We start from the raw sequence: 67,562 nt of genomic DNA, 5'->3' as shown, positions 1-67,562 counted from the left end.
TCTCGATTCCACCTTGGACCTCGTCTAATACTTTTCAGAATATAGATTCCGAATAAAGATTAAATAATAATGGCGATAAGACGCAACCTTGTTGCATTATTCATCGGATTCGTATATCTTCGGATGTTCTGTGCTTTATTTGAATTGTTGCTGTTTGGTGCCAATATAGTTCTGAGATAATTCGCAAGTCTTGTTCGTCAATTCCAGTTGTTCCCAGAATTTCGATCATCTTTTGATGGTTAACGCAGTCAAATGCTTTTCGATTATCAATAAAACATGCATATACATCTACATTCATGTTTCTGCATCGTTGTATTAATACATTTAAGGCAAAAAGAGCTTCTCGTGTTCCCAATCCATTTCGAAATCCGAATTGAGTGTCACTCATCTGAAACTCACTTCTTCTTCTTAGCCTTCTGTCGTCCATGTTTGGACATAGGCCTCTCCCAACTCCTTCCATCGGTCTCTATTCTGAGCAACATATTTCCAATTTGTTCCGGCTATTCTTTTAATGTCATCAACCCATCTCATCTGTGGTCTTCCTCTTGTTCGTTTACTTTCGTAAGGTCTCCAATGTTGTATTGAAGTATTCCAACGTTGGTCTTTTTTTCTAGCAGTGTGGCCCGCGAAGCTCCATTTAAGTTTAGCAATTTTTGTTGCTATGTCCTCGACTTTTGTTTTGGATCTTACCCAGTCGTTCCTCTTTTTATCTGACAGTCGTATACCTAACATTGCTCTTTCCATTGTTCTTTCTGTTGTGTCTAGTTTATTCATGTTTGCCTTGGTTAGGGTCCAGGTTTGACATCCATATGTCATGATAGGAAGGATGCATTTGTTGAACACTTTGCTCTTCAAGTATTGGGGTATTTTGCGGTTCTTAAGTATCCAACTAAGTTTTCTAAATCCCGCCCATGCTAGTCTTGCTCTTCTAGTAATTTCCGCACTTTGGTTATCTTTGTCAAGTCTCAGGATTTGGCCTAGGTAGATATATTCCTCGATTTGTTCTATCTCACTGCCATTTATAGTTGTACGTCTGGGGTCATCTGTGTTTGTCATTTTTTTTTCATATTCACTTTTAGGCCGACGTATTGGGAGCTGGCTGCTAGTTCCCCCATCATAATTTGCAGTTCCTCTAATGTGCACGCTATAATCACTATGTCGTCAGCGAATCTGAGGTGGTTTAACTTGTTGCCATTAACGTTAATGCCATAGGTTGACCAATTTGTAGTTTTGAAGACGTCTTCTAGGGCTAGGTTGAAAAGTTTGGCGATATTACCTCTCCTTGTCTCACTCCTCTCTTAATGGGGATGGGATTTGTATTTTCGTCTAGCTATACTATCATAGTTGTATTTTCATATATATTATGTATTAGTTGCCTGAAACTCACACTTCTTGTAAATTCATGTATGAATGATGTATGTCTGAGAAAAGCTTCAAGGACATGAAACATCATGCTTAATATTCGATAGTCATTGCAGTGTGAGGCAATGGATTTTTTTGGTAATCTTTCTGTTTCTGTGCTTCTGAGCTTTTACTGCATAAATAACTTCTTCTTTTAATATCTTTTAATATCGCATTTTTATATTGTTATAAAAGTTTTCAATTTTTTCCTCTGGTTTGCCACTTGTTGCATAGATCTGAATAACATTTAGGTTTCTATCGGTTGTTCTTAATTTCAACATTGCTACTCTATCATTTTAGAGGGATGAAGTCTATGACTGACTGCGCAATTAAGTTCAATATCTGATGTTTAAATCACCGTCTAACTATTTTGTATTTCTGTGAGTTAGTTTAAGTTTTTATGATATTTTGAACTTTAATACTGAAATAATTGAACAAATTATTATATAGTTGATAAGAATCATTGCAAATTTGTATACCTTTTTCGTAGCCGTAGTAACTAATCAGCCAAAAAATTATTAGAAGACATTACAGAGCAAACTTTTCCTTAAAACGTAAATTCTACACGTTCTTACTATAACCTTTTAAATGCGACCTAGGTGATGATAGTTTATTCTTCAGTATATCCGGAACAATTATTTTTCAACAATGGTACTTCACAGAACTATTATATAACCTTTGTCTATTACAGCGAAACTAAAATATTCTAGTACCTAGAGATCATTTCCTGGTACAGATCGGCGACGAATATGGGTAGGCGTAAAATCCTACGGAACCTTGCATGGTATAGAATTATTTATATTACTTATCTCAATGAAAACAATGGTGGCCTTAGAAAAGCAGACGAGGTTATCTCAACGTTGAAATTAACTGAATGATTACGATGATCTACCCTTGAAGTAGAGACGCTATACCTCACAAAAGGGACGCATTTTATCCCTACTTCTACTTGGAAATAGATAGGTTGATATAAATAATTTTTGTTGGCTGTTACAGTTATTCTGCTCCAAATTTGCATGTATTGACATACATCATTATTTGGAGCAAAATAAAAAATTATTATTTACATTTATTACAGTTTATTTATTATTTTAAAAACAAGGGACCGTGCAACATGAAAAGTTATTTAATTTTTGGATTATGGTTGTTAAACGAGGTGTTAGGAGATGCAGTATATAAGAATTGTAAGTAAATATAAGTATCTTATTTGCTTTTAGATACGGTTTAATAAAAACCGCCAAAGCGTTCAATTATACGGGGAAAAGAAAAAGAGTATTTAACCTACTGGTAAAAAAATATTATTTTTGTTTTAAGAATGCATATTTAGTTTCCAATTTACTCTCCCTATCGTATTTTGGTTCATTTTTAAATTTTATTTTAGTTTTAAATCACTTTGTCTAAGATACACACAAAATACCTTAAATTATCTTATTATCTTATCTTATAACCCAAAATATCTCTCAGGGTTCAAATCTCAAAAAAATATATGGACATGTCAAGCAATTTGATGAACCCAGTCTGAGAGACTTTTGTTCGAACGCTAATCAAAATTGATTGTAATCAAATATTTAATTACAATCAAATACGTCACAGCAGCTGTCAAAATTATTAAAAATTGCTTATTATAATTATTATTGATTTGTAAATAAAAACATGAAATTAACATCAGAAAGAGTTTAATTATGGTTTATTAGTACCTTGTCCCAAGTACTAGAGAGAAAGTACTTGGGCAAGATTTAATAAAAAAACTGTGCTCAACATCTGCTTTTTATTTGTAAAGTTTTATTTATTTGGTCCCAGTTGTGTATCTTTCTGTAGAAAGATATACAACTGCTGTATTTTATACTCCACTATACAAACAAACAATATCTTTAAACTCGTCTGTCTGCACTTTTCCCTTTGTTTTTTGTTTCTATAAGAACTATTACATCTAATTTTAATCTCGTTAATTTCTTTCAAGACTCCATTTAGCTAATTCCAAATACCTTGGATATTCCACATTCCAAAATTAATTATTTTCATTTATTAGTTAACTTCGTGTTCCGTTAGGGCTATCCGGCGGTTTTTTTTCTAGGATTTTGTGCAATAAAATTTTTTTCGTGTGATGGGGAGCGATCCATCGCTAGAAACCTCTATTCTTCGAAGGACCATTTCTTCCACTCTCGTCTGCCCTGATTCACATGATTGCTCATGTTTCCACTAAAGCATCACTGGGAGCACCACTAGGAAGTGAGAGTTGGAAATTGAGTGGGAGAGGCTAAGTGATGCTTACAGCTGACAGCATCATTTCACCACCCCTTGTTCACACCTATCCTGTGCTTTTGCTAAGTATATACAACGTGTACTCATTTTCTTTATTACTACTTATATTTCATCAATTCTACTATTTTTTTTTATTTAAACAAATATAACCGCATCAACCACTAAGGGTTATTAGCGGGGGGACATACACAAACAGTAAGATACATATTGTTACATAAAAAAATATTTTTTACAATCTGTATATAGTTTAGTCATTTTAAGATAACTTAATAAAGACTGTAAATTTGACGTTAGTATACTTTTTAAATTATCACTAAGGGCACACGCGATTCTTTCGTTCTGGTACACTGAACACTCAACAATTATATGTTTCACTGACAACTGAGTGTTGCACTTGGTACACATCGGAGCAGCCTCCTGGTTGAAGATATGCTTGTGTGTAAGGAAAGTATGTCCTATTCGGAGTCGGTTGATGATGACTTTGTCTTTTCTATTATTTGGTAGGATGAGTTTGGTTCCTACTTGACTTAGACATTCTTTGAGTTTGTTAGCAGTGTGATCCCAAGTAGTTTGCCACGCTCTGTACACGTGGGCTTTGATATTTACTTTGTGATCGGTCCAAGGCATTTGATTTATGATAGCAATACTTTGGTCGGTGGTTGCATTGCTTGCCAGAGAGTCCACTTCCAACCGTTGGGGTTCCACTGTAATATGAATGTGCTGGCCATTAACTCTTCATGTGTTAGCTATTTATTGTTGAGAACTTGATTCTTAGTCAGTTTCGTCAGTAGAAGAAGAACTGTTGAGAAGCAGTTTCTTCTTCAATCTGGTGATATTGTTTTTTAAAGTTTCATTTTGTATTTGAGAATATATAAAGTTTAAAATTTCTTTTATTTCTTGGCTTTCATTTGAATAATTTTTAAAAATGCGTTCAGGATATTTTGAGTGAAGGGAATTTGCCAAAAAATCACATATATCATGAAAAGTAAGTGTAAAGGAAGGGTTTCTATTTTCAATTTTTTCTTTAATTTGATTTAGAATAATTGGAATATCTTCTTGGGTTTTAGGCTTTTTCTTAGGTTTTTGAGTATCGGGAGGAGGTAGGTCATTTTCAAGAATTTCAGGAGAGGATATTTGTCTTTTAGTTGCAGGAGTAATTTCAGTGGTTTTTCTATCGCTTTCAATTACTAAGGAATTATCTTGGAATATTTTTGGTTGATTCAAAATTTGTAATTCATTGTTTGTTTGTGAGGAAGTGGTTTGGTCCTTTGTAGCTGATGCGTGATTTTGTAAGGTATTGGGTTCTGGTTCCATTAATGTTTCGGTATCTTCTTGGTATTGGTTTCGTGGTTGATCTTGTAGCTGATTATATTTTTCATTGGTAGGGTTATGTATATTCACGTGGTGGTCAGTTTCCATTTGATTAATTGAGTTGCTTGATGATGATAAAGAAGGACAGTCAGAATCGTGATGTCCGACAATCTTGCATCTGGAGCAGTTTAAACTATCTATGGAAATGTATAGTCGATATGATGTATTGTCGAATGAGATTAGAAATGAGTCAGGAATTGATGCATTTTCTAAAGGACTTATGAACATTTGCCTCCTAAAGCTGAGTACGTGGCTGTATTCTGAGTCTTGCATGCCTACTCGTAGAAACGTCGTGTTGGAGGCGGATTTTATACCCATTGTTTTTAAGTGCTCTTCAATTATGCTATTAGGTATAGTAGGACATACATTAGATATGATGAGTCTCTGGGCAGGGGTTATAAGTCTTCTTACTTCAATCTGGTTACCATCAATATTTATATATTTGTGGGAGCTAAGAAATTGATCAACTACATATTTAGAGGAGAGGTGAGAGCAGATGCGGTTGTTTGCTATTTGGGATGCCCAAACAACATTTTTGGGCTGTACTATTGATCCAAAAGCTTTTACATATTCGAAAACTTTTATTCCTTGTATGGTTGAAAGTATAATACTTTGGTCTTTTGAAGGATATTTGAAACTGTTTAATGCATTGGAGTAAGATATATGTGACGTAGTGGGTATATTTCGTGAGGTAGTAGCTGATTCCGGTTCATCCATCTTCCCGCTGAGAATTTACGTACATTGGCACAGATGATCTGAAGCCGGACCTGGCCACTTAATAAAATTGAACAGCAGCCTAGCCTAATTACTTGTTAGAAGCAAGAACCAGCAAAAAGTTGTTGTCGATAATCGATAAGTTGAATTGAAATCGATAAAATATTTTGCCTTTTAAACTTCTGATTTTAAGGTTATTAATAATGCAGTTTTGTACTCACAGAATTCTACGATTTTCAGTGCACTGTCACGTTAAACTTTAAGTTGCAAACAGTATAAAAATTAAATTATATTTTTAATTTTAACTACTAGTAATTAACAATTTGTCACAACCGATAGAAAGCTGTATGATCTGCCAGATATCGGGGCCGGACCCTAATATTTTTGTTTTAGCATTTTAAATGGTTTAAACAACACAAAATATGTATGTCTATACTCTTACTATTAATTTTAGAACTTCCGCATCGATATCTACAAAATCTCTTAATACTTTAGCCTTTTAGCCTAGTGGAAGTGACATTTGACAATTTCCGCGCTTGTTGTAGTTGACCAACCAAAAAATACGCATTTGCCACGTTTGCCTCCCTACGCTGTCTTGTTTCGATTTTATCGGGTTTTCTTGAAATAAACTTAGATGTAATGAGTGAGGTGAGTCACAGCCTACCTATAGCAGGGGTATCGCAACCAGCTCTCCTTGCCAGAAACGACATCTCAATTGTCTCATTTCCAGCACCATTTCTTTGACATATTATATGTCTAGAGAGGTGATGCCAATGGGTAACTCATTTGCAGTAGTTGGTGTTGTTTTCATGGCACCTGTTATATTTAGGTACGACTGAACGTTTACGCTAAATATGGTTTAGTTTGTTAATCGCTGTTGCCTGTAGCACTTTTGGTACCCAAGAAATATCTCCATGAGTTAGGATTGGCCTAATGACAGTAGTGTAGATCCAGGTAATCACCCTGAGCGAAAGGTTCTAGGTGCGTCCGAGCATTCATCGCCACTGCTCATAGACAATATATGCTCTTTTAGCTATAACATTTAAGTGGGAGTTCCATGTAAACTTCCTATCTAGGGTAATACCAAGGTATTTCACCTGTTCTCTTTAGACCAATTTAGACTGCAGTTTAGAATACTTTGGGTATTAAGCACGTGATCCTTATTTTTTTGGTGAAAAGGAAAGTCTCAATCTGCTTAGGATTTATAGATAATGTTAATTACTTACACCATGTTTCTATTAGTCTGAGAGCAACTTGTAATCTCTCACATAGTGTATTCTCAAACTTACCGCTTTGCAGGAGGCTGTCGTGTAGAACCCGTTGATGCTGAGTTGGTCCACCAGGGTGTCTAGAACTATGTTGCTGGAAATATATCTTAGAGCCAAGGACGTTCTGAATATTCCCACTAGGTGCGACAGAAGGATATCCAGTTCTCACTGTAGTAGGGCTGGATATATGCCATCAGCAACTGGTGACTTGGAAGGGGTGATGCAGGATATGACCCACCTTACTTTTTCCTCATTAGTCATTATTTTGGCAGATGCCAGTCATTCAGTGAGGGTATGGTTATTTCTTCCGACCAGTTCGGTGCTGTTAAGGTGCTAGAACCGGGAAGTATGTTTTCATCAGGATCTCAGCATTTTTGTAAAGGCTGGAAGTTTTGTTTCCATCTTCCCTCGTTACTATGACGATATGCCGATGTGTGTCTTTTGAGAGCGATTTTTGTAGCTTGAAAGCCTGCGTTAAATCTTAGATTTCCTCACAGTAGGCTCTCCAAACAGCTCTTTCGTTTGGTCTGCAGACTTTCTTAAACTCTCTGAGGTTTTATTGATAAAAATCCCAATTCTCTTTGAGTCTAGTAAGTTTTGCTCTATTAAAAGCTGTTCTTGTTGTCTTTCTAAGGTGTTCCAGTCAGTTTACTACCAAAAGTTGGTTTTGCGACTTTCCTGGACTATTCTTATCGGACAAATTTTTTTATAAGTATAGCTGATTAAGTTTTGTAATATTAGTTTTATTAGCATACACGCCACAAAAGAGGAGAAGGAAGATGAAGAAAAAGACCAAGTCTACAGTGAATTGGAAAACACGTATGAAAGTTGTCCCGGAAATAACACTAAGATACTAATCAAAGATTTAAATACTAAAATGGAAAGATAATAAATTTTTTGAGTTTAATAACTTTCCAAATAATAAGAATAGTTTTTGTGTTTTAATTATAAAAATTATTATAATTATAACAATAAACAAAATATACCAATAATGTCATTAATGATGAGTAATATAAGGTAAACAGTAAAAAAAACTTTTTAACGCTTATCTATTGTTGAAACAAATTCGATAGGAAATACAGAAATTCATTAGTACAGATTTTGCAAACACTGAAACACAATACGGGTGTGTCGGTAAACTTGAACTTGGTAGGTATGTGAGGCATATGAACTTGAAAACTGAACAGGTGAAGTGTAGTATATAAAAACAGCTACTAATTATTTAAATCTTTGTAACTTTTTCAGTCGCTGATATCGCTTGTGGAAAACGAAAAGCTCCAACAAGAACAAGTAGAATAGTAGGTGGTGAAAATGCAGAAAAAGCTGAATTTCCTTGGTTGGTTTCGTTGACGAGAAGAGGAGGGCATTTCTGTGGTGGAACCATTATCTCAGAAAAGTTTGTGTTAACAGCAGGACATTGTCTTTGCACGTAAGATAATAAGATTTAATAACAACTTATACCAGATGTATATAAATGGTTAAATATAATTTTTTTTGTTTAAAATTAATGTGCTTGGCTACTAAGGCTACTTACACAAGGACGATTATAAAACAAAAAATTTTACAATAAATATTAATGTTACAAAATACAAAATGTTATCGTACAATGAAATTATTATATTTTATAATACAACTGAATTTATTTGGTCAGCGTTACTTAGGATATCTTGTATATTAAGTTTGAGGCGATAAAGTTGTCTTTTGGCAGATTATTGATGGCATTCGGTAAGTAGTGATATGATTGACTGTCAGTTGTGATTGGCAGCTTTGACTAGTAGGTCGGTTGCTGGATGACTTTGGTAACCATGTGTTAATTTGCTACGATAATATCTCGTCTGGCCAACTTGTAGTGCCAAAAATTGGAGGACTGTCTATTCAATGTTGTATTTGATATAAAGTTGAGCAGTTGGTGTCCCAGTATTATTGCCATTAGGTTCTTGTTCTTCTTTTAATGCGAGATTTTAAGTCATTACCAATTTGGATATTAACAGCGGGATCAGAAGACGTTGACGCAAGTTCAGCGTAATGGTCTGCAAGTTTATTGCCTATTATACCAATATGGGATGGTAACCAGATTAGAGTAACTTATATTTTGGGAAAAGATAAGTTAGTAATGGTCGTAGATCTTTTGGACGATAGGATGATCAGTGAATACATTTTGAAAAGATTGAATTGAGGCTAGAGAGTCTGTGCATATAGCAACTTGCTTATTTGTTGATGAATGATGAAATGTATTTGATAGCTTGAAGTATACTGAATAATTAGCTAGTATGAACGCTGCAAAAGGAGGAGATAAGGGATGACGTGATAAGAGTATGTGACGTTGTAACAAAACAGCCTACTCCTGCATCATTTTTTAAAGCATCAGTGTATAGTACTATGTCGTATTTCTTTGTAAAGATAATTTCTTTAAAAGTTGTTATGACTATAGATCAATGAGAATATGTGGATAGGAGAGGTGGAATTGTTTGTGGTAGAGATATGTCATCAAGTAACTGTGCCTAAATTAGTGGGGTAGTTTTAATATTGGTAATTTAGAGAGGTTTTGCAGTATATTCGTGGATGATACAAATAGAGGGATTAAAAGAAATAGATACTGCGTAAGGCAGTAGTAGTTGCTCCCCTCTAATCTAAAACAGGGTTCATTTGCTTCGCAATATATAGGGTTAGATATAAAGGCGCCTATACAAATACGGAGAGCTGTGTTGTGTATCGAACTTAAAAGATAAAGATGTGTTTTAGAAGCAGAGATGTATAAGTAAGAACCATAGTCCAGTTTGAAATAAATAAGAGATCTAGATATCTTAAGAAGGGAATTTTCATCTGCACCCCAATGATAGTACAAAAAAGTTTTGATAATATTTAGTCTTTTGTACGCTTTACCCTTTATTTCTAATATATATATTCCTTCCAGGTAAGTCAAGAATCATACTTTAAACCGAGTACTTTACATTCTCTGATAACGGGAAGATAAGTTTTGTCAATCATTATTCTAGATGAGGAGGGAGGTGGTCTTCTTCTTCTTAAAGTGCCCTCTCCTCAATGGAGGTTGGCTACTACAATTTTAAACTCTTCTCTATCTTCAGCTGTTCTTATTAGCTGTTCAAAATTTAGCCCTGTCCATTGTCGGATGTTTCTGAGCCACGATAGTCTTTTCCTTTCTAGGCCTCTCTTTCCCTCGATTTTTCCTTTCACTATAAGTTGGGCATATTGGTACTTATTATTTCTCAGTATGTGGCCTAGGTATAATGTTTTTCTAACTTTTACTGTGTTAAAAAGTTCTCTTTCCTTGCCTATTCTATGCAGCACTTCTTCGTTTGAGGTATGCGATGTCCATGAAATAGAGGTGGCCTACTAAATTTTATTATTTTTGATTTTGTATATGATAACGATAAGTCTATGGAGCTTGTTTTATTAACGAGAGTATCTACTGCAGATTGAATGAGCTTAGAAGTCGTAGAGACAGGTCGTCAGTGGCAGTATATTATTCTTCTTCTTATAGTTCCTTCTCCTATTGGAGGTTGGCTATCATCACAGCTATCCGTACCTTATTGGCGGCTGCTCTAAAAAGATCTACTGAGCTGCAACTATACCACTTTCTTAGAATTCTTTGTCTTCCTATAGATCTTTTACCCTTGATTTTACCTTGCATTATGAGCCTTAATATCTCACATTTTGCACCTCTGGTAATGTGGCCTAAATATTTCAGCTTTCTTGTTTTGATGTGCTTTATGATCTCGCAATCCTTTTGTAGCCTTCTTAACACTTCTGCATTTGTAACTCGTTGGGTTCATGGTATTTTCAAAATCCTTCTATAGCACCACATCTCAAATGATTCCAACTTCTTTATACGAGTATTATCCACTTTTAGTGTCTAGCTTTCCATTCCATACAACAAAGTCGAGAACACGTAGCATCTTAAGGTTCTTATCCTCAGTTCCAGAGGAAGGTATCGATTAACAAACATTGTTTTTATTTTTATAAATGCTTGTCTTACAATTTCAATGCGTGTCCTTATTTCTCTACCTTGGTCATTGTTTTCATTTACCCAGGTTCCCAGATATTTGTAGTTATTCACTCTTTCTACTTGTTTGTCTTCGATATCTAGCCTTCCTACTGTATGTTGCTTAGAAATAATCATGCACTTGGTTTTCTTAACTTTCATTTGTAGTCCATATTTTATATTGACTTGATGTAATCTATTTACTAAGCGTTGCAGTGCTTCTAGACTGTTTGAAAAACAGCGGTGTCGTCTGCTAATCTCAAGTTGTTGTTCAAGATTTTTCCGTTTATTGATATACCTTGTTGTTCCTCTGATATTCCTTCCTTAAAAATAGCTTCGCTGTACAGATTGAGTAATAATAGGGACAGCACGCAACCCTGTCTAACACGTCTTTTGATTTCTATAGTTTCTGTATCGACATTTTCGATTCTAACCTTTGCTTTTTGATTCCAGTACAGATTGACAATAACCCGTATATATCACTACCCACATTCTTTTCTTTTAACAGTTTTATGAGTTTCTGATGTCGTACTCTATAAAAAGCCTTTTGATAATCTATAAAGCAGACATAGAGATCCTGGTTCATATTTGGCGTCTTTGCGCGAGAACGTTAAAAGCGAACAGAGCCTGTCTCGTTCCTAGTCCTCCTCTGAATCCAAACTGGATGTCATCTATATCTTCTTCTATTTTTGTGTATTGTCTTCCATGTATTATTTTGATAAATATCTTAAGTGTGTATTAAGGAAATTTTTCTGTACTGGGAGCATTCTGTCGCATGTATTGATTTTGGTAGTGTTACAAACGTGGACAGCAACCAATCTTCGGGTATTACTCCTGTTGTATATATTTAGTTGAAGAGATCTAAAAGTATATGCAGTGTTTCTTCGTCTTCGCATTTAATTAGCTCAGTGGGTATCTGATCTGGGCCTAGTAATTTTGCGGTCTTTGCATTTCTAATTGCCTGTTCTAATTCTCACATTATTATTTTCGGTCCTTTTTGTTCCTGTGGATCTTCCTGTATCATCATCGAATAATTTCATTATGTATTCTTGCCACAATCTTAGTTTATCTTTGATGTCTGCAATGAGTTTACCATTATCATCTTGTAGCGTGCTCGCTTTTTGGTATTTGTTAGTTCTTTTATTTTTTTATGCATATTAAAGCTGTCATATTTTCTGTCATACTCTTCTATGTGTATGCATTAATCTGTTAACCACTTTTCCTTGGCCTTTTTTATCTCTACTTTAATTCTACTTTGTAGTTCTTGATATTTTGGCTCATTTCTCCCCTAAATCTCTTCCATTTCTCCTCTCTTCCATTAAATTATTACCCCATCGGTTTGAGTGTGGACTGATGAAAAAATACCACTGACAAACACTGTAAACGATAGTGATGATAAGAAATTTTGTATAAAATTGAATATATTGCCTTTAATATTATATAGGGTTAGCTTGTTTAGTATAGAGTGCCTGCTAATAGTATCAAATCCGCCTTAAATGTCAAATACAGCAATCACGACTTCATTTGACTTTTGTTGAAAGCATGGGAAATATGACTTTGGAGGATTACTAGATTGTCTTAAGTTGAGCAATTTCTTCTACATCCTGACTGTTCCTTAGGAATTATGTTAAATTTGGCAAAGAACCATATAAGTATTTTGTTAATCATTTTTTTTAACATGAAAATGAATTCTACGTAAAAGAATTGCGAATTGAGATATGTAATGTAATAATATGTAATTATTTCGGAAGAACACATGGGATGAGTGCGTATCAATGGTTCAAGTAAAGAAGTATTTATTTTGCTTCTAAATTTTGTATCAGTGTTTTGCCAGGGTTTCGACAATTTCTTTATTATCACCAATAACAATATTATTTGAGGTAAAAAAAGAGATTTTGGTGTTCGTATTGATTTCTTGGATTTTTCGAATTTTTTTTTTCAGATTTAGATTTTTAGAATAACATTGGTATTTTTATTAATAAGATACATAGTTTCTCCAAGAAGATTTTTACTTTGTTTTATAATGAACCGTGACTTCGCTCTAGCTTTTTTTAATTTTGTGAGAATTTTTAAGTCATTATTTTTTCGATAATTTTTAAGTGCCACCTTATCTTGTTCTATAGAAGTTTGGCATGAGTTTTTCCACCAAGGAACTGTTCTTGTTTATGTGACATAATACTTTTGGCAATATGCAAATTGGCAGCTGAAAGTATGGTGTCTCTGAATAATGTTATACCATTGTCAATATTGTAAGTGTAAGTAAGTCGGATATTTGTTTGGGACGTGTAACTGGCTCAATCAGAATTTTTTAATTGCTGGTAGTTTCTGGACAGAGCTTGTTCAGTATTGGAAATATATGATACGACGATAGGATAATGATGGCTGTCATAAAGGTCATCAGCGGCTTCCTAAGTTAGTAAAGGTGCTGATTTGGAATTACTTAAGCTAAGATATATTGAAGAGAATGTCCTAGAGGAAAAATTTAAGTGTGTAAAATTTAAGTGTGTACTAGAACCTGTATTTAATATGCACAAACTCGTACAGCTTTATCAATAGTTTTGCCTTTCTTTGACGTGTAATTGAATCCCCACATGGAATTCATCATTCAATCTTCGCTTATCCACTGCTGGACATAGATCTCCCTCATAATTTTCCATCTATTTCGATCTTGTGCCTCTTGCATCCAATTCCTATGACAACGTTTTAGATCGTCAGTCCAACGTGTTGGTGGACGACCTCTACTTCGGTAGGCATCATCTCTTGGTCTCCTCATCAGTTCCATTTTAGTGTTGCTACTCTCTCTACTGCATCAGCCACTCCTGTTCTTTGTCGTAGCTGGCGATTTGGGATCTTGCCATATGGAATTATGGTTATTGAAATCACCTACAAGAATGTATGGTGAGGGGAGCTGATAAATAAGGTCTAGAAGTTCTATTTCCTTCAGTGAGTGGCTGGGTAGAATATATACACTACATATAGTCAGTTTATTTGGGCACTATGCGCTTATGGCGATAGTCCCCAGTTCGGTGATAAGAGAGAGAGATGAGACGAAAATAGTTCATTGGAAATAAAAATTAAAGTTTTACCACTGGCTCTGTTGCAGTTAGTTCGAATATAATGATAGTCTTCAATTTTTGTTTAGTTTAGGAAGTCTAAATATTTTTGACTTAGTTTCTTGTAAACATATCATTTCAGGTTGTTCTTCGGCGACTTAGTGCTGGATTCTTTCTAAGCGACGAAAGAATCCATCGCAATTTCATTGTATGATTTTGAAAGCGATTTTTAATTAGAAGAGTGAGATACGGGCGACTGTAAGGATTGATGAGAACATTGAGAAATAGGAGCGTTGGTTTCATCATTAGTTTGGTAATTGGACCAGGCACTCATATTGTTATGGTCATCAAGATTAATTTTTTTGCAGTCTAGTAATGCGGTTTTTAAAACACCTCTCCTTTGTTTCTGAATGGGGAAGCGATAAGTCGTTTAATAACCCTCGGATATTGTAGAGGTGAAGTTAAGAGCTTTTTAAATGGATCTGTGATGCCATATGTAATTTCTAGGATAGATATAAACGAGTTTCGGTCAGAGTTAGTTCCGATGGATTATTTTTGTAAATACCTTGAACTACGTTTAGTGAGCTAAGTGAACTTTAGTGAACTTTAAGAGGACATTTTTTTAAAGTTCAAAGTAATGAATAGAAAGAAAGGCTTTTCTTTCCTAAAAAATATTAAAGGGTGAAAATACTTTTAAAGGAAATAGTTCTACAACTACTGGTTTAGAGAGAAACATTACATGTTTATTATTACTTCACATCAACAGTTATTACAAATAATATTAACAAAATGCATCAACAAACCTTACAGTGGAGCTATTTGTAACGATTTACAATAAGCTCCAGACGTTGGGGACACTTCTAGGAATTTAAATTGTTATTACAAATGAAAATTATCTAAATTTTTCAACGGAGCTTACATTCATTCCTACACCATACATGTATTTCCTTTAAGAAAGTTTTTGGGATAGGAATTGAATTAAAAACACTGCAAACAACACACAACTGTGTCCCACACAAACTGGAATTGGTCTAGGGTGACCATGAAACACAAAATAGACAATTCTTGGAAAGTTGGACACTGATTCAGGCTTCGGGGTATCCTAGGTGACAACAAAGTGCAATCTTCAAAACTCGGCCACTTAATTTATTCTTTAAATTATGTGGACTTCTCAAATGGTTGGAATCGTCATCTTACAAATCTCCCACATAGGGCACAACACAACCAATCGGTGATTAACTCAACAAAAACTGCCAAATAGCATTTTAAACCCAAATTCACCTCTCAACTTAAAAAAATTGCCGGTTTTTGAAGACTACGCGCCGAAAGCTATCTCTTCCCAAATCCAAATCTCTCTCCTCATTGCTACTACATTTCACTATTTTCGATAACCAAAACGAATCAAGAAAAACAATAACGAATTTTTCAAAAAAATCCAGACTCAATAAATCCAAACGCTTTGGCGTTTAGAGTGAATCATAATCTCATTGCATCACTTTCCCACCAACCTAAGTGGATATTTATTTGATGCGCAATACTAAGCGGAATAAGGATCAGAGAAATACCCATCTCTGTTATATAAACAAAACTAAAATGTTTATATTATCAATCTTAGCGACGAAAAAAGATTGAGAATATTTTTCGGTGTTTTAACATATACGAAAGAAATCGAAATGCTACAGTATTTTAAACGGTTGTAATACCTGTTTCTTCAAAATTTTCCATCACGTTTTCAGGTTGCTTCAGGTTTCCATACTGAAATGGATGAATTTCTTTTTAAAAATCCTTCTAGCCAATCTTTACCAGCTACCGCGCTTGTTGTGTTAAATCTGTGATGAATATTTAAGTAGCCGTAGTAGTAGCAAGTTTAGTGTCAAAGTTATAGTCAACTAGATTGAATAGATTCGAAAAGAATCACGAATAAGTCATAAATCACAGCAATTATTTATAGAAAATGCTTAAAAAATAATGAAGTAATATAAAATAACATCTCATTACAATACTAACATACAGGGTGTTCTATGTAAGAAACGCGACCGATCCTGTATATCAAAATTAAATATTTTGCTGTTAATAATTTTGGACAATAGTAGACTACTTGTACTAAAAATCGTTTGAACAAATAAATTAATGGGATGTCAAATCTCTACAATGTATTGTTAATGCTGTCACGAATTTATTAAAAAAACGTAATTATCTTTTAAACTCCTAGACAAAATTGCAAAACCTTATATTGCAAAAACGAGAACATCGAGATGAGTCCAAAAATGTATAAATATAGAGTATGTTCCGTTAAAAAAAATTCTTTTTCTTAACGGAAAAAAGTTTTTTCCATCGTGCTAATACGGGTGGCCCTGCATATTTGAAAATATTTTCAAAGTACGGTCCTATCTACCCTCCAACTTTTATTACTAATTTTTCTTCGCATCTCTTACGACAAGCGAGTAACTGGACTTCCTCCCAATAATGCTGCAAATACAAAACGTCAAATATTATTTTTTATTAAAATATGATTTATTTCAATTAAATATACTTTTTATAATCCTAGTATATAAATAATGATTATATAATTTCAAAACATCTTCTGTAACAGAACTAATCACATATTTTTTAGAGGAATAGATCAAGATATTCTACCAGCTTTTTCCATAAAAGTAACGATATCTCAGTATGATTTAACTACCAAAAACAGTGATGCATATCAAGTAAATGTTAAAGAGATAACTATTCATCCTGGATATATTTGTGGGAAGCCGAAAGATGATATAGCATTACTTGAGTTAGAAAATATTTTAACATGGTCCAATACTGCTCTTCCAGCATGTTTGCCAAGTTCTAAGTCCACAGAGGACTACACTAGCTTATTGGCTATAGTTGCTGGTTGGGGCTGGACCAACGAACTTACTGAAAAAGGTAAGTATAAAGTTGTTTTTGGTTTTAACTCTTAGTTGTAAAAAAAAAATACGATTTATCCTGTTTAACAAACGTACTAAAATAAGCATGTTATAGTATAAGATTTCTACGAGGGCTGATCTATTTGATCCACCTTTGACCCGCTTATATTTTACTTTTATTAAACATACAATGCGTGGGTGTCCGATAGAGCATAGGATCAGTTGAACAGAATTGTCAGGTGGTGCAACAAATGGAGAGTCACACTTAATTTCTCCAAAACTCAATTAATTTTATTCAATTCCCCTCAGAGCCGCGATGCTGGGAGGAACCAAATAGCCTTCCTAAGAGAAAATCTTGGTTACAGAAACTCGGTGTCCTACTTGGGAGTTCATTTTAGCAGGACTATTATCTGTTACATTGACATCAAAGACACCCTAGACAGGGTAAGAAAAAGAGCTAGACTTCTGGACGCACTGTCTGAAAAACTTAAAAATACCTCTAATATGACACGGCTAGATAAGATGCACACCTACAAGACTTATCAGGCCTGACATCGAAAACAAGGCGTGTGTTTACGTGTTACTAAATCTTTGCCGAAGATTTAGTTGGAAGATCTACAGTACATAATACAACATATGTATACAATGCATGTGAAAAGTGCGGACTGCAAATGAATCTCAAGAAAACGAAATCAATGATATTCTCAAAAAAACCACAAAATGTAGATAACCTGATCATCAATAATACAATGATCGAAAGAGTAACAATATATAAATATTTAGGAGCGTGGCTAATCGAAGATGGAGATCAAACAAAAGAAATCAGATCTAGAATAGAAATGGCAAGAAACACGTTCATAAAATTGAAGAACTTACTTTGCAACCGTAATTTTAATCTAGAGATCCGCACAAGAATGCTACGTTGTTACGTTTTTTCTACTTTACTATACGGCATGGAAGCGTGGACAATAAAACAGTCTGAAATTAAAAAATTAAACTCCTTTGAGATGTGGTGCTACAGGAGAATCCACAGAATATCGTGGACTAAAAAAATACTAATATAGAGGTGTTACAAAGAATGAAGAAATAATGTGGAGTCATAAAAACTGTTAAAATTAGAAATATTCAATATCTCGGTCATATAATGAGGGGCGAGAAGTACGTATTACTGAGATTAATTATGCAAGGGAAGATACAAGGGAAGAGAAACCCACGACGACGCAAAATATCCTGGCTAAGAAATTTGAGAGAGTGGTTCGATTGCAGCTCATTATAATTATTCACAAGCGCGGCCAATAAAATTAAAATAGCGATGATGATTGGTAACCTCCGATAGGAGAAGGAACCTGAAGAAGAAGAAATCTTCGCCAAACCAACGCCATTTTGGCAACAAAAAGGAAAATCCCCAGAAAGTGCATGAGGAAATGTGCAGATTATCCGTCAACACTAATTCACCAAATTGCGAATATAGCATCAATAAAAGACAGAGTCCAATCTCTTAGCAATAGATACGTCCTCCGCACAATAGCTGGCACCAGAGCTAAGCCAATTTTCGAAGTCTTTTTTCTTTGCCAGGTGTCGTCGTCGTAAGTTTTCATCCATACACAATTATTAAATCTCGCAAGGGAATGTATAGGGAAACGACGGGTAATTACGAACACTTAAGGAAAATAATTGTTTATTTGAAATATAAAAATGTTGAAAACTCGGAAACCACTACACAGTGGCTAACAGTAATACAGCTATTAATTTTTGTTATTGGATAATCAAAAATAAAAATTTTAATAATAAAAAAACTCAATTAAAAATGTTCACGAAATGTTCGCTGTTACCCGAAATGTCGGGTAATAATAAACATGAGAAGGGTAATGGCGAACAGTATTACCTATTAACAAAAATCACATTTATAGTTGTCCGGTGTGTCCGAGCCGCTGCATAATTTATGCACCAATCCACCACATATAATGCAACGGAACCAAAGTTCGCTTTTCCCGAACTCACCATAAATTAAACAAGATTCTCCTTCATTACAATCGTCGGTATTAATATCGTCATTGTCATCAGATTCATCATCTTTATATGATGTCGAATCTTCCTCTCCGCTTGAAGATTGGAGTACTTTTCTCTTTGCAGTTTTATTTTTCTTTTTTAAAAATTTTTGTTTTTCAATTTCTTTTTCCATTTTTTGTTTCCTTCTAAGCTCCTTTTGTTCGAGTTCTAATTTCAAAGGCGTTGAGGTTAATATTTCGGATCTGTGTTTTTTTCTTCCACCCTTCTTCGGAACATATATCTTTTGTTTTTCTTTAGGTAAAGGCAAGATATCGCTGAATGAAACATTTTCGGTATTTTCACATATCTGGTTTTCTTTGGAAGGGCCTGGTTGGGGTTCCAGTAAATCTTCTTGAATAGTTTGTGAAAGACCTTCTTGGCTATTATTTTGTTGAGTTTGATTATCGTTTGAACTGTAAAAGTCTTCTTCATTAAATGTATTTCGGTTGAATGGAAAAATTCCGGTCTTCTCCAAACCGTTTGCAGCTTTGTCTATGCTTGCAACTCTAGTATACGCCTTTGAGAATGCTTATATGGCACATTTCAATTTGCTCATAGGGTTGAGATTTTAAAAACGAATCACATTCAACGTCATATGTTTGCTTCAATGATGAGAAAAAGCTAACGTCTAGTGGTTGCAGACGATGCGAGGTATGTGGAGGTATTGACAGCATAATGATACCATTTTCTTTGCAAAAATTATAAATTGCAATAGAGCAATGACTGGAGTGATTGTCCAGCACCAGTAAAATGAGATCATCTCTTGTAGGTTTATTGGTTTTCGCAAAATGTTGAATCCAAAACAGGAACACTTCTTCGTTCATCCAACCGCTTTTTCAACAGGAGTACAAAGAACCTGGCTTCCCATCCTTTTCTAAAGCAGGATTTCTTCTCAGTCTTGGATAAATGAATAGTGGAGGTGTAAACGATCCTCTGGCACTCATACAACAGCATACCGTCACGTTCTTGCCTCTTTCTCCACTTGTAACGGCTCCATTTTGTTTTTGGCCTCTAGGTCCAATGATCCGATTAGGCCTATTTACGTTTGTAATGCCAGTCTCATCGACATTAAATATTCGCGTAGATGGAAACTTGTATTCATCGTACAGCTTACCCAAATTGTCATAAAACCTTGAGACTTGATCCTTATTGAAACCTTGAATGCGATTAAGACTTGTTGCTTCAGGTTTACGGAAACTTAACTCAGGATGCCTTGACATGAATCCATATAACCAGTCTTTACCTGCTTCTCGTTTTTCTCTGTTGAAACTATGTTTTAAGTTAAATTTCTCTGCATAGGCGAAGGCCTCTTTTCGCAACTGAATTGGGGTTAATCCATAAAATATTTTAGATAACGTTAGTAAATGACGACTCATTTCTTCTTCCTGTTCATTTGAAAAGAGAGTGTTTGCACCCAGCCTGCTTTGTAAAAGCCTCTAGAGACTCTGTTTTGTAATGTAGTAACAGCTATATTAAATTGGCGTGCAGCTTCCCTTAGGCCATAACGTCTTTCTTCAATTGCCTTTAGAGCAGCTTTCATTTGATCATCAGACCATGAAAATTTGTTGGTACTTCGTTTCCGTTTAAAAGGCATCTGAAAAAGATACAAATTGTTAAATGAGCAAAAGAAAAGCAAAAATGTAAAGAATCTAAGCCAAATTATTAAAAGAGTAAACGCGAACACTTGGCGGGTAATCGCGAACATCTGTTCGTGATTACCCGATTTGGAAATGAATATGAAGAAACGAAACAATATAAATGCATTTAACTTCTCCGTAATAGGACAATTTTATAGGTTAAATAATAGTAAGTTAACTAACTCTAACAATTTAAATGAAACCATCAAGTGTTTAGGTACATACTTTATTTTCTGAATTGCTAAAATTGTAGTGCAAGCACCAAAAACAAATAAATCGCTGTAAATAAAATTGGTACAATCTAAATTATCCAAACGGTTGTAATAAAGAAGAAATGAAATTATGTTCAGTGAGGGGTACCAGCACTGGGATTTGGTGAGGCCAAAATCGGAACTACTGTGAACTGTAGTTGGATTCTTAAAAGGCAATTTAGATGTTTCCGTACTTAGCGGATAGATGGATAGAAATTTTTGAAACATTGAAAAGTAATTTGAAACTTTTGAAACGGTTACACTAGTCCTAAGAACACGACGTTATCACCCGACTTTTACACAGAATATTATCGTACTTTTAGATGTTTTCTATACATAAATATTATATATAAATATTATATTATACATAAATATTTTTTTTATTTAAAAACATTGTCGTATCAACCTCTGAGGTTATTAGCGACATATATACATATACATGAGATAATTTACTTATAAATATTAAATTTTGTTAAGAATATTAATGTCTTTAAGGAATTTTATCATATGTTTAATTTTACATTTTTCTCCTAGGATTTCACTTGTTGATCCGATAATGTGGTTAGTCTGTCTCTGCAACTGGTATCTTGGATACTCTACAAGGACATGCTTAACACTGAGTGGAACATGTCACATTAGCAGGGGTCAGGCGAGGCCGCAACTGCGCGTCGCTTACGGGGAACACTCTAGCCTATAAACTATTTTCCATATTCCTTCTCCATGGTTTTAACAATCTTTTTACTGCTGGGTACCCTTCCTGGCGCAAACCCTCCTCCTTTATCCGGGCTTGGAACCCGCACTAATAGTCAAAGAGCTACTTAATTCACCCAGCAACTACCAGAGGCGAAGTTCTAGTTCTATCTATAGAATATCTTAATCTAATAAAATGCTACGACGGCACGTCAAGCGGAATCGCAGTTTGTCCGGGACGATAATTCCTAGCGCCACCTGGAAAAGAATTTTAAACTACCAACTGACATTTAAACTTACTGAGTCTTAATCGATCATATTTTGTTCTTGAAACGATACGGTTGATTTATTGCTAATTGATTCTACAAATTGACGATTCGAATATCCTTACTCGGAAATTTTACTACTTCATCAAAATTTCAACAAAATCATTTAACGCTTTATGTCACTTTATATATACTTGGTTTACATACAAAAAGTTTATTAGGTTATCAAGAAATTTAGGAATTCGACCGTATAATAAGTTCGTTCCACCGCAGCAATTTAGAATTTCGCATGCGAGTAGGCCAAAACAATGAAGTGAGATACAGTACTGTTCCAATTAATGGAATCATAGGCTGTTTAATTGAAAAAACAGTTTATTTAGAAAAAAATTATATTTTGACAAAAGTATAAAGGTAAACTTACATCATTTAGTAGGATATATGTCTCCCTTTGGCTGCAATAACTGCTTTTACCCGTTTTGGCATAGATTCTTCGAGCTTCTGACATTTCTCAGATATCCTTTCATCTCAAAACCAAACCTGAATGACTTCTGTGTTGTCTTTGTTGACTTCTGTCTGAATGCTTCTATTATTTTTATTTTTACATTAATTAAAACATTAATCTTCTTATTTTAAAAAAAATCTATCAGTTGCTTTGACTTGTGACAGGGAGCAGAGTCCTCTTGAAGAATCGCTCCTCCTTGGGGCTGACATTTTTGGAGTTCTGTGTCCAAACGCTGTTCCAACATGGATTTGTGTTTTTGGCTGTTCATCATGCCTTCGCTTGGTACCAAAGATTTAATCCCCATGTATGAAAAACATCCCCAAAACATTTTTTTGACTGGATGTTTTACGGTTTGATCAATATGAGATGGTGTAAGGTTTTCATTATCAGACTTCCTGACGAATTTCGACCGCTGTCCCTGAACTATAAAGTGAGTTTTATCTATAAATAGTTCTTTTCTTCAGTCGTTTACAGCCCAATTAGAGTATTTTTTGGCCCACAATAGCCTTTCTTTCTTCATTCGTTCAGTTAGAAGCTGTTTTTCTGTGGACGCATTGCCCATTTACCATTCACCAAAAGTCTTTTCTGAACAGTTAAGTCATGAATCACTGCACCTAATGCTTCTAAATCTTGTTGAAGCTCTTGGCTTGTTTTTCTTGGGTCCAATTTGCTTTTTTGAAGTAAAAAATCTTTCATCTGCTGGTGTTGTTTTCTCTTTCTTCTGCATTTTCCTAACCTTTTCACATCCGTTGATCCCGTTTCTCGTTTACCCTTATAAATCTTGCTTACTACCCCTTGACTCACTCCAGATGTTCTTGCGATTTCTCTTTGTGGCATAGAAGTGTGTTAACTTAACGTGATAACCTTTTCCCGCTTTCTAGTTGTAATATCCATGATGGAATTAAACGAAATAAACTCATTAACTACAGAAAACAACACAAAATAATACAAAACAACACAAACTTACTTAGTGGGAAATGTGCTAAAACACTCTCAAATAAAAGGCAGAGAAAAGTAAGGTTATGTTTTCAAATATGTTATATAGTTATAAATGTGTGGACAGTGTTGCCAACTGTGAATATTTAAAAATGTCACAATGATTCCATTAATTCGTACAATACTGTACGATAAAATAGAAGGAAGTCAGAAAAATTGAGTGGAGTAACTGTAGATGGCAATTGATTGGATCCCGTCGCATGGGCAAAATCACTAGTTCTTAATAATAATTTTGCTTTTATAATTTTTATGAAAGATATTTTTATAGGAGGACGTGCAAATATTATGCAAAAAGCTAAAATAGCTGTTATTAGCCTAGAAAAATGCAGGGAATGGTACAAATCCCAAGGTAAAACTACTAAAATAAAGGACAACCACATTTGCGCAGGTTACGAACATGGTGGAATCGACTCATGTTGGGTAAGTTTATCTACTTATGCGTATCTCTGGTTTAATTAAACTGTTTTGATTGTTACGTGAAAGACTTTATAAGATTCACAGTATCAATTACTTTGGACATTATTATTATTTTGTTTTATAATTTATTTTTATGTGTTGTTTATTATTTAAAGTAGGATTTTATAGCTAGTCTATAAAGCTAGCTATATCTCTCCCGTTTAAAAATTCTTTCGATTGCTCGCTGGCTATATGGTTTCTCTCTGCTGTTGTCTATTTTTTATATTGCCATGCCAAAAATAACGTGGTTTTTTAAAATTTTCGCTATCGAACTGTTTTGTTTGTGATTGGCAAGGTTAGCAACCTACTAATCGTAAAACGAATACTTAAAAAAACAATGTACAGTCTCAAAACCGGATTGATAATATGAAGACGACCACGCCAAGAAATAAGGACAAGCGAAAAACATCCAAAACCCAGATGAGAATTACTATTTGGAATATCAGATCGCTCAATTCAAAGGACCAAGAAATAACCCAAGTGCTGAAATAGAAAGAAATAGACATTTGTGCTCTACATGAAACAAAAAAAGAAAGGAACAGGAAAATAAAAAGTAGATAAATACATACTAATCTACAGTGGAGTAGCAAAAAAAAACAAGGCCAAAGAAGGTGTAGTCTTACTAATACAGCAAAATCACATCAGAGAGTGTCAATACATATCAGAAAGAATAGTAACGGCAAAGATAAGAATGGAGAAGGAAGACCTGAACATCATCGGAGTATACGGTCCAGCGAATAACAAACCGCAAACAACAAGGGAAACGTTTTCTGACCAATTACAAAAAGTAGTAGATCATGTCAGAGGGAAGATGGGTGATTTTGGGAATATTGGGGGATTTTAACGCTCGAATGGGTAGTGAAGTAATACCCGGAATTAAGCAAAAACATAACGAGGATGTTAAAAACGAAAATGAAGAACTGATGATAGATAAACTTCTGCATGAATATCATACTTAGAATAAACAACACATTTTTTGACCACAAAGACCAACACAAATATACATTTAATATTACCCGTGGACAAAGATCTATGATAGATTAGAGGATAGGCGCCAAGAGAGCGGCGCCAACACAAGCAAAAATCAAAGTCGACAGACTAAATGCAGAATCCAGACGATCGCAGGGAATGAAATATTAGAAAACGATAACATCGAGGAAAGCAGGGAAAAACTCAAAACTAACATAATACATAAATAATAAATAAACTTAATATAATTAAGGCTGGAACAGAATCACTTGGAGAGAGGAAAATAACGAACACAAACATATCAAAAAAGCAAACACAATGGTTTAGAGAGGAAGGGATGACAGAATGTGAAGAAAAGAAGAAAGTCTTTCTCTAATACAGAACACAGAACGAACTAATAAAAATGAAATACATACAACAACAAATTTACTAAGATGTAAATTGGAGCTGAAAGGTAAGATAATAGAACAAATGATGGGGTTTAAATATCTGGGCATGATATTATCTAGCACGAAAAAACCGAAACTGAAGTGGAAGATCAAGTGAATAGACACCTGACACAGAGTGGACAAAAAGGATGTTATAAAGAGCAGAGATGAAAACACTTAGAAAAAACTGCTGTCAATAAAACCACGATAGCGATGATTAGCCAGAAATAAGATGGAACAAAACTGCGAGTAAAAATCGGTTGCCTGTAAAGTCGGTTTTACGGGCGAAGATTTTACGTGACAACGTCTTTTTCTCGGTAGAATATTTATTGATATGAATATTATTAAATTGCACAATAGGAACAAGGAATTGCCGCTATAAACTCAGTTTCTCAACTTTTGTGTCAATCTAACAATTAATCAATCAATCATAGTTTACGATAATGAAATATTAGTGTACAATTATTTACCTTTATTGTTGTAGTTGTTGTAAATGATGAATCTACTCACGAATTGAAGACAAATCTCACGATCTCACGATTAAGGTCTTACATCTTACGACTTTTAAATTTTTTTTAAATTTCAAGTGTTTCTAATAAAATGCATGGAAGGAAATCAGCTTTTTTAGATTGTCACCTTGAAATATCCATAAATTGACTGTATTTTTGTATCAAAGTGGGCTACTCCAATTAACTCAATTAATATACACAAAATAATATAAACAAAGCTTAAATGGTTCTTTATGCTTTGAAAGTGGTTTATAAACAACTGAATTGTAATGTATATTTTACCGCCTTTAATAAATATGAAGTATAGACTAAATTTTGTGTAAAGAACAAACATTCAACAGACCTAATAGTAAAAACATATTGATTTAAGTGTGAATTTGAGATAATGTGCTGACAAAATGTTAAATCCTAAGAAAACAAAATTATGTTTTTATGTATATTCATTATACTTAATACTCTTGGGTAAAATACCTCATATCATATATGTCTTTAGACACAGTTAATAATTTTCATTGAAGTTTAAACTATAAAGAATGTTTACAATCATTGCTCAATATTAAATGGATAAATCCATAGCAATATTATAAAAGAATATAGGTCCCTAGGTAATTTCCTAAAATTATATCTGATACTGGTGGTTCCCCCTAAAATAGGACACTGTAAGCACTCCACATTTTCACTACAGACACAGCTGACGATACTTTCAACGATTTTCAACTTTAGCGATTCAACGCGCCTAATTCTCTAGTGCCGCGCGCAGCGGACCGATCATGTTTGAGTGGGAGAGAGACGCAAGGCATTCGCCGGTCCGGCGGGCCTCTCTCTCGTTCGGTGACTCACTGTAACACACGTGAGCGGGCGTTACACTTTTTCTTAAATGACTCCGAGCCACAACCTAATTTAAGACGTTGTCACGTCAAAATTGATGGTAACACACTATGGGACAGAGCTAGAATTACAGATACACGACGTAGATGCAAGGTGGAGAACATTAAGAACTGGGTAATAAATAGAATAGTAGAATAGAACGATCATATAAGTCGAATGACAACAAATAGAGTAATAAAGACGGCAAGAGACGGTTCCCTAATAGGAAGACGATCAGTAGGAAAACCACGAAAATAATGGAACGACAACTTACTGGAGCACATTGGAAAACAAACAGAATCATGTCTACATAAAAAGAAGAAGAAGAACTGTTTTGTTGTATGGCAACTTAAGGTGAGTTCTAGATAAAAAGAAAAGAACTTCCTTTTTTAGAATAAGCATATTTAAGGCTAATATTATAGTATTCTATGATTTTGTAGTTTGTGTCAACCGAAACAAAAGTCCACACAACATCTGATGTGAACTTAATCATCATCTTTGGCTTAACAATTAAGTTAAGTTAAGTTTCTGGCAACCTTGAGCTCAAAAGTTTGAGAATTCTCTGCTTGTATCCTAACACTGGCTTTTAAATTAGACATTGTCATTCTCGTTAATCCATAATCTCGTATACCAAACACACGCATTGATTGGTTGAGTACTATTCTCCTGGCACTTTCGTATGTGGCCTTAACGTAGACGAATGGCTGATTGGTTTCAATGTTAAATTCTAATGTCTTCTCAAGGATATGTCTTATTGAATTAATCTGGTTAATTGTTAAATTATGTCAATCTGGAGTGAATCCGGCTTGGTATTTTCCTATTATGAAAACTGTATAAACTTGTAATTTTTCATATAGAAAATCTGCTAATATTTTGTAAGTAGTTGTTAAGAGTATTATATCTCTGTAGTTGTCACACGGAGGCTAGTCGCATTTTTTATGTAACGGACATATCACGCCTTGAGACAGATCATTCATAGATCATAATCTCATTTTCACAGACAAGAAGTAAAAGCTTATACAGTGTCTGTGGACCGACCTCGCCACCATTCTTGTAGAGCTCAATGAAAATTTGGTCAATTTCTGGTGATATATTATTTTTAAGCTTTTTATGGCTTAAACAACCTCCTTAATGGTAAGTGGTCTTTCATTTCAAATTAATAAAATCCAATTATTTCGATCTGCTAGTGGATGTTATTTGCTTCTTCGATATGATGGCTATCTTCAATCCTGTAGAACTTTGGAGTTTCGGTTTGGTTTGTTAGTACTTCTATGCTTTCTAACTGGTTTTTCTCAAAATTCCTCTTTTTCTTCTATATAACTTTTTCCTTCTCTTCGTAGGATCCGTTATTTCTTCTTTGCTCTTTTTCTGCATCCTGCTTGATTTGTTATCCTCTAGAGGTATGCTCTATTTTTGTTATCTGTTGCTTTTTGACACCACTTGTCAAACCATTCGTTTTCCTTTAACTGGGTTAGTTTTCTCCAATGTTTCCGTTGCCTTCTCAGTTATTATTTCTGTATTCTCTGATCTGCATTTTTTTGTTGATTTTTTTATAGGGGATTATGTGCCGCACATAAAACCAAAGTATAAAGTAATTCACAACATATTATACAAAAAATGTGAAGAAGAAGTTGGATACGACCAATTTGGATTTAGAGCCAGAATGGGGACAAAAGAGACTTTGTTTTCTCTACAAGTACTATTGCAGATATACTATGCCCAAGGAAAGATGTTTTGCTATACTTTGTCGATTTCCAAAAGACATTTGATCGCTTAGGTCATAATAAAATGTTGTGTTCTTTAAAGAACATTAACTACGACGCTAAAGTCCTTAGAATAATAAGAAACTTATATTGGAGGCAAAGTGGCAAAATTAGGATCGACGATAAAAGATCCAGAAATATTACTATAAGTAAGGGAGTTAGGCAAAGTAATGTATTGTTCCCTATGCTGTTTAACGTTTACTCGGAAGATTTTTTTGGTGACACTCGTCCGGCCAGGCAAACAACAGTTGTTTTGAGTAGTATGAACCTCTATAACAAGAACCTATATGTTTCCTGTAGTCAATATTTTGGACTTTTTTTTATTGGCTTTAGGGTAAATACCCACACAGCTAGACACAAATTTTTAAAAACAGATACAATACAAGGATTGCACAGGGATTACACTCTTCTCGCCTAGGGGCCGATCAGGGCATTTTTATAAAATATACTAAATTTAAAAATATTAATCACAGTAACATTAATAAATTTATAAACAAATTTGAGAATAAGAAACTTAAATTCCTATAAAAACCTTTAAAATGGCGTTTTTTAAATGTTCCCATGCTTATTTGTTGCTTAGAAAATTGTAAAATAAGTCAAAAATTTTGTTTTTTATAAATATTATTAACTTTTGATAAAAATTAACTTATAACCATTATATTCCATACAATGTTGGGTCTTGTGGTGCTTAAAATATGGTCAAAATTTCAAAGTGATCAGTCAAATAGTTTAAAAGATATTTAATTTGTTTATCCCAAATTTAATTTTTTTGCAACAATATAAGTCAGAAAATTATGTAGTTATAATAATTATACAAGTAGCTTCTGAAAGAAAAAGATTTATTCTATAATTATTAATATTTTCAAAAAATTAGGAAAAATAATTTTAATTATTGCAAAATAATTATGCAAAAAATATTGATTTTTGCTTATAAACAATTTGAATAATTTTTTAACCACTCCCTGCAAAAAAAATATTTTTTCATATTTAGAAATCCTGCATTTCTCAAATAACTCAAATTATTAAAAAAAGTGGTGAAGTGAAAAAAGCATTTTTTTATATTTGTTTAAAAATTGTCATACATAAATGGGTTGCCATGGCAAATTTTCGGTAAACTAGGAATAGGATATTGGCATCATGATAATATCGATTAAAACAAGTTTCAGCATATGGATATGAAATCGACCTTTTTCGACGAAAGCCACCCGCCTAGCATGTTTCACAAGAAATAAAATCAACTTTATTTGAGATTATTTATTTCCAAAGCATTACATAAACCAATAATACTTTTAAAAATAACTGAATAGGATAATTTGATTTTTTGATAAAATCTATTATAAATAAAATATTTACTAAGTTTATTAAAGAAGTATATATTAATCATAAACATTTATTTTTTAGAATAAAAATTACCTCAAATATTTCTAAAAAATTGTTTAAACAAATTAGACGGTTTATTTAACAATTTAGTTATTTAATTAATACATATTTGTAATGTACGCAATAAGTACATACAAATTAAAAAACGAAAAGTCGAAATCCAAAAACAAGAAACAGAGATATAGTTAACAGCTCCTTCTACCTCCACCACTTTCACTAGTTTCAAAGTCGATCGATTTTGAGGAGCACATTTTTGAAGCTTTGTCAACTATTCCATTAAAATGCAATCTTTTTCGAATTTTTCTCATTAAAAAATTAAATGAATGTTCTTTCAGATGAACCTAATAAGATCTAAACCACCAACTTTGAATTAAAAAGTTTCCTAGGTCCACTTTTTTCTCTTTTAAATTTGCAAGAAAAATTCAGGCTTTCTGAATATAAAAAAACTCAGTTTCTTGGAAGTAATGGTTAAACGTTATTCTAAATGTTTATAAGAAAAAAATCTACATGTTTGTTCCAAATTATTTTGTAATATTTAAAATTGGTTTTCCTTATTTTGTTTTTAATAGTTTTAATAGAATAAATCTTCTTTTTTCAGAAGCTATGCGTATAATTAATATATATAATTATATATAATTTTCTGACTTACATTGTTGCAAAAAAAATTAAATTAGGGATAAACAAATTAAATAAATTTTAAACTATTTGACCGATTGACTTTAATATTTTGATCGTATTTTAAGCACCACAAGACTCAACATTATGTGTAATATAAAGGTTATATATTTATTTAAAAAAAAAGTTATTAACATTTATAAAAAACTGAAAGTTTTTACTTATTTTGCAACTTTATAAGTAACAAATAAGGATAGAAACATTTAGAAAACGCCATTTTAAAGATTTTTATATGACTTATAAGTTTCTTATTCTCAAATTTGTTTCAAATGCTTTACTTTTTGACGATAGCTAAAAAAAGCGAAAATTTGTCGTTTTTTGACCTTAATTTGTTAATAATTAATAAGGTCTAAAAAATCGACTGCAGGAAACCTATAGATTTTTGTTACGGAGGTCCATACTACTTAAAATAACTGTCGTTTGCCTGGCCGGTTCAGTGTCACAAACATTGTACTTTTTCGCTTATTTCCCTGCCTATTATTGTATCGTCTTCTAAATAAGGGTGGCAAGCAGTTCTTTAAATGCTTTCCTATCTTTTGCAATGTGAAATATCTGTTCAACACTGAGGTTAGTACAATCTCTGATATTCCTCAGCTAAGATTTCCTCTTTCTTCCTTTACTCTTCCTTGCATGATGACGTGTAGAAGAATTTATCGTTTCGAAGTATATGGCCCAGATACGATGTTTTTCTTATTTGATTTCAGAAGCTTTCTTTCATGTCTAATTCGTCTTAACACTTCTTCATTTGAGACTTTTGCAGTCCCAAGGAATTTTAAGACTATATAGCCTCATTTCGAATATCTCCAACTTTTTTACGGATTGGGCTTTCAGAGTCCGCTCTTCTACCCCATATAGCAGTTGTTACCATACATAACATGGACCATACCTTCTACAGGAATGAAGAACGGGGAACAAATTTCTAATTTAAGAGATATAGGTGACTCTGTTCGACTAACTGATAAAAACACAAACTTACAAAAAATCCTAAACGGACGTAATGATTCTGATCATAAGTTGTAACGTAAATATTTTGCCTATCACATAGGGTATAATTATGGGGGTTGAAAGTTGAGACAGAAGTTATTGGGGCAGAGATAGGTCAAGCAAAATAAACAAAACTGTGCGAACGGCACTCAGGGTTTGTTTAAAGAGCTGGGTCGTGGATAAGTTGAATGGCAATGGGGTTGGATTGGAGCAACTACAAAAATGAAACAAAGGGGTACTGAAATAAATCTCCTGGGACAAATGGATAAATAAAACAAACAGGAAGGACCTCTAGCAATTTAAAATGATCGCCGCTTCGAGGTGCCAAATTATTACGATTACAACAACTAGTTGTAACTATTGAAATAATAATTAGAAATACAAAAATGGTTAGGAGGCTTTTCTAAAATAAAAAGACAAAATGGTCCAGAGAAATAAATTAAACATTTATTGTTGTGTCACCACAAACAATTACAAAAATACAGATGGCACAAAAAATATACTATATTAATAGTTACTTTTACAAACTCGGGAGATGCTACTGGGCTTACAAATGTTACTGGGCTATAAACTATAAAGCTATAAAGAAAAATGACCCTAAGATTTACAATATTAATTATTAAAACTTTTAAATTGTATGAAAGCAATTATTACTTTAAAAAATGTCTGTCTTTACTTTGAAATTAAACACAAAAAGTTACCTTGAATTTCACTAAATTTCACTCTGAATAATGTCTGGGGTCGGGAACTAGATCTATTAAATTTTCTGGGGGTAGAACTGGATGGGAAATCTCTGAACACGAACAAATTCGTCTCCAAACTGCCAAAAAGAATGGGATGACAACCAGGGAGAAACAAACCGAGGATGGAAACAATGAATCTTTCAAACCTCACTTGAACTGCAACTGAACCATTAAACTGATTAAACTGCTACACATTTTCCATGAAAAGGAACAAAACAGAAAACTTTCAAATTCGACGTAGAATTTTGACATAACGCTGAAGCACAACGCTCTTGACCACGCCTCAGCGAGAGTGAGCAATTATCTTGCTGGCAAAACTTCTCAGCGATCTCAATGAATGTTTATTTGAAACGTAGAATATTTAGCGGTTTCGATCAAAGAAAAATATCAAAGAATTTGCGTCCGTGATACAAACAAACTTTAAAATGGTTTACATTAACTTCGGCGACGTACAAAAAACGAAATACTATTTGGGTTTTAACTCGTACGATAGGAACAGAGACACATGGAAAACATTCTTCGCTGTTTTAATACATATATGAGAGGCTTTCAGTTTAAAACATATACGAGGGGATTTCAAAATATATATCAAGGAAAATGCAAATGCTACAAAGTTTAAATCACAACCCAGTAGTGACCAAAATTAGGCTAAAAATGAAAATAATAAAACGAAGAACAACAAATGCAAAAATCGATACAATAAATTAAGGAACCCATAAATAAAGCAACGCCTGGCAGATGAAATCATTAACGGATTAATGAATGTTATAAAGAACAAATTCTAAAAAATACTGAACCGGATAAAAAATGGTTATTAATAAAGACAGAAATAGATAAGAGTCAAAAAGAAATTCTAATACCAACCAGATATAAAAAGAAGCAGTGGATGACGGAAGAAGTTTTAGATTTAATGGAAGAAAGACGTCAATATAAAAACAAAGATAATCAGATGTACAAAAAAAGGATAAACAAATAAAATACAGAATTAAGAAAGCGAAAGAACAATGGTTAAAAGAACAATACGCAGAAATTGAAGAATACCATAAAAGGCATGATAGTTTTAACACACATAAAAAAAATTAAAGAATTAACTCACAACAATAGAACAAGAAAACCGGGAATACTGAAAGATGCAAATGGGAAACATGTGTTGAATACTAACGCCAAATTAAAAAGATGGACAGAATACATCAATGAACTGTTCAAAGACAATAGAACAGAACAGATGGAGATAGAAGTAGAAGAGAATATGGTTTTAAAGATATTAAAGGAGGAAATTAAAACGGCAATAAAAAACAGCAAATATGGTAAAGCAGTAGGTCCAGACCAAATTCCTATAGAAACCTTGAAATGCATAAATGATGAAACCTTAGACATTATAGTAGACTTATTTAACTCAGTATACAAAACAGGACATATACCGAAACAATGGTTACTCTCCACCTTTTGTGCTATCCCTAAAAATACAAACGCTAAAGATTGCAGTGAATACAGAACAATATCACTAATAAGTCACATTCTCAAATTATTCCTGAAAATAATACATGGTCGTATAAATAAGAAACTGAAAGAAGGAATAGATGATAGTCAGTTTGGGTTCAGAAACGGACTAGAAACCAGAGAAGGGTTATTTGCTTTTAATGTGTAAGCTCAAAGATGCATGGATATGAATGTTGATGTGCATGTTTGTTACGTTGATTTTGAAAAAGCATTTGACAACGTAAGACATGAAAAATTAGTCCAAATTCTAAAGACAAAAAACATAGGCCATAGGGACTTACGAATAATAACAAACTGGAATCAAAGAACACGACTCGTAATAGATAACGAACCGAGTCCAGAAATTGAAATCAGGAGAGGAGTTAGGCAGGGATGTATTATGTCCCCATTACTATTTAATGTATATAGTGAAGCCATTTTTGAAGAAGCATTACTATCTCAAAGTGAAGGAATAATAATTAACGGAAGATCTATTAACAACATAAGATATGTAGATGACACCGTAATTGTGGCAAGTTCTGCTGAACAACTCCAATTACTGATAAACAAAACAAACAGTTTCTGTGAAAAATATGGACTAAAAATGAATATAAAAAAGACCAAATACATGATAATAACAAAGAAAACAAATATACCAACAAACATACATTTGGGAAATGTACCGATAGAAAGGGTTGATAAATACAAATACCTAGGAACCTGGATTTCAGACAATAATGATCAAACAACCGAAATAAGAGCCAGGATAGAAATAGCAAGAAATGCGTTTGTAAAAATGAAAACAATTCTCTGCAACAAAGACCTTAGATTAGAACTGAGAGTAATAGCACTGAGATGCTACGTGTTTTCGATACTGCAATAAGGGCTTGAAAGCTGGACATTAAAGCAAGAACACATAAATAAGTTACAGTCCTTTGAAATGTGGTGTTACAGGAGGATGCTTAGAATAGCATGGACACAGAAGAAAACTAACACGGAAGTATTGCGAGAAATGGGCAAAGAATGCGAAATAATAAACACAATAAAAATAAGAAAGTTACAATATATGGGACACGTAATGAGGGGACGGCGATATGAACTGCTAAGGCTGATAATACAGGGAAAGATAAGCGGAGGAAGGAGTATAGCAAGAAGAAGAGTGTCATGGTTGAAGAATTTAAGGGACTAGTTTAAATGCAGTTCTATAGAACTAAATCCGTAAAATAGTTTCGAAACACACTTCAGATAACTGCCTTAATCTGAGCCTTTTATAAATTGCAAGGCATAGCCAGACGTTGATAAAGATGTTAATAGAGACATGGGGAATCTAAAATTTGCATTCCACGACATGTCTCCTCAACTAAGCAGAAATCGTTAGCGAATTGGTTTCTTGTACTCATACAGAGCAGATCCGAATAAAATGAAAAATACAGTAAAGATTCCATTTCACGTACAAATCGTCTATGTATCTGTTTATACGTATTTCGCTTTAATAAAGCTCATCAGAACAGTTATTCATAGGCGTTCTAAATGTGAAAAATAGATCTTTCCTGTCTTAAGAAGCAACAATAAAATGGCTTCGAAACGGACGCAATAGCGACATCTGATATAAAATCCGTAAAATAGTTTCGAAACACAATTCAGATAACTGCCTTAATCTAGGACAGGAAAGATCTATTTTTCACGTTGAGAACGCCTATGAATAACTGTTCTGATGAGCTTTATTAAAGCGAAATACGTATAAACAGATACATAGACGATTTGTACGTGAAATGGAATCTTTACTGTCTTTTTCATTCTATAGAACTCTTCAGAGCAGCAGTAGATAGAGTAAAGATAGTGATGATGATATCCAACCTCCGATCGGGAGACGGTACTTAAAGAAGAAGAAATTACCTACAATCTTAACCTAGAACAAAAAATGAAAGTAAGAATTGCTTAAACTCGATAAGTTTTTTCAATATGCCTGGTCTCCTCTGCAATACACATATCGATATCAAACTAAGATTGAAACTTGTAAAATGTTTTGATTGGACTGTTGTTCTCTATGGAGTCAAAACGTGAACTCTAAACGTGAATATCTTTGTCATTCATTGACATTTGTCAACTCGGAATACTACTAAATAAATATCTTAATTACTTACTAATGCTCTAACAGTACATTGATGCTGTTATCAACATCATGTCTACATTTAGTTCAGTTTTACTTCAACTCAACATTTGAAAATATATAAATATCTTTGGAAATAGAGTGTGTTTATCATTATCATCATCATCATCATCATTCCGGCTTTACAACCTTGCGTGAGTCCTACTCAAGAATTTCTCTCCAATCGTCCCTATCCATAGCCTTTCTCCGCCCAGCAAGTATTCACATATTTCTCATATATTCATCGATGTTATCAGGTAACCTTGTCCTGGGCCTTCCTCTTCTTCTCTGATCAATGGGTCTATCAAGGAGCGTTTTTCTAGCTGGGTCATTTTGTTCCATCCGCATTACATTCACTATCAACCTTAGACTTCTTATCTTAATATGTTTTACGATATCAGGTTCCTGGTATATTATATAAAGTTCGAAGTTGTACCGTCTTCTCCACACTCCATTGTCATTCACTGCTCCATAGATTCGCCTTAGTACTTTTCTTTCGAAACATCTTAACATATTTTCATTATTTTTTGTTAGAGTCCAGGTCTCTGAACTATATAGTAACTGGGCGTATTATTGTTTTGTAGAGTTTTATTTTTGTATTTCTTGATATAATTGTGGATTTAAAGAGGAGATTAAGCCCAAAATAGCATCTGTAGGCCGTGCAAATTCTATGGTTGATCTCTGCGGTAGTATTATTTTCAGTGTTAAAGCCAGTTGTTTATTTTTCAGTTGTCTTTCAGTTGTCTTATTGGCAGCCCCTATTGGCTGCCAGGCTAATTTTTTCAAGCCCGCGATAAGCGTTTGGCGATGTTTTTCCTATAGGGGGGGATGGTCGGCTCGCTCGATTTTAATCTGGCAAACATCGGGCCATAAAAGGGCCATACGCTGCTGGTCTGTTGCTTTCCGGATCGGAACGGGGAGGAACAGACCAGCAGGACTAGGTCGGTTTTCGGATGACGGGGGTTGGTTACATGATGATTGAAGCCACCCAACCGGGCATCGCCCGGCCTACACACTAAAAGAGGTTATGGCTCGATTCTGATCGCTCCCAGGTATACAAATTCATTCACTGCTTCAATGACGTCGTTTTCTATAACAAGTTGTCGTAGGATTTGTGGTTGCGTACTTATTTTCATATACTTCGTTTTTTGTTGTTTATCATTAAACCCATTTTTGTAGCTAATTTTTTTAAGGCTACATACGTCTCTCGTACAGCGTTTTCAGTTCTCCTAACAATATCGATATCATCAGCATAGGCTAGGATTTGCACTGATTTATTATATATTAAATAAAAGGTTGTGACTTGTGACATACGTGTTACTTTTTCCAGAGCCAGATAGACAGTATACAGGAGAGAGGGTCTCCCTGGCGCAGCCCGTTATTTGTTTTAAAAGGTTTAGACAGTTCCCCCTGAATTCGTACTGTACATTCAACTTTTTCAAGAGTTAGTTTTGTTACATTTACCAAATGATTTGGTATTCCTAACTTTTTTATTGCTTTGAATATTTCTCTTCTATTCACATAGTCGTAGGCTGTTTTGTAGTCTATAAATATGTGATGAGTATCAATGCCATATTCCAGTGTTTTTTTCAAAATTTGTTTCAAGGTTGCAATCTGATGAATTGTCGATTTATTACCTCTGAAACCAGCCTCGTATTTTCTTACTATCCGTTCTGCATATGGTAAATTGCGGTGACATAGTACTGTGGAAAATATTTTATACGCTGCATTTAGAAGCGTAATTTCTCTGTAATTAGAGCATTTAAAGATATCTCCTTTTTTGTGAATGGTGCAAAGTATTTCAATATTCCAATCATTGGGAAGGGATTTCTGTGTCCATATTTCATTTATGAGCTGTTGTAACGCTATTATGGTATCATAGCCACCTTCTTTATATAGTTCAGCTGGAAGATTATCTATTCCGGGTGATTTGTTTCTGGCTTGTTTTTAACTGCATCTTTAACTTCAAGAAACGTTGATCGTTCCTCTTCCCTCTCGTCTGTTCCCCTTATCCCATCTTTTTCGTCTTCCAGGTTTTCTACTTTCTCTATATTAAGTGCCTGGTTAAAGTATTCCACCCATCTATTCAATAGATCTTTTATTGTTGTTAATAGGTCGCCACTCTGACTTCTGCATTGTTTTGTTTTTGCCTTGAATTCTTTTCTGTTGATGTTAACCTTCTTATAAAATGCTCTGAATTTTTTCTCTCTATTGTTTCGTTTTTTTCTTTTGTGTATCCTCTTTTCTTCTGTTCTCTTTGTTTGGTATTTCTCTATAGTTTTTCTAGTTCGTCGGGTGAGCATCTTTCTGTAGGCTTCATTTTTTTCTTTTGTTGCATTCTTGCATTCATCGTCAAACCAGTGATTTTTACAGGCACAAATTTATGTTCCTATTTCATCTTTCGCTGCTGCTTCAATGTCTTCCTTTATTCTGGTCCAGTAGGAGTCTGTATCTGTCTGGCCTTCTTCATTTACATTTTGATTCCTTAGTCTGTTGGTGATGTTTTCCAAGTACCTTTTTGCAATTTTCGCATCTCTCAGCTTTTGAGAGAGTCGTTTATCAGTCGTAATACATTATCGCTACTGATGTTGTGTAGGCTATGCTTTCCTATCATGGGCATGAAAACTCGCTCTCGTTCTGTTCTTGCTTTCATGTCACCTAATACAATCTCATTGTTATTTCTGGGACATCTCCTGTAAGCTTGCTCTAGGTCTTCGAAGAACTGTTTTTTTATATCCTCTAGTTTGTCATCAGTTGGAGATTGTGCATTGATCAAACTGTAAATATAAAATTTCCCTTTCAAGCGCAAATAGCACATTTTTTGACTATAGGCTTTAAAGTCAACGATAGGGCCTTTTGTTCTTCGGTTTACGTACAACAAATTCCAACCCATCCATGTGTTGGCTTTCATTGCAGCTATAATATTTTGGAATGGTTTCTCTTGTCAAGTCAGAATTAAAACATCTACTGAGTGTGTTCATCTCGAAGAATATCTATCAATCTTTGACTATAACATTTTTAAATATTTTAGGGTGACAGTGGCGGTCCCTTAATGCTAGATATGGATCATTCAGAAGACCAAACAATGGTCATTGGTGTGGTGTCGACCGGAATAGGGTGTGCCAGACCCTATTTACCTGGACTTTATACCAGAGTTTCTGACTATATTTCTTGGATTGAAGAAGTCGTACAGAAATAAATCAACTGATCTGTGATAATTTGTGATATAAAATCTAAGATTGAAATATTTATATTTAGCATTTATTTATTGTTATTTGGTTTTTAATGTTGAACTATTTTATGTAATTTTCTTTTGTCGCTGGATTTACTGTATATATTAATATACATTATAATTTATAAAGTTTATAATATTTACTTACTTAATTGTTAAATTTTTGTTTCGCAGATTGTTGACCAAAGATTGTAGTAAATTTGTTAAATAAATTAATTTGTAGTAAGATTATATATTTTATAGAAACAGACAAATAAATCAATAGAATGACAATTTAAATTCTAATTTTAATACAACAATAATGTAGGAGAGAGTGGTCCACAGTGAGACGGTTTTTAGTCATTGGAGATTTTTTCACAACTTTTTCTATTTATATTGAAAACATACAAATAATCCTGTAAATTGGTCTTTATTTTACAAAAATACACAACAGAAATATATTTGAACTTAAAAACATAAGTCGTAAAAAAAATTCTTTTTGACGTTGCAAAGTGTCTCACCGTGTCCCACGGTGGTCCACACTGAGACACACAGTGGTCCACAACGAGACATCGTTCATTGAACATGTAGTGCGCCAAAATCACTTCGAACTAAACACAATTATTTTCCCTCTTTGTTGTTCCATATAACACTGGTACAGGTAAAATCATCACTATGTCTTGCGATAAAATACTAGCAACTTCAGGAACATTTGGATAAAAGAACTTGTTCGATTTATTTTTTCTTCTCAGATAATTGATCTCATATTCGAAATCATCGGAAAGATTAGTCAAAATTTTGCCAACAAAATATTTTACTGACTTTTTGCTTGTGAACTTTACAAGAACATAGTCATCAATGACTGCATTTCTATCCAGTTCTTCGAATCCTGTTATTGGAGCATCAAGGTCGGCATCATATTCAGATGAGCTGTTCAGGGATTCTACTTCGTCACTTGAAAAAGTATTTTCGGATTCGATAAATCGTTTTTTTACTGTCTTAGCTCTAGCTTTGCGTTTTTCGGCGTTCTTTGTTTGAAGTTCAATTTTTTCTGGAGTATCTGTTGAAATGAAACTTCCTCCGCGTTTTCTGTTCTGCTCTCGTTTTCTTGGAGCGGCTTTGGGGTAGCCTCGAAACTCTTGAGGGCTTGAAAACGATTTTGTTGTCATGACGGTTGCTTCAGAATCATGGTCAATAGTAAGTGTTGTTATCACAGTATCAAGATTCGAAGTAGAATCCCCATGTTTGTCATTTGTGCAGGAATCTGAAACTAGAGATTCGACAGTACCATTTGAAGATGTTGACTGTTCAGGCCGGTCTGTGACGGAACTAGGAAGAAAATCTTCTTCTGCAAAAACAACCGGATCATAAGGGCAAATACCCGATTTACGGAATCCTGATTATATATATATTAATCGGACTCATTGAATGCTGAAATGCACTCGTAATACATTCTGGTATATCGTATATGGTTATTGAAACTCCGGGGTGATGCATGAGCCAAGAGTCGACAGCTCTGTTATAGTGTGCCTTAAATGAACAATAAACGCCAACATCTAATGGTTGTAGTTTATTATTGCAATGGTGAGGAAAGGTTAAAATAGTCACCCCATTGGATTTGGCCAAATCCACACATTCAATTGAAAGATGACTTTTGTGGTTATCGAACAACAGGAATGTTGTATTTTCGATTGAGGAATTTGTATGGTTTATGAAATGACGTATAACTTCTACAAAGAACTCGCTGTTCATCCAGCCCGAAAGTGTTGCAAGTCCCAAACTACCAGTTGGCGCATTACGAAGCATATGCAGTTTAAAATAAGCCATAGGAAATATAATCACTGGTGGAATCGTGTTTCCTGAAGCACTTATGAAGCAGCAGGTCGTTACTAAAGACCCTCTTTCGGCACTATTTACTTGACTCACTTGTTTAACTCCTTTGCAAGCGATCACTTTTTTTTGGTTTCTGCACAGTTGTCGTCCCAGTTTCATCTAGATTCCATATTCTAGAGCCATCGGCAAAGCTTTCGTGCCTGCTCAAGACATTGTGCAATTTATCAAAGAAAATTGACACATTATATTTATTGAAAAATGTAGCACGCGAGAGACTACATCCTTCTGGTTGTCTGATGCTCAAGTTAGGTGATCGTTTTAAAAATCCTCTCATCCATTCTAAGCTGGCAGCTCTAATATCTGACCAATTATTCTTAATCTGAATATTATCTTTTTGAGCCATTTCGTATGCTAAACGGAGACATCCAAGATTTGTTAGGCCATAGTTCATTTTTGAGCACATTCCGAGGTATTCTGCCAGTGCAAATTCCTGTTCTTTCGACATAATTTGGCGGCATTCATAGAAAGGTCTAATTTTCACTTCGGTATCAGGGTTATTCCTTTGTTTTTTTACGTATCTGAAATAGAAAGATGATTATTTATTGAAAAAATAAAATCTTTTACGCGAAACCTAATCTACCGTGACACACCCTTGAGTTCTGGTGCTTTTCGCAATGAAATCCCTTCTTTTGTGACTAATTTCACGGCTTCTCTCATTTGACTGTCAGAAAAAAAGCAATGTTAGTCTTTCTTTTTTTATTCCTTGCCATGATCTACAAAAATAAGAAACAAATAGTATGAGTTTGTATTATCGAACTAACGTCCTCGATGGGGTACAGTAAGACGCGTCTCAGTCTGCCCCAATAAGGATTGTCTCACTGTACCCCACAGGTACAATTTCTCCAAGGTGTGATATTTTTTCTAAATTCGATAAAATAAAAGCAATATCGCTAAGAAACTACATGCAAAAATACCTAAGCTTTACTTACCACCAATATCAAAGTACTAACTCAATTTACAGCCGAATAATATCAGTCGATGTGAGGAACAATACAATTACTTTCGGGAGCAAAAATCACACTACCACCTGACACGCAAAAACGAACAAGCGAACTCAGGCTAAGATTTGCCGGTAAACTCTACGTGTCGAGACAACTTTACGGTGGGGATAGCGTGCAAAGCGCTGTTGATATGTCCTCAGAAAATGCATTGTCTCACTGTGGAACGTGTCTCACTGTGGACCACTCTCCCCTACAATAGTACTTGACACAAAATTAACACAAATTCAAGTATTTAACTCAATAGAACATATCATGGGCATACTGGGAAAATCCACTAACTCACAAAAGTAAAGTTTTGTGAAAAACGCATTTAAACATTATTAAACCTCAAGAAAGTAGAAATCCAAAGATTTCTATTGACGAAACCAAAACCAGATTTTTGCTTTAATCTGTACCTTCTAAGAGATGCAAGGTGATAAATAAAATAACTATACTGTCCATGTAAAAAGTTTATTAAACAATAATTATTAGCCTGAGAAACTGAGAATATTAATTAAACACATGTGTAACCGTTTTTTACATTAGAGAACATAGACATAACCTTAAAACTGAATTCTCCTTTTTCTTATATCTTGAATATTACATTAGTCCGGGAGCTTGTATTAACACTCCCACTTATTCAAGATTTGAATGCAAAGACCTAATGCAAAAGACCTGAAATCAAAGACCTAATACAAATTAACAAATGCATAGTTTAAATTGACAAATTTAACGTATTCAATAAATTGTTAGAAACTGTCTTTGACAATGCTTTTGTGAACAAGTCCGCTAACTGATTACTTGTATTGACATAGCCTACACAGATATTCTTGTTTTCACATTCATCTGGAATAAAGTGAACCTTAATATCAATATGCTTTGTTCTGCTATGAAATTGTGCCTGTGTTAGCTTAATGGCTCTTTTAAAAAATGTCTAAGCCATAAAGCTTCTCTAACACCAAAAGCCAAGGACACATATTCGGCCTCTGTCGTTGACTGTGCTACTATGTTCTGTTTTTGGCTCTTCCAGGTAATAGGACCATTGCCTAGTATAAATACATATCCGCTAGTAGATTTTCTTTTATCCAGACAGCCAGCATAGTCTGCATCAGTGTAGCCTATTACCTTGATTTGTGTAGTTTTTCTGTACACAATTTTATAATGAGCAGTATATTTCAGATATCTAAAAATTCGTTTTACTGCTTTCCAATGTTCATCACTCCAAGCATTAAAGAATCTGCTCACCTGTTTAACTGCAAAGGTAATATCTGGGCGACTGGTGGTTGCCAGAAAGATTAGTGAACCAACAGCCTCACGATATGGCAAAAATTTATTAGAGTTTAAAATATTTCCTTTAGACAAAAGTACACTAGGCTGTGCAGGAATCTTTAATGGGTTAGCATTAGTCACATTAAATTTAACAAGAGGTTTTTCTATATAATTATGTTAATGAATAGCAATTGTACCTGCACTAAGATCTTGTTCAATCTCAAGTCCAACAAAATGTAATTTACTATTTAAATTTACAGTTATTTTAAATATTTGCTTTACAGTTTCTAAAAGTTCATTAATAGCTCTTTCTGATTTTGACATGACAAGTCATCATCAATATAAATTGCTAAATAAGTTTCAGAATTTGCAAAATTACCAACAAAAACACATTGATCACTTTTTAATTGGCTAAAGTCAAATTTGTTAAGAAAGGATATAAACTTCTGGTTCCAGCATCGTGGTGATTGCTTAAGTCCATATAAGCTTTTATTCAATTTACACACTAAGTTGTGTCATTTCTTACTTTTAAAACTAGTTGGCTGCTTCATATACACACACTATGGTAGGTCATTATATAAGAACGCAGTCTGTACATCAAAATTAGCAAGTCTAAGGTCCTTTTTCACTGCTAACGATAGCAAAATCCGCACTGAGTCATACCGCACAACCGGCGCGAAAGTGTCTTCGTAGTCTATTCAACGTTCTTACATAAAACCGCGTGCAACCAGATGTGCTTTATAACGAACAGGATTACCGTCTGAGTCAGTCTTAATACGATAAACCCACTTATTGTCTATTACTTTTGCACCATTGGGAAATTTCACCAAGTCCCATGTGTTATTAAACTTGAGGGCATCTATTTTCTCCTGCATTGCTTGTTGCCACTTGCTAAAGTCCTCACACTTTATTGCACTTTCATAACTTATGGGTTCAAGTATGTCACAGTAGTTTGTTACACCATAATAGTCAGGCTTAGACAGCGTATTTCTGTTGCGTAGCTGTCTATCATTAACATTATCATCATTGGTATTATAGAACAGATTACAATCAAAATCCTTATCATCATGATTTGTTGCTTGAGACCTACTACCTTGTGACATGTCTAAACTCTCTTCATTGTCACTTTCTTGAATATTGTACATATCATCATTGTCTCTTTCTTCATTATCATCTAAGAGTTCAAATTTTAATCTAAAGTTTTCCTTCTTATGTTTAATTGTTTCATCTTCATTAAAATTTACATTGCAGCTCACTTCAATTTTTCTCTTCTCACAATTCCAAAGTCTATAATTTGAGAATATCCATCATATCCAACGAACAATAATTTTCTTGATTTTGAATCAAACTTCTTACGAAACTGTGATGGTATCAACATGTAAGCTGTACTGCCAAAAACTCTGATGTGCTTTAGATTTTAGTATGTATGTACCCTGTATATATATATATATATATATATATATATATATACAGGGCGGTAAATCGTCAAACGGGCCATAGGAAACCGAGTGGAAAATTCTAAATTGTTGAATTCCTGCTTCCCTAATTATTTTACACCAAAAGTCAAGAAAAACTATTTGTAGAGGACTGAAATATGTATCAAAAACAAGTGTTAAAATTGTTCTACGAATTAAACGTATTCCAAAATTTTTCAGGCCACCCCTTAAAGTCAGGCCACACGCTGTGCAAGAATGTGTATGACATGTTGCGTTTGGTCATATTGATGTTTCTGATATTTGACAATATTTGAATTGCAAAAATGTTTATTTTGTGATTTATTGTTTAAAAAATAATAAATTTGGGGAGAGAGTAGCAATAATAAAAATGTTTTATTCAGACAATAGTGCGCGAATTGTCAGTTCTTTATTTAGCGTAAGATATCGCAATAAACCAATTCCAAGTCATTCAACAATTCAAAGGATTTTAAAAAATTTTGAAAATACTGGGACTGTGATTTCTAATTGTACCTGTACAAACAATATTGCTGAGGTACCTAGAAATTTAGAAAATCAAAATGAAATAAATGTATTAACAGCAGTTGTAGAAAACCCTAAAATAAGTTCTCGGACCATTGCAGACCAGTCCACGGTCTTAAAAATTTTGAAAATGAATAATTCCCGTTCATATAAATTTCAGTGTCATCAAGAACTAAGAAAATGAGATGTTGAGTGACGAGCGGAGTGTTTGTTATGAAATTTTAGAGAGGGCTAATGCAGACAGACAATTTAAAAAAAAAACATTTTGTTTAGTGATGAATGTACATTTACATTCAATAATAAACCAAATGTTCAAAATTAAAGGATTTGGTCGACAGGAAAGCCTGACGATATTATTGAAAGCCATATCCAATATCGTCGAAAAATAAATGTCTGGTTAGGAATATTTAAACACGATATTATTGGACCATTTTTCTATGAAGAAAATTTAAATTCAAAAATGTTTTTAGACTTGCTACAAGAAGTGATTTTACCAAGACTTGCAAAAATAGCTCCAAATGAAGAAGACATTTGGTTTCAAATAGTTAATTTAAAATGTGATTTTCATCACAATCTCAATCAATAATTGTGGTTTATTTCCATAAAGACATAGTATTTAGCTTAACCATGCTACATGAAAGTACACTGAAAGACAAAAACAGTGGCGACCCTATAAATTGCCAAAAATAAAAATTCGAGCAGTACACGCAGTAGTTCCATTTGGTTCATTTATTGAGACAATTTTGACTTTATGCATGATAATAAGAAATATTAATTTAATGAATATGAATTAAAAATCGTAACAAATTACTTAAGGGGAAATAGGGATTAATACTCTAGAATGGACAACCTGGAGCCTTATCTGAATATCATCGAACATCTTTGGGATAAACTTCATCGTAGGATTAGAAGTCAAACAGGCCAGGAAGAAAGAAGAAGAAGCTTCGTGAAAAAGCATGTATTTATTTAAAATTTGTTCCTTTTCCCTAAATCGTATGCAAACGGTTATTGATGTTTTAGGGCATAATACCCGATATAAGACAATGTTGTTCAAGTTCACCCTTAATTTTTGTAATTCGTTTCGATATTACACTATTTTCTTTTGTAGCCTTTTAATTAAATAAATTATGCTAAATAATCAAGCAGTAATGACCATTTTTTGTATTAAAAATAAAAAGATGTTGAGTATACAATATAAAACAGTGCATAAAACTTCTAATGAATTTTTATATTTGGAAATTTATAGGGTGGCCACTTTTTTGCCTGTCAATGTAGTTTCAGAACCTTGATTTACATTTATATTTATACAGTAGTATACAGAACTTACAGAAAATACATAACTTAATGTCTTAATGTTATTGCAGTCTAGTAACTCCTTCTACAGAAACTTAATAAACTAAAGGTCTATCAAGATACTGTAAGAGCAGGTAATTTCAAAACTATAGTGGATTTACAAAAAATGCCAACTTACGCAAAAAATCAATTGCCAACTATATTTTCAGAATACAAAAATCAAAACTGATGGTTTCAAATCACCACACAGCTGTATACTAAAACGTGGTACTAATTACTACTATAAATACTATAGAAGAATCTGTTATTATTTTGGTTTCTCATTATTATATGGTACTTAACCACGATTGATTGTAATGAGTAGACTTCGGCAAATATGCATATTGCATATTTTGCATATTGTGCATATTTTATGCAAATATTTCATATTTTGGCATATTTGTATAAAAGTTTGCATAAAGTGCATAAAAGTTCAGATTTTTATACTGTATTTGAAAATTTTTAAACATACCAATTTATTTCAATTCTTGTATAAAATTTTGTAGTCATTTTAATCAAGAAATGATCTAAGTACGTAATCTCTACAGGTACAAAACATTTACAATTTCAAAGAAGATCAATTTAAGTAGCCCTCAACATTCTTAGAAAGTCTCGGTCACTGAGGCATTCAGTTATTGGATAATCGCTAAGGGTTCGCTCATTTGCATTTTATGATCTAATCCCCAAATCTATCTACAATTTATTGTATCTTAACAGCAGGTAAACGGCTAATAGTTTTGTTCCTAATTTAGGGATTTTCCAAAATCTCCCAGTTTATTGAATTAGGTACCTATACATTTCTAATTTGATGTTCAGATTTGTAAATCATTTTTGTTTTGATATTCAAAGCGTAAACACTCGTTGTGCGTAACAAAAAGGAAGATTGTGATTTTATAATGCCTAAAACAACCAGTGCTTCAACTTGGATTAAACCTTATAAAGAGCTGTCTATGGATATGGGAAAAATCTACTGTTCAGTCTGTGGCAAAATTGTAAGTATCTAATATTTTCTATTAAATATCTAATATTTCATACATACAGGGTGTTTCCAAATGACACTTACAACGTTTGACTGTAGATACTTCTCGAAAAATTGAACAAAACGATATAGTTAATGAGGGGTCAAACTTATTTACTTTTCGAGATACAGGGTGTTAAAATTAAAAAAAATTAAATTCTTTTAGTTAATAACAACAATAACTTTAAAACCAATAAACGTATTTACTTGAAATTTAGTACTCGTAGGTTGTTTTTAAATGAAAAATAGCTTCCTTTAGTGAGAAAAAATTGTCCATGGTACAATACAATGGTGTGTATTTAGAAAAAATTTTCACCTTTACTTTTTTTTATGAAGTCAGCTATTCTAAAACACAATTATTTTTATTGTAATTGAATTAACAAAAAAAAAACTTTTGTTGAATTTTAAAATAAGTTATATGATGTACTAATGGTTAGTAACAAAAACTAATTTGTGGATTAATACTGCATTTAAAACACTTAGCGAGTGTTTTTTTTTCCAAACCAGTTATTTGATTAACCAAAAACACCTTGTATATTTTTATATTTTAAAGGTTGGGTTAAAATAAAGGTTTTTATTTTTATTTATAGATAGCATGTGAGAAGAAATTTCAGATAGACCAACATGTGAGAACTGCTTCACACATTGCAAAAAAAGGAAAAATAGGAGGAAAACATCAAACTTCAATGGCTAAATGTTTCCAATCTACTTAAAAAAAATTAGATGAGCAAGAAACTTTTAATGAAGACTTGTGTCGCGCATTAGTGTCTGCAAACATACCTCTTTCAAAATTAGCAAATGTAAATTTTAGTTCGTTTCTAAAAAAATATTGCAAACTTAATGTTCCAAGTGATCGGTCTCTAAGAAGAAATAATGTGAACGGGCTATACTCGTCGGTGTTAATTAATATTAAGGAAGAAATTGCAGATAATTATTTTTACATATCTGTAGACGAAACCACTGATTCCTCAGGAAAGTATATTGCTCATTTATTGATTGGTGTTCTTAAAGAAGATACCTTACCAAAATCTCATCTTATTTCATGCCAGCAACTTGAGAAAACAAATGCTTTAACAATTTCGCGTTTTATACAAGAAACATTAGCAACTTTTTTTCTTCCGATAACTATTCCTTCTAATAAATTACTGCTTATTTTATCGGATGCTGCTCCTTATATGGTGAAAGCAGGACAAAATTTAAAAATATTTTTCCCAGATTTAATACATGTTACTTGTGTAGCGCATGGATTAAACAGAGTTGCAAAGAAAATACGAAAAAAGTTTCCTCTTGTAAATACCATGATATCCAGTGTCAAAAAAGTATTTCTTAAATCTCCTATAAGAATTCAACTTTATAAAGAAATGCTACCTAACATTCCTCTTCCACCACAACCTATTTTAACGCGATGGGGAACATGGTTAGAAGCAGCTAATTTTTATGCAGGTCATTTTGTTAAAATAAAGAACATAATTGATACGTTAACAGATGAAAGTTCCCAATCTCTTTTGGATTCTAAACAAACTTTTCAGAGTAACTTGCTTCAACAAGAACTTTCATTTATAAAATCAAATTTTAGTTTTGTTCAAAAAACAATTACTCAGTTAGAATCACCAAAACTGTCATTGTTCGAAAGTACAGCATTAATAAAAGAATTTGCGTCATGTTGCCGGAACGTTAGAGGTAATATTGGAAAAGATATTTTAAAAAAATTTGAAGCTACTATGGAAAAAAATAAAGGTTACCATATTCTTTCTGAAGTAGTCAGTGTTCTAGCTGGTAATATTTCGGAAACAATTAATTTAGAACCAAATGTTTTGGTTAGTTTGAAAAATGCTCCCGTTACATCAGTTGATGTTGAACGAAGTTTTTCCATATATAAATATATGTACTCAGACAGAAGCCACAAGTTTTTGTTAGAAAATTTTGAACACCACTTGGTCATTTATTGTTACCATAATTCTAAATAAGTTTATTCATACTTAAAAATGATGTAGTTACTTAAAATAAATGTAAATCTTAATGAATAGTAGGAAATATTTAGTTATGTACACTTTTTTTTTAAATAAAATTGTTACTATTTTACGATTTTTTTATTTATTTGTATGCATATTTTGTAAAATATTTGCATATTTTCGGGTAAACACGTGCATATTTATGCGCATATTTTCTACATTTTTATTTGCATATTTGCCAAAGTCTAGTAATGAGAAATAAATTTTACATATTTATGTTTTGATCCAGAAAACGTTTTTATTTTTTTTAATTCATTCCGCTCATTTACTGTAAACATTTTTGAATTTCTAATTACAATTTATAGAAATTTCTAATTTCTCATTGGTTTGACTAGAAGTTTCATCAATTTTACGGGACATTTTCCTGATTATTTTCATCTGCTGACTGAAATTAACTGTCGTTATGTTGTCTCCATTCTCGATTAGATCGTTTTTGATCTTTTTAAAACTACTACAACCTTCCGCTGATCACGCAACTATTTTACTATAAAATGTTATAGTAACATCGTTGATTTTAAAACAAGTCATAAATAGTCTGTACCAAAAACAAAAAAAAACTATTTTTTCAAAAAAGACAAGGTTTTTTTAACTTGGCTAAAGTGCTAATCTGACCCAAGAACCTTCCTCCTTTTTCCGGGCTTAGGACCGGCAACAAGATCATTGAGGTAGTATGTCAATGATCCTGTAGGCGGAGTTAAAAAACCTGGACTTACCCAGATAAAAAACTACTTCGCTAAAATTAAAATTTTCAACAAAAAATAAAATAATGCCTTTAAAAAATTAACTGAAAAATTACCAAAGTTTTATAAACCTAATTATTATTTAAATGGGAATAAGCCACAATTAATGGTTAAAATACATTTATTGACGTTTCAATTTCCACTTCGGAAATCGTTCTCAAAATACAAACATTAGTAAATTAAACAAATTTTGTTTTTGTTACTTAGTGAAAAATTCTTCTAATAATTTAATTTTATCTGACTCATCTATATTGACAATTCAGACATACATTATACATTTTAAAGTAGACGACTTTAAAATGATATTGCCAATATTGTTGAGTTGCGTTCCTGGGACGACTTTACTTATAAGATAGTTCATTCGATTACATGAAATCAACTTTAACTTGAGAATATCCGTCAGAAAAAATCATAACATGTAATTCGTCTTTAAAAATTTTTTTTCACTCATAATTTACTATGGAATCACTAACAGGAGAATTTTACTGTCATCATGGCATGTATTTGTCTTTTTAAAGACGAATTACATGTTATGATTTTTTCTGACGGATATTCTCAAGTTAAAGTTGATTTCATGTAATCGAATGAATCTTATAAGTAAAGTCGTCCCAGGAACGCAACTCAACAATATTGGCAATATCATTTTAAAGTCGTCTACTTTAAAATGTATAATGTATGTCTGAATTGTCAATATAGATGAGTCAGATAAAATTAAATTATTAGAAGAATTTTTCACTAAGTAACAAAAACAAAATTTGTTTAATTTACTAATGTTTGTATTTTGAGAACGATTTCCGAAGTGGAAATTGAAACGTCAATAAATGTATTTTAACCATTAATTGTGGCTTATTCCCATTTAAATAATAATTAATTTAAAATGCCACAAGAAAATAGCTTCAGAACAATATTTTATAAACCTGTCTATATGTTTAATTTATTCAATATAACTATTTAACTGGTATCACTTGAAACATATCATTCATATACTAAAACACACAAATACCGCAGTGGTTCCTCAACACGCCAACGTATTAACATTATAAAGACTGATCTAGGATATAAAAGATCTAAGTGAAATTAAACGCCTCTAGAAAAAAAAACGAAGAAAAAAAGTGTTGAAATTGCTAACTTGCTGCTCAATTAACTTCTAATATATTATATTAAATGTAACAACGTGACTAAAACACAACGAATGACAGCACAAAAGACATCAAAAATATAAGATAAAAGTAGAACTGACAATTATTAACAAACAAGAAAAGAAATTCACATATTTAGAAGACTTAGAATAAATTGGTAAAAAATCTAGAAAACTTTATTTTTTACGGAAATGAAAGACAATACACAAAGAGCCGAGATAACTGATATTCTAAAAGAAAGATTCAGTGTTTCCACCAGTCTTAAGGTGGGTACACATATGCGAGCCGAACTGTTTGCGAACTGCTCGTGAGCTGTTTACGAAGAGTTCGTTGAAAATATGTTTATGTTTAGACTATCCAATATCCTAAGTATCTAATAACAAACCGAGAATTAATTTACTTGGTTATTCTAAACATTTCGGTATTTTGTTTACATTATCTGTTATTAATTTCTCTCGTTACTTTTGAATAAGCCGCGCTCGTTCAGCAATTTTGTTTAACCGAATGATCTCATCGCACACTTAGCACATTGATTATAAACCACACATAGATACCTCACTTTAAGGTAAAAACGAATTCAGTGTTAAACTCCGCCCACTTACACCTCTTTGCCCCTCACGCCTAAGTACTATCAGACTGTATGGTGGCGACATTAATTCAAATCTTTGCCAAGATTGAAAAATAAATTTGAGTTACCTGCTCCGGCTATTGTCTAGTGCAATAGATGACAATATAAGGATGGCATTCAGCATTTTCACAAATAATTTTAACGTGCTTGTAATCTATATTATTGAATTCCGATTTTACTTCAGAAAGCAAAACAAGCATCTCCATTATTTCTGGAGTGATACTAACAACGCAGAAGGCAGAGAAAGTAGAGAAAGAACAACAAGAACGAATGACTGGTTTGACGAAAAATGGCAGATCATAACAGATAAAAAAAACAGAGCATATTTACTGATGCAACAGGGGCACAAAACCCGACAAGAGGAGGAAGAATATCAACGACTACGCAAAGAAAAAAAGAAACCTCACCGAAGAAAAAAGAGAGAATATATGAACAAAGAACTTCAAGAACTACAAGAACTAAGTAAATCAACAGAGACAAGAAAATTTTATCAGAGACTAAACAAAAGCAGAAAGGACTTCAAACCGAGAACAACGATGTGTAGAGATAAGGAAATATGACGGCTGCATTGGATAGGACATGTAGAAAGAATGGAAGAAGGCGAAATACCAAACAAAATATTCAAACAGATGCCAGTAGGAAAAAGAACAAGAGGAAGACCGAAGCTGAGATACTTAGAACAAATAGAAAATGATATAACAACCTTAAAAATAAAAAACTGGAGAAAAAAGCACAAAACAGATCAGAATGAAGAAAAATCCTGGAATAGGCCAGGACCCAAAAAGGGTTGTCGAGCCAGTGATGATGATGATGATGATGATGATACTAACAACGCATTCATATTAAAAAAATCTCTTTTGATTTAATTGTATAAAAAATATATAAATCACTCAATATCAACTGATTTTATATAAAATATATTTTAACAGTATTATTCTCATTGACAAAGCGCATTAGGCAAACATAAAAATATTTCCAAAGTTGAGTACTTACCTAAATCAGTTGCTAACTGTATAAATTTTAGAGGAACTGCATTTTTCCTTAATAATTTTCTTTGGCCACTTTGGTAAATATGTTCCACTGCAAAATGATGCTGACAAATTACCCTCTATTTCAGGTCATTGATATCCATCAATAAAATATCAATATTCCCGCAATTTCTTTGCCAAATTTTTGTGCGCTCTACGTCTTTCAGGGGAAATTTAAAGAAAGATATATTATTATTTGTTCCATCGTTTCTTTCAAAACATCCCGCGTAAACACACTTATGCGTTACAGAGGCCATTTTATTTAAAATCCTTTTTTTGATAAAATTCCGCTATAACTTCTCACAACACTAATCACAGATAATACACCTATAGGGTAAGTTCGGCCCTGACACTACTCCTATCTCCTCGCAAGTCAGAGAGAGAATGAGAAATCTCGATACGGTTTCGAATGGCGCCATCTAGTTGTTGATACGTCTTTTGGTTACCACGAGGTGAGCTATCTAGGGTGTGGTTTATAATCAATGCTTAGCAGAAACAATTTATAGTCTCGAACACCGTACAAATTTAACTGCGAACATTCTTTGTGTTCGTCCCAAAAACCGACAGGCCGCTGTTCCTGACGAGTAACGAACGAACAGCTCGCAAGCGGTTCGTCCCGTCGTACAAATTAACGAATATAGCGTTCACAAACGGTTCGCGAACAGTTCTGCTCGCATGTGTGTACCCAGCTTTAGGTTTCTTCTGAAACATTTAGCCGTCGAATGTCCGTGGACCGAGCGCCGGCGACTGGCTTATCACTGAAGGTTTTTTCTAGAATACCATTTACCAGCTATCTGTGAGAATCTATAGGGTCAAGTTTTTAATCTAGGAAGACGGACAAATTGAAACTTGTTTTATTTAATATTATTAATAAAGAAATAATAAGAAATTGCCGAAAATAAGGTTATAAAAAATCAGAGAAGTATGTTTTAGAAACAAGCAATAATACTGTTATGCACTAGTTTTAACATCACTTCAATTTAACCACCAAATACTTCATCATAATAATTTTTCTAATATTCAAATATAACAAAACACAAAAATAGAAATTCAGCAGGAGAGGATAGAATACCGAATGAACTCCTAAAGTCCGGAGGACCAGATCTAACTAAACAACCATTAAAACTAATCCAAAAAATAATATAACAAAACAGAATTCCTCAAGAATGGAGATCAAGCATCCTAATACGTCTCTTCAAAAAGGGAAAAAAATCGGACACTGAAAATTACAGAGGAATTAATTTATTAAACACAATACTAAAATTAACAACCAAAGTGATAACAAATAAATTGAATGAAATTATAACACTAGCAGAAGAACAACAAGGTTAGTTAAGTCGGGGAGATCATGCAACGACGCCATATTTATAATGAGGCAAGTGCAAGAGAAATCATTAGAATACAACAAACCGGCATATCTATGTTTCGTGAACCTTACAAAGGCATTTGACCGGGCCAAATTAAAAGACGTTATCCACTTACTGTCGTATTGCGTCAGTATTGCGTCAGTGCCTACTCTTCTTCTTCCTCTTCTTCTTTTTATGTGGACATGACTCTGTCTGTTTTTCAATGTGCCTCCAGTAAGTTATCTTTCCATTGTTTCCGTGGTCTTCCTACTGATCGTCTTCCTATTGGGGAACCGTCTCTTACCGTCTTTATTACTCTATTTGTCATATAGTGTCTTACCATCAATTTTTTCAAGTGTTTTCATCTCTGCTATTTCTAACATCCTTTTTGTCCTATCTGTATGAGGTCGTGTTTCTGCCGAGTATGTCGTTATTGGTCTGATGACTGTTTTATACATTCGGCCTTTCATTTTTTTCCCAATATTTTTATTTCTCCATACGGTTTCATTCAGGCAGCCTGCGGCTCTGTTTGCTCTATTCACTTGATCTTCCACTTCAGTTTTTCCGTATATTATTATCGACTTTATATATTTTCAATATATCTATAAGCCATTCATGCGGCACTGAATCAAAGGCCTTCTTGTAGTCAATGAAGGCAGTAAAAAGGTTCCTTTTTTGTGTATGCCTGATTAGAAATGACTGAGTCGATAATAAGTTGTTCTTTGCAACCCATGGAACCCTTAGCGCATCCTTTCTGTTGAGGCTCTATGATATTGTTTAGAGCACAATGTTGGTGGATATGCCGGGCTACACAGGGTGTGACCAATTTGTACAAAGTTGAAAGACAAGTAATTGGGCGGTATTTGGCTGGATCTTGGGTGTTATTTTGATCCTTTGGTACTAGATAAGTGGTGCCCTGAGTAAGAAATAATGGTATTTCCTGTGAATTAAAAATAATATTATTAATCAATACTGTTAAAAGCTCATGAATACTCCAAAAATTCTTTAGCCAGAAGTTTTGAACTTCGTCTGGTCCAGGAGATTTCTAGTTATGAAGCTCTTTGATAATGTTCGAGACTTCTTCAGTGGTGAAAGGTTCATAAGGAATATTCCTGTAGTGTTGACAGTTGTTCATCGTGTCTTCAATCCATCCAGCATTGTTGTTATGAGTAGCCGGCGTCGAAAGTTGGTTTCTCCAAAACTCATGAATTTCTTCTTTGCTTGGGTAGGATTTATTTACATTTTCTACGGTGGAATTCAGTTTCCTATAGAAAGTCTTCTCTGCATTCTCAAAAAGGGTATTGTCGCATTTACGGTTGTAATTAACTTTGTATCTCCTTAGGCAACCTGAATAAACGGAGAGTTTTTGTTTTAATGTGTCTAGGCAGTGTTGAGCTGTGTTGTTTTCTGGATCATGTTGTGAGTGTCTTGGAGTGTTTAGAATTTTTTCTTCATCTCTTTTAATTACTTTTCGACTTCTTACCCCTCGGATATATTTTGTAATTTGTCCAATATTCCTGCGCAATAATTCAATTTTCCTTGGCAGTCTTTTTTCCCAGGGGGCAATTCTGTTTTCAGTCCCTTCGATATTAGATCCCCGTCGTGTTCTGATCTTAATGCCCATAGCATTAGCAATTGCTCTTGCTGCACAGTAAATCAGCATATGCAAATATTCTAATATATGGGCTTCCACGATATAATTGGGTAGGACTTCAGTGTTCATAATTTGTAACAGCGCACCTAGTTTCTTACAAGAGTTTATTTTTGGTTTTTTTTTGGTATTTTTAAACTCTATTATTATTATTATTATTATTATTAATATATTGAACTATTATATTGTAAAAAAATTTTATATTGTATAATGGGAAGTAAATAAACATTATTATTATTATTAGGATATATTTGTTTTTAGTTATCAGTCTTAAAACTTATGTAGAGAAATGTCTCATTGAAAACAAAACTGTATAAGAGAAATCTAAAAATAAATAAGAAGATGGACTCAAAAGGAAAAAAGGCAATATAACATTTTCCCATAAATAAACCCAATAAATCATATTTTATTGTTCATTCTATTACTTTCCTTGAACTTTTTTCCATTTTCAAGAATTTCGAATATTTCAGTAAAAACGAATTTTTTGTAATTAGTGTTAGAAAACAATTCGTTAAAAAATGGCGCACCTAGAATCTTAACCTCTGTCGGCTTAAAGACGCTAACCAAAGAATTCATATTAAGTAATAAAGTAATTGTCGAGATGCATCATTAAGAATCGTTTGAAGAACCTCTTTGGTACTAGTCAATGATGTTAATTGGTTCGGTTGGGCAATCATCAAAACTATTAAAGATGGGACGAAGCATTTTTCTTGATGATTCGGTTCGGTGGTATTTACTACTTCTTGGTAATGGACTCCCTATTCAAATTAGGAAAGAAAGAATAATAAAATTAAAAACTGATAGACAAAGCTGAAGAAGTGCCCTGAAGCTAGCATAGTTAATAAATAAATAAAGATTAATTTATTTTTTATACATAATTTTGACAACAAATACTTTAGCTGATTATGATCTCTTCCTTTTAAGCTATTGAAAAATAAAATAATGAATCAAAAAGCTACAACCAACAATAACCAAAACAGTTGACAGTTGACCAAAAAATGCACAAAATAAAGATGAATTGAGATTAAATTCAAAATTATTATTATCCAGATTTAGCCATACAGCTCACACTCCCTCTAAGGGAAAAATTCACGCATCCCAGATACCTACGGTATCAAAAGGATTGAGCTCTGGTGGGACTCTTTCCGTGTTATCGAGCCCTAGGTGACTTGGTATGCTGGAGTATCTCAAGAGGTTTACCCATCTAGGTGCGCATTTTTTCGTCCTTAGTAAGATGGTTTATGCGCATTTCTGGTTCCCAAATCGCGCGATGTAGAGTAGATGACTCAGCCTGCACCTGAAAATAAGTTCTTAAATTAGTAATGTGTTTTTCTAGTTGCTCACCTATATCCATAAGTCCTCGTCTTCCTAAATACCGCGGTAACGTCGTTCTTTCTACTGCACTTCAAGGATGGTGTTTTTGTGCTTTTGTGAGGTGTGTTCGTACTTTTCGCTGAAGATTTTCTATATCCGTTTTTGTCCACTTAACAATACCAAATGAGTAGCTAAGCGCGGAACATGCATTGGTGTTTAGTACCTTAAACAAATTTTTACTATTAAGGTGTGAACGAATCAGCTGTTTTACCCTTCGTATAAACTCAGCAGCTATCTCAGTTTTCATTGGCTTATGGTCAATCTTCGCTTGCTTTATTCCGAGATATATATCATTTTCACCCATGGCCTCGATGTTCTGGCCGTTTTGCATATCGAATCCACCAAGCTGAACCTTTCCTTTGATTATATTTAAGACACGGCACTTGTCAAGGCCGAAGTGCATACTAATGTCATTAGAGAAATTTTCCACTGTTTTCAGCATCTGATCCAGGTGGCTTCGAGTGGAAGCCAATAGTTTTAAAATATCCATATACAATAGATGATTTAGCTTTTCCACAACAGTAGTGTTATTTTTAATGCTAAAACCTGTGTCAGTTGAATTCAGTAGCTGAGATAGGGGGTTCATTGCTAGACAAAACCACAGTGGGCTCAACGAGTCTCCTTGAAATAGGCCCCGGTTGATTGCAATATTTTCAGTTTCGATATTGTTTTCACCAAGTATTTGGAGGTGAATTTTTGTCTTCCAATCTGACATTATATGTTTTAAAAAGGTGACTATATTATCATCAACTTTATATATTTTTAATATATCTATAAGCCATTCATGCGGCACTGAATCAAACGCTTTCTTGTAGTCGATGAAAGCAGTACAGAGATTCCTTTTTTGCTATATGCTTGGTTACAAATGACAGAGTCGATCATAAGTTGTTGTTTGCAGCCTATGGAACCCTTAGCGCACCCTTTCTGTTGAGGCTCTATGATATTGTTTAGAGCACAGTGTTGGTAGAGACGCCGAGCTACACAGGATGTGACCAATTTATACAGAGTTGGAAGACAAGTACTTGGGCGATACTTGGTTGGATCATGGGTGTTATTTTGATCTTTTGGTATTAAATAAGTTGTTCCCTGGATTAGGAAGGATGGTATTTCCTGCGGATTAGAAATACTGTGATTAATTAATGCTGATAAGAATTCATTCCAGAACTTCTTAAGCCAGAAGTTCTCAATACCATCTGGTCCAGGAGATTTCCAGTTATAAAGCTCTTTGATAATATTTGAAACTTCTTTAGTAGTAAAGGGTTCGTAGGGAGCGGTAACGTAGTGTTGGCAGTTGTGCACCGTATCTTCGATCCATCCAGCATTGGTGTTAAGAGCAGCTGGTGTGGAAAGTTGATTTCCCCAAAACTCATGGATTTCTTCTTAGCTTGGGTTTATTGGCACTTTCTGCAGTAGAATTGAGTTTCCGATAGAACGCCTTCTCGGCATTCTCAAAAGCATATTGTCGGATTTTCGTTTGTTACTAATTTTGTATCTCCTTAGTCGGCCTGAGTAAACGGAAAGTTTTTGTTTTAATGTATCCAGGCACTGTTGTGCTGTGTTGTTTTCTGGATTATATTGAGAGTGTCTTGCGGTGGTTATCATTATTTCTTCAGCTCTTCTGATTACTTTTCTACTTATTGTTCCTCGAACATATTCCGTCATTTGACCAATGCCCCTACGTAATGCTTCAGTTTCAATTAGTTGCCGTTTTTTCTGTCTCGTGGACCTCTGAATAGAGGTCCACGAGACCAAGCCCACACAAGGCTATATAAGAGACAGCATTGTTAGGAGATATTTTGTTCTCCCTGGGTTCCAGTTAGTAAGCTTCTCCAATTTTTTGAAGTTAAGGTTTTCGATAGTTTCTATTCATTTTTGTCGTCTAGCTTTATCGATGTTGTGTAAGATCTCATCGGCTGTTTCTCGGTCACCTCTTTCGAGAAACTTTCGATGCTGAAAGCAATGCTATCTATCAATTAAAAATGTTACCGATGTTTCAGATGGAGCCATCTCTTTACAATACAATTTGACGGCGGCAGTTGAAGATATAATTCTTGTTTAACGAGATTTTTCGGAAAACGAGATGTTTAGGAAAAAATATGCAACGTTTTATTGCAAATATTTTCCAATTTTACAGTTTTATATATGTGGTTATTTAAATTTTGTCCGGTTTCTTAGCGGTAACTTTATTATAAGCCGGAACATATTTTTTATAGTGTGGCAAATATGTACATTCAAAAATTTAAAAAAAATTCAAAAGTATCTCTTAGTATTATATCTGTATGCTGTAAGAAAATTAACAAAATTGTATGTTTGGTTTTCCCGCTTTATACTTGGAAAAAGTATTTTTTTGAGTTTTTTCGAAAACGAAAACATGAAGTTTTCTCAAAATTTGTCAAAATATTTCTAGTTATCACATATACCTTCTCAAATTTTTTCAAATTTTTTGAATGTGTAGTTTGTCTTTTGGGTGGTGCAGATCAACCTTAAAATTAGAGTGGTATAAGTGTGCGGCACACTTATGCATATTATAAAGAACACATATTTTTTAAATATTTAATCATTATATGTCAGAAACGGTTAGTCTTCTAGGAGAAAGGTTAGGAGAAAAAGTGCAGATGCAATTATTTTTATAAATAATTATATATTCTATTGTCTGATGATCTAGTCTGATGTAGTTTTATCACTTAACTTACCATTTGGCTGAAAAGTGCAAAAAACTTATATTTGAGATCTTGGGAGAGGTGATTGATTAATGTGGGAAAAACTTTTCACATTCATTATTCATTTACAATGTCAAATTTTTGTAAACTCATCCATATTTTTGGGCTAACTGGAGTAGATTATAAGGTAGACAGGAAAATTAAACTACCGGCTATATAACAAGTGAAATCGACTCATTCAATGTTCAATCCGATATGTTTACGGCTTCGCCTCTAGTCTCGAGACGCGATACTGCGGTGTGTAATCGTTGGAATTTTTGGTCGTTACTCTTCAATTCCAATTTCGTACTATTAAGACAATATGTACGTCAAGGTAACGGACAAACACTCCCCCAATGGTAAAGAAGATTTCATTCAGTAGAAACAACTTATTTCAATGTAATTATGTTAAAGTCCGATATCTCGTTAAGGCAAAACAAATGAATTTCATAATTAGATGTTTTATTTGAGAATTTGTAAATACACAAGAGATCACTGGAAAACTCAGATTACTATTTCATTATTAGGATTTAAACAAGAAAGGTCGCATTATATAAAAAATATATTTTTGAAAAACGTTTATGGTATTTACTTATACATAACCTGTTTCACCACACTATGACTTCTTCAGAAGTGAAGTGCAATTATCTTAAAACTGAGAAATAAGTACTAAGTTTAATCGAATACGTCTGTATAAAAAATATTTAAGATTTATTACCTAAACTTTTTTATGCAATTTCTGCAATTCTCAATGGTATAATTATTAATTTATCTTTACACCAAGACCTACAAATTAAAATAATGGCTCTTTGGAGTTTTAGTGAAGTATTAACTTTTTCTAAATTTTTCTATCTACGAGGATGCCGTTGATATTTGTTTACTGTTTATTTTTTATGATAGGGGAGAGTGGAGAAAATGGTAATATTTTTTAGGTTAAAAATAACAAAAAGCCAAATAATTCTTAGAGTAGCTTAACAGTCTTTCTTGCCGGTCCCAAGCCCGGATAAAGGAGGAGGGTTAAGCGGAAGGCCAACAACCTGCCCTTATAAAAACAGTCTGTTATGAAAACTGCAAGTTTGCCTCGAAATCGAACAGATACATATGGAAAACTACAATCGCAATGAAAAAGGACTTTGAATGTTGGAACATAGAATGTTCTAAGTTGGTACCGGACGGAAGCATCTATACATGCAATAAAACAGTTGGAAAAAGTAGGAATGGACATTACGGCAATACAAGAACTAGGTGGCTAGACACGGGAAACATAAAAATAGACAAGGCGGTCATTTTCTACAGTGGAAACCAGACAGAAAAACACGAATTTCGCACAGGTTTGGTAGTACGAGAAGAATACCTGAACAGTATTATAAATTTCACGCCCATTAGTGAAAGACTTTGTTATATTAGACTGAAAGAAAAATGGTACAATATCTCCATTACATCCGCACATGCTCTGACAGAAGATAAAGACGGACATAATAAAGATTACTTCTATGAACAACTCGAAAGAACGCTTGAGAAAATCCCCAAACAAGATATGCAGATAATCTGTGGAGACTTCAACGCAAAAATTTGCAAAGAACCTAACCTAAGACCGACAATAGGACAACACATCCTCCACGATATCTCAAACGACAATGGACAAAGGCTCGTAGAGCTAGCATCGGCCAACAATATGCTTGTAAAGTCTACTATGTTCCAACATAAAAACATTCATAAACAGACTTGGGTCTCTAATGACCACTCCACGCGGAACCAAATTGACCACGTAATTATCGATGCTAGACATGGAAGTAATGTGCTGGATGTAAGAAACCTCAGGGGAGCAGATGGAGATACAGACCATCACCTAGTAAGAGCAAAAATCAGGCTGAGAATATCTTCAGAGAAACCTAAGGCCAACGAAGCATTGGGACAGTGAAACGTCAAGAAAATGCAAAATGAGGGAATCCGAAAAAATTACAAACAAGAAATTAAGCAGCATCTAAATACAGTAGACCAGAGCAATGATGTCGAAAGGCTGTGGCAGCAAATGGAAAAATCAATTACGGAGTCAGCATAACTAATAATAGGAAAAAGCAGTAAGAGAACAAGCAAATAGTTTGATAGAGAATGTCAAGAAAAACTACACGACGGACAGATAAAGCGTAACATTATGCTTCAACAAGGAACAGCAGAAAGTAAAAAAACTATGCAACTTCATGCCGAGAAACAAGAAAATTAATTAGAGAGAAAAAAGGAAGTACGAACAACCGAAATATGAAGAAATGGAAAGGAATAGGCTACAGTCAAATAGCCGAGCATTTTACAGATCAGTGTCAAATGAAAAGAAAGGCTTCAGACCTAGATGCGTGTCTGTATTCAGAAAAAATGATGAATTAATAATAAATGAAAAAGAACTGCTCCAAACATGGCAAGAATATTTTAAGACTTTACTAAACATACATCAAGAGGAATAACATGGAGAAAATATATATTTTGGGGTGGACCTACCGGTAGAGGACCCTAAAATAGATGAAACATTGCAAGCAATTAACAAATTGAAGAACGGAAAAGCTCCAGGCTCTGACAATATACTGGCTGAATTCCTTAAGTACGGAGGACAAACTCTACATAGACAAATACACAAACTAATAACACTTATATGGAACGAAGAGAAAATACCAACAAAATGGCACGAAAGTGTAATAATCCCCATCCATAAAAAGGGAGACAAAACCAAGTCCTCTAATTATAGAGGCATCTCCCTATTTAATACGGCATATAAAATCTTATCAAATATCCTATTAGCTAGGCTGACATCGTTTCTAGAAAATTTCATGGGGGAATACCAAGCCAGCTTCAGAAAACAGATCGAGCATAGATCAGATCTTTACTCCAAGACAGCTGCTTGAAAAAGGATGGGAATTCAATAGAACTATCCATAATCTCTTCATAGATTTCCAGCAAGCGTAGGACAGCATTAAAAGGGATCAGATGTGGAATGCAATGGCAGAATTTTCAGTTCCAAAAAAACTTATCCAGCTTGTTAAGTTATGTGTGAATAGCTGTAGATCCAGAGTACGAATAGGTAACAAACTCTCAGAAAATAAGCAGTAGTCTGAAACAAGGAGATGCGTTGTCACCTCTCCTCTTTAATATTATCCTGACAGTCAATACTGACAGTATATGTAACAAAATTACTACTAGCATACGCAGATGACATTGACATTGTGGGAAACACATTGCATAGCAACATCAATGTGAAGGAGACTTTTAATAAATTGGAGGTATAGGCAAAGAAAACTGGTTTAAGGGTAAACGAAGACAAAACCAAATACATGTGCATCAACAGACAAAAGGGACGAGATAGAATAGGGCAAAATGTTACAATAGACCCATATAACTTTGAAAGAGAGGAGAGTTTTAAATATCTCGGAGCAACAATCACTGCAGATAACGATATCGCGGTAGAGATTAAAGGAAGAATTGAGGCAGCAAACAGATGTATGTACAGCCCCCATAATACTATTAAATCTAAAAGCCTAACACGAACATCAAAGATTAGAATATATAAAACAGTGATTAGACCGGTGCTCATGTATGGGTGTGAGACGTGGACCCTGACCAAAAAAACTGAAAAAAAACTTAGATGTTTTGAGAGGAAAATCCTCAGCAGAATCTTTGGGCCTTATCACGACAGTAATAGCAACAATACCGAATGAGAACAAATGCTGAGGTCAAGCAGATGTATAGAGCGAGAAATATAGTCCAAAAGATTAAATCCCAACGTCTAAGATGGGCTGGTCATGTCCATAGACTCCCCAATAACCGTCTTGCCAAGTTAATATGGGAGAAAGCCTCCACAGGAAGAAGGCCCTTAGGACATCCACGAATACGATGGAGAGACAATATATGGTCAGATCTAAGAACAATAGGGCTACCCACTGACATAACTATTATGGACGAACGTTCAAGATGAAAGCAAGTTATGCAGTCAGCCAAAACCCACCCCGAGTTGTAGTGCTACGAGAAGAAGAAACAATTCTTCTCCTCCTTCATGGAGAAGGACCTCTTTTTTCGTTCTAAACTGCGTTAGGCTGCTTTTTTCCAGTTAAAACGTTCTAGTATTGTGGAGTTTCAAATCTTCACCCAAAAAACTTTTAAAATTGTTCTAAAGCATCACATTCCGAAAGCTTCAAGGCGATTTAGATTACTTTTATTCGCAATTCAGGACTCGATACCATAAAGTAAGATCTAGAATACGTAGCAGCAAAGTAGACGGATCCGCAATGCCAATTTTAAAGTCTTGTGATTTAAACTGAAAAAAAATAGCGCCACCACCCGAAACGAGGGTAATTCTGTCTTTTTTGCGAAATTAATATGCGATCAGAAATTGTTTCCAATGAAGCGTATAATGACATATCTTATTTTGCTACATCTATCTTATTTTGAAAATATATATGGTGAAGGAACATCTCTCGCTAAAAATTACCCATCAACGTCCAACAATTTTGAAAAAAATTACAATTTGGCAGCTACTAGAGAAAACATTGATGATACAGATTTTCACTTAAAAGAAAATGACGTTCCTTGATCAACCCCAGATTTTGAAAAAATGTTTAATACCTCACCTCTTAAGGAGAACTTATCATCAAAAACATCTACAGTAGAGCTGGCGAAAAATCAATCTCCTATAAATTCTGCTTAGGGTAGCGGGTAGGAACTCTTTAAATTCTTGAAGACAGTCCTATCAGAAAAAATGAATCAATCCCTGCCCTCCGCAGATTCCGGGGATTTCCTGACCCGGGAAACTAGTACCTGTTTAGAGTCCCTTGTCCAGGGTTATGGATGAAGCTCACAACGGCAGCCACGGCGGAGAAGCAAAACTTCGGTACGGTCCGGATGGCGTAAGTGGCAACCCTCGATTTTAGGATTGATATAGAAGCACGTCAAATACTGGCCAACGGTTTCGGGCGGAGGAGCTGGTAGATGTAAGGGCACTCTTTTATCCTGAGATAGAGAAATCTATCTCGAAGGCGAATGAACCAATGAATGGTCAACGACATAAGGATGCAGAAGGCAACGGGGAACCACTGCATTAAAGACTCGTAGAGTACCCCTAGAAATCGTCATGGCAGTTAATGACAAGCATCACCGTAGTAATCATGGTTCTCAGATGCCAAGATTTAGCAGGGGGATAAATAACAATAATGACAGGGCTTCTCAAGTCGTTAACCAACGAAATCCCTGCGTACTAAAAATACAAAATTTAACTTTTAAAATAGCGACAAGGAATGTTTAGAAGCATGTATGAGCCTGGTAAACTAAGGAACATAGAACAAGAAATGATTTAAGAGCGACTTAGATCGACATATTGGGAATAAGTGACACAAGATGGCTCGACTTTGTCGAACTAAGTACAACGAATGGTCGACTTTTCTACTCTAGTAGTACCGGCTGCCAACATCGGTATGGAGTAGCAATTAATGTCAGTAAAACAGTTGCAAAATCAGTTGTAGGCCTTATACCAATATCGGAAAGAATTATGCTAATACAAAATGATGACAACACATGGGAAATTAAACCTTATTCAGATTTATGCGCCAACCGCTGATAAAACAGAGGAAGAAATTAAAAAATTTTACGATGACCTTTAAAAACCCTACAAAATACAACATCTAGAGATATAACAGTAGTCATGGGTGATTTTAACGCCAAAGTTGGAGAAGGAAGATGTGAGTCTACTGTAGGACCATATGGACTCGGTGTTCGAAATGAGAGAGGAGAGCGCCTTATAGAATTCTGCCTAGAACATAATCTTGCGGTAATGAATACTTTCTTCAAACTGCCTAAACGACGCTTTTACACTTGGAAATCACCAGCTGACATGGTCGATAAAATGGTTAGAAACCAAATTGACTATATTTTAATAAACCACAGATACCGATTCGCAATACAATCGGTGAAAGAGTACCCAGGTGCAGACGTGGCGTCGGACCACAATCCTCTCATAGCAAAATTCCAACTTTACTTAAAAAAGATACAAAAGTGATAAACTAAACATACAAAAATTAGAATGAGAAGACGTCAAAGAAAAACTGAGATAAGAAATTAATGCAAACCTAGAATCCACACCAGAATCAATTGATGGTGATGTAGAACAACAGTGGCAATTCTTTAAAAATGCAATTATCGAACCAAGTCGCAAAGAACTCACAACAACCAGATGCAAGAAAGAAGATTGGGTGACTGAATAAATCTTGGAAATGATGGAGGACAGAAGAAGGCAAAAGAATATCAACATAACTCAGTATCAACAGCTGCATAATTAAATAAGAAGGAACATAAGAGAAGCTAAAAAGAAATAGAAGACTTACAAAACAAATATGATAACTTCAATCTCTATAAGAAAGTTAAGGAATTAGCTGGGGTAGCAAAACAAAAAACCTCAAGCATACTGTTGAACAAATAAGGAAACATTTTAGTGGAGACAGAACAAAACTTATTAAGATGGAAAGAATATATAGAGGAATTAATTATTCCATGACCAGAGACAGGAAAATATATAAGAAGATAATCAGAGTAAAGACGAGGAACCTGAAATAACAAAGTCAGAAGTTATGAATGCAGTAAAGTCCATGAAAAATAATAAAGCTGCTGGTCCAGATGAAATACCAAGTGAATTGCTAAAACTGGTCAATGAAAAAAACATAGATCTTTTAGTCCAACTACCTAACACAATCTATTCCACAGGAATCATTCCACGTGAAATGCTGACATCAACATTTATTTGTCTAACAAATAAAGTAAATGTCAAAGAATGTAGTTATAATCGAACGATCAGTCTAATGTCACATGCCTTAAAAACCCTGCTAAAAATCATCCATAATAGAATAAACACTGAACTGGAGATGGATATTAGTGATTCCCAGTTTGGATTTCGGAATGGAGTGGGCACAAGAGAGGCACTATTTTCTTTTAACGTGCTGGCCCAAAGATGTTTGAATGTTTATACTACAGCCAACGATCAAATGTGAAAATTGGAAGAGAAGTGTCAGGAGAAGTGGAGATAAGGAGAGGGGTCAGGCAAGGTTGCATACTGTCGCCGTTATTGTTTAATGCTTATTCTGAAGAAATCATACAAGCTTTGTTACACGAGACAGTCGGCATAAAAGTGAACGCAAGTTTAATTAACAGCATTAGGAATGCCGACGATACAGTCATAATAGCCGACAACTTGGAAGACTTACAAAGAATATTGAACAAAATATTAAGATATAGTGGAGAATACGGACTCTCTCTTAACATCAAAAAAACAAAATTCATGAAAATTAGCAAGAACAACAATACAAACGAAATAATAACGGTAGGCGGCCAGCAGATTGAGAGAGTAAAAAGATATACTTACTTAAAAATGATAATCACAGAAAATAACTATTATACTGTAGAAATAAGAGTCAGAATTGAAAAAGCACGTGCCAACTTCGTGAGAATGAAAAAGTGAAGAACGTGTGCAATTATGACA

The 67,562-nt window shown here is 33.9% G+C and overlaps 1 protein-coding gene across 1 annotated transcript; it reads left to right on the top strand.

The window, feature by feature from the left end:
- Nucleotides 1-7,104: 7,104 nt before the first annotated feature.
- On the top strand, nucleotides 7,105-39,072 carry LOC140450543 (trypsin-1). The gene is made up of 6 exons (XM_072544199.1): nucleotides 7,105-7,346; nucleotides 8,090-8,169; nucleotides 8,262-8,445; nucleotides 16,687-16,985; nucleotides 23,626-23,777; nucleotides 38,791-39,072. The coding sequence occupies exons 1-6, from the start codon at nucleotides 7,105-7,107 to the stop codon at nucleotides 38,956-38,958; spliced, it is 1,125 nt and encodes a 374-aa protein (XP_072400300.1). The 3' UTR covers nucleotides 38,959-39,072.
- Nucleotides 39,073-67,562: the final 28,490 nt, after the last annotated feature.

Source organism: Diabrotica undecimpunctata, chromosome 9 (genome assembly GCF_040954645.1).
Source record: "Diabrotica undecimpunctata isolate CICGRU chromosome 9, icDiaUnde3, whole genome shotgun sequence".
NCBI classification, from domain to species: domain Eukaryota; kingdom Metazoa; phylum Arthropoda; class Insecta; order Coleoptera; family Chrysomelidae; genus Diabrotica; species Diabrotica undecimpunctata.
The sequence above is the reverse complement of the archived record's forward strand: the minus strand, read 5'-3'. Positions and strand labels throughout refer to the sequence as shown.

What these genes read in the sequence shown, in the direction of transcription:
- LOC140450543 (XM_072544199.1), top strand. Translation starts at nt 7,105, where the DNA reads ATGTTGCTGGAAATATATCTTAGAGCCAAGGACGTTCTGAATATTCCC. An exon ending in CAACGAACTTACTGAAAAAG is followed by an intron (nt 16,986 to 23,625) that starts GTAAGTATAAAG and finishes ATATTTTTATAG; the next exon opens with GAGGACGTGCAAATATTATG. An exon ending in GTGGAATCGACTCATGTTGG is followed by an intron (nt 23,778 to 38,790) that starts GTAAGTTTATCT and finishes TAAATATTTTAG; the next exon opens with GGTGACAGTGGCGGTCCCTT.